The sequence below is a fragment of the Mixophyes fleayi genome, chromosome 6 (assembly GCF_038048845.1).
Source record: "Mixophyes fleayi isolate aMixFle1 chromosome 6, aMixFle1.hap1, whole genome shotgun sequence".
NCBI classification, from domain to species: Eukaryota; Metazoa; Chordata; class Amphibia; order Anura; family Limnodynastidae; genus Mixophyes; species Mixophyes fleayi.
This window is the reverse complement of record NC_134407.1, coordinates 132446957-132511480: the sequence shown is the minus strand read 5'-3', so window position 1 is coordinate 132511480 and position 64524 is coordinate 132446957. Positions and strand designations below refer to the sequence as shown.

Genomic DNA, 64524 nt, shown 5'->3' with positions numbered 1-64524 from the left:
TACTTTCAGTAGGCGACGTCCGGGAGATTCTCTGTGAATCGCGTCATTTTAACAAGGGAATTGCAGGATGCGGGAGAAATGCCAGCTCTCCCGGGAGTCCTGGAGATCGACCCGAATTTCGGGAGTCTCCTGGAGTTTCTGGGAGAGTTGGCAAGTATGGGATAGAGTTGGCAAGTATGGGATAGGCACATTTATCTGTCTCTTCTGGCTCAGACATGCAGGATAACGTTTTAATGAAATTGGAAAATACATTCATGGGGGCATTTCCTGTTTAGATGGAGGCTGCAAAGCCTTTCCCACCGCACACATGTACTTGATTATCGGTCTTCAGAGGCGACGAAGATCAAGCTCTGTCTATATTTTAAATAGGGCACCTTTTTCATATTCCACACATAATATAATCAGCTAGCTCTCCTTAAGTCTAGTTATGCTTGGCCCATTCTTCAATGTAGCCAGGTATAAACCATAACACAGTCACAAGCCCTGCAAGGTTTTTGGGTAATATGACATTTAGCACTTAATATCCTTTTATAAAAGTATGATTTTGTTTTAATGCTATTGGTTGAATCATGTGTCAACTGTGAATAGCATTCCTTATCTGCTAGCAACAATTCCACATCACATTGACAAGATACATAGTCTATTGGGACAATTGCATCTCCCTTGTCAGTAGGTTTCAAAACCAATGGAGTGCCTTTAAATCTGCGCAAATTTAAGAGGACACCTCTCATTCTAAGATGAATTTGTATATTGACGCTGTCTGAATCTATGTTGCAAGGTATCATGCCTATTTTCTAATTTATGCATCAACCTAGGGAAGGTCACTGAAGGAACAAAATCACTTTTTCAATTCAAATAGAACCAATGTCTTGTCATGCAGAACAATAGTTATGTCTTCAAATATATTCCATATTATAAAGAATATCATCCAAATGAAACAGCCTAATACAAGAAGCGGGGCAAAATAATGAACCTTTAGATAATAAAGATGACTCATCTGAAGTTAGGAAAGGACAGGTTGACTACAGGATGATCTTCCAACCTCTGCCTTTTGTCCCCTCATACTTTGTTTTTCTGTCTGTTGCTACATGGATATTTATTCTGCATCCTTGTGAAAAGGAGACTACTTCTTTGCTACATTTGTGGAAAAAGCTCAGTGTCCTCTCACGAATGAAGGGGTCTCTTACAATGGTGCCCAGTAAATGCACCAATTGCATCATTTACCATTTACTTATATAGCTCCACCATATTGTGCAGTGCTGTACGGAAAATACACAAACACACTATGGTTCAATTTTGTCAGCAGCCATTTAATTTACCAATATGCTTTTGGACTGTGAGAGGAAAACGGAGTACACTGAGGAAAGTCAAAGAAACACAGGGAGAACGTACAAATTGTGCCACCATGCTGCCCCACTCAAATATGATGTGCGCTAGTCCACTATTCTGCTTTGTGTGTGTTATATATATATATATATATATACACACATAAACACACACACATACATACACTGGTGTAAGTTGCAGTGCATAGGGTGCTATGCCGTACCGCCACTTCTTCTATTACCTTCATTAAATAATCAAAATTATTAAATTCCATTCACTTAAATTCCGTTACATTTTTCATACAGTCACTTTTAAATTTCTACTTTGACCACTGTACATATAGTTATTACATAGATGCTGACAGTTTCTCAATGGAAAGGTTGCCCCTGTTTTTTGATTTTAACTACCCAGGAAAAATGTATTTAATTCTGTATATTTAATTCATTTGGGGATTGTAGTGTATTAATGTCTGTCAAGTCAATACAGTGCAGATGTGTTTAGATGTGACAGAAGACATCCTGGACGTTATTTTAAAATGTTGAAAATATAGATAAATTACATATCCTCTGGACAATGATGTATGGCTGGTGTTAAAATATCCATGGACCGGTGGAACCACAATTTCACAGGGTGAGAAACTGGGCACTTGATCCAACTGTTAATCTAGCAAGCGTGTAAATACAATGCAATCATGAGCAGACTGCAGTGCTAGGACGTCTTGCAGAGCTGGAGAATGAGGGAATTGAACTCTGAATGGTGAGATGGGAGGCGGGAGCTCTCACCACTGAGCTACATGAAGACAGTCCACTCCCACCCCTTTACTCACTGACTACAAGCAGCACGCCTTATCAGATTGACACTGAACATGTGTGGCTACATATAAATCCAGTCTAACACATCCCTGCTTGAACGTCAAGTCATAATTACTGATGTCTAGTTTGTTTGTCAGCACCACAGCTTAGACTGAGGTTTACATTGTGTTAAAATCCTTACTAGTAAGTTGCATCATTATTTGCCTGCAAATCTAACTCTTTGTCACAGTAACAATAGGCTTCAGCTTTTCACACTGGTTTTCCAACTGCAACTACTTGACCAAAATGATGCAATCTAGTTACAGACATTTAATGAATTACATCCAGGTTAATTACTGTTGGAATATTAGTTGGAAAAGCAGAAGCAGAATTTAATCACAATGTGACAAGAAGTCAGTCCGATAGACATGTCATTGTTTCTCATGCTATCTTACATAGCAATGCATTGGTCCTTTTTCTACCAGTGTGCCAGCTAATATCTAGTCAAGTCCAGGTGTGCCAGTTGTACATAAATATACTATATATATTTCTTATTTTATCACGCTAAAATTAGAGATGAGCGGGCTCGGATATCTGAAATCCGAGCCCACCCGAACGTTGCCGATCCGAGCCAGATCCGAGACAGATCCGGGTATTCCCGCCAATTGCAAAACTGAAACCGAGGCTCTGAGTCATAATCCCGCTGTCGGATCTCGCGATACTCATATTCTATAAATTCCCCGCTAGCCGCCGCCATCTTCACTCGGGCATTGATCAGGGTAGAGGGAGGTTGTGTTAGGTGGTCCTCTGTCCTGCAATATCTCGTGCTGTGCTGTGCTGTGCTGTACTGTGCTGTGTTCTGCTCAGTCCAGTGGTTCTGTGTCCTGTGCTCTGTCCTTCTAAGGGCATTGTTATTTCCCCATTATTCCCAAGTTATAAAATTTTTTAAAAAAAAGTTATAAAAAAAGCAAAAAAAAAAATTATAAAAAAAAAAAATTAAAAAAAAATATCCAAAAACAATCCTGCAGTATAAGTCCATTGGTACTGCAATATTACAAAGTTCACTGATTCAGCAGTATAAGTCCATTGGTACTGCTATATTACAAAGTTCACTGATTCTGCAGTATAAGTCCAGTGGTACTGCTATATTACAAAGTTCACTGATTCAGCAGTATAAGTCCAGTGGTACTGCTATATTACAAAGTTCACTGATTCTGCAGTATAAGTCCAGTGGTACTGCAATATTACAAAGTTCTTACAAAGTTCACTGATTCTGCAGTATAAGACCATTGGTACTGCTATATTAAAAAGTTCACTGATTCTGCAGTATAAGTCCATTGGTACTGCTATATTACAAAGTTCACTGATTCAGCAGTATAAGTCCAGTGGTACTGCAATATTACAAAGATCACTGATTCTGCAGTATAAGTCCATTGGTACTGCTATGTTACAAAGTTCACTGATTCTGCAGTATAAGTCCATTGGTACTGCTATATTACAAAGTTCACTGATTCAGCAGTATAATTCCAGTGGTACTGCTATATTACAAAGTTCACTGATTCAGCAGTATAAGTCCAGTGGTACTGCTATATTACAAAGTTCACTGATTCAGCAGTATAAGTCCAGTGGTACTCTCCTGTGCCGCATATCATTTTTAAAGGCTTTGCCGAGTGTGTGTGGCTTAGGGGTACGCTCTCTTGTGCTACATATAATGGAAAACAAAAATTTGGAGGATAAAGTAGGGAAAGATCAAGACCCACTTCCTCCTAATGCTGAAGCTGCTGCCACTAGTCATGACATAGACGATGAAATGCCATCAACGTTGTCTGGCAAGCCCCGATGCCCAATCTCCTAGTACAGGGCATGTAAAATCCAAAAAGCCCAAGTTCTCAAAAAGTAGCAAAAAGTGAAACTTAAAATCATCTGAGGAGAAAAATAAAGTTGGCAATATGCCATTTACGACACGTAGTGGCAAGGAACGGCTTAGGCCCTGGCCCGTGTTCATTACTAGTGGTCCAGCTTCACCCAAGGATCTAAGCCCTCCTCCTCCCCCCCCCCTACAAAAAATTTAAGAGCGGGATCTCAATGATGAATGCTCTGTACCATGGTCGTCTAAAACAAGAGGTATTGACGTGCTTGAACTACTGTAGTGTTTATAACTTATAAACGCTACACTTGAAAGCTTGAGCCTTTAAATGAAAAAGTCACTCTTCATTGCACGAATATTTGCAACAGGGACAATTTTTTGGTTAACAAAGTCAACAAATAACACTTCGACGCTGTCTGTCTTTCACATACTTGATGGGATCTCAATGATGAATGCTCTGTACCATGGTCGTTTAAAACAAGAGTTATTGACGTGCTATATATCTACTGTAGTTTTTATAAATTATAAACACTACACTTGAAAGTTGGAGGAGGTATTGTGGCCCCGGTACCAAATTGGGTACCGGGGCCACTCCACTATGCAGTCCAGATAGAGGCGTATCAGATATTAAACAACGTTGACTGTTGCTGCCAAATTATAAATTAATGAAAATGACCTGTCATCGTCAAAAACAAGAGGTATTGACACGCTCGAACTACACCCTGTATATGCTGCAGAGGATGTAGGAGCAGGCAGCTGTGCAGTGGAATTCAGACCATTTGAAGGCGGAGGTATTGTGGCCCCGGTACCAAATTGTGTACCAGGACCACTGCACTATGCAGTCCAGAAAGCTACCTCGGTGAAACGTTTTGGACTAAAAACAATATTGTGAGGTGTGAGTTGTTCAGAATAGACTGGGAATTAGTGGAAATGATTGTTATTGAATGTTATTGAGGTTAATAATAGCGTAGGAGTGAAAATAAACCCAAAAACTTGATTTTAACACTTTTTATGTTTTTTTCAAAATAAATCCGAATCCAAAACCTTAAATCCGAACCAAAACCTTTCGTCAGGTGTTTTGCGAAACAAATCCGAACCCAAAACCTCAAGCAAATCCGAATCCAAAACACGAGACACCAAAAGTGGCCAGTGCACATCCCTAGCTAAAATCAGGATAATAATAACAGTAATGGGACCAACAAATAAACGTTCATATTATGCCACACAGTAGTGCCAAGTTAATTTTATGCCACAGTAGGGCACCACATTCATATTATACCACACAGTAGTGCCCTTAATTCATGTTATGCCACACACTAGTGCCCTCAAGTTCATATTATGCCATAGTAGTGCCCCAATTCATGTTATGTCACAGTAGTGCCCCACATTCATATTATGCCACACAGTTGTGCCCCCAATTCATATTATGCCACACATACCTTGCAACTACCCTGATTTTGGCAGGACATCCGATTAGTAAGCTACAAAAGGGGTGTGGCTTAATAGAAAGTGTGTGGAGTCGTCCAAATATGGTCATTTGTGGTCAGAATTTGGTCAGAACAGAGGCAGGGCTTATTTTGTCCCACTTTACGAATTTTAAATGTTGGGAGGTATGCTGCTTTCTTACGTGTTACCCACCTCTGGAGTCCGCACACGTCTTCCTTTCTGCAATGGAACTTGGGAGCTGCTTCACTAAAGCAGTCAAAAATGGACAAAACTGAGCCGCTGCTCACATTCCATTTAGGACAATCCCACAAATCTATATTACTCCAGATACTGGATTAACCACCATGTATAGTACCTGTTCACTCTCTGTAAAGCAGCCTGAACACAAGGTGCCTCATTTAGTGCTAGGAGCACATCCAGCTAAAGGATGCAAATTTGCACCCGGATAAACTATGTGATGGAAAGGCATCTCTTTTGCATGCAACACAGAAATAGTTTTATTTGAGGGTTGATCTGTGACATGCACCCATCCCAACTAGAAGTCTGTCTGCACATATTTATATTTTTTATTTAGCACAACATAGTTTTGCCAAGGTGCAAAACTGCACCTTCAAGCTGGATTTACTTCTAACTGTAAATGGGCCCAAGCTGTGGAGGTATTAGGGGGTTCATTTAGAACTGAACGCATGCCCAGGTTTTCTGGTAAAATATGCATTTCCATACCGCGCATGAACATAAAAAATGTATGCATATATCTGAATACAGATATGAATGCATCTTACACTTGTGACTCCTTATACTTAGAGAGGCGCAACATAGGAGGAAGGGGTGTGCTGGCAAAGTATATCAACAGCGTGTTCATGTAACTGCAGTACAGGGGGAAACACCTAAAGATATGCCTGTCAATAGCAGAGGAGTAGCATGAGCTATGGCATCTAAAGTAAGCGTAAGTTATGCACCACCCCAGATTTGGCCTTTCATTTTTTCTTTATTTTTATTTAAAAATAATAAAAAAAAATGGCTAAAATGTTTTTAAAAACATGAAGAAAATATTTAAAAACTTTTAAACATCCAATAAAACAATAAAAACGGCAATATATGTAAAAACAAAAAACAAACATGGTGTGCCCCTCCCCCAAACAGTTTAAGCAACCCTAGTGCTGCCAGCCTAAGCTGGTACTAGCAAAATCGAGGGAACGAAAACTAGCATTAGGCCGTAATTCCAAAGCAAACCCAGAATGCATTCCCTAGAGAAATCTGGGGGTAAATGTATCAAGCTGAGAGTTTTCCGGTGGGTTTGAAAACCAATCAGATTTTAGCTATCATTTATTTCATACATTCTACAAAATGATACCTGGAATCTGATTGGTTGCTATAGGCAACATCTCCACTTTTCAAACCTGCCGGAAAACTCTCAGCTTGATACACTTACCCCCTGGTCTGCAAAAAAAATGCTCCCCCACCGCTTAGCGGCAGTAGTCATATATATAACATGCAGATTTCCCAAGGCTTAAACTCAAGAGGGATCAAGTAGCCTGAGTCATTAAGGAAAGCAAGACAAAAAAAAAGGTGTAAATGTTCTCCAGGACAAACTATGTTACAATTAAAGGGGTGAAAATTAGGTTATTATTTTGCACATAAGTTAAATACTGGCTGCTTTTTCATCTAGCACACAAATACTCGATAGCTTTATTTTTACACTGAAATTTTAAGTTAATCTAGGACATGCCCTAACCAAACTATAAATCTGTCCTCACATTTTAAATTTACCTCTCCCTCCAATGCAACATGGTTTTGCCCAGGTTCAAGGTTACTCCTTTTTTTTTTTTTTGCTTTGCTCTCCTTAATGACTCAGGTCCTAAATGAGCAATAAAGAGTGAGGGTAGTGTAGGGGTGTTTGTCTCAAATTAAATTATTTATACACTTGTGTCTGTGTTTTATTTACATTTTGTCTTGGTGCACTGCAGGTCCAAACGGGCCCTGGGTATCATGGCATGCTGGCCCTTGTGGTTCTCCAAGTGCCAGCATCCCCTGGCAGCCATGGGTATGCTAATGCTTGTACTACTATATGCTAATGCTTGTACTACTACAAGTGCCAGCATGCCCAAACATATTTTCTTAACTCAATATCCTCTCTACGTTTATATGCACCTTTACAATTATAGGACTTGTTATAATTTGTATTTGTATTGTGGTTCATGTATTTATATTAGGAATATGATGATCCTAAATTTTCTATGGTTAACCTTAATTGCGTCATCGTTGTTTATTTATAGGTCGTTATGGATTCTGTAGCAGTAAACAATCATCCTACAGATGACATACATAAAAATAATAACTGATACATACATGATACATGAATACAATTACGAATGGCATGTAAATGAATAGTCACAAACTGGTAATACAGTTAGCACGGACACAGATACGAATTGCAGGCGTGTGACAGTGGCGGATCCAGGAAGGGGGGGGGGGCGCAATCAGAGCAGCCGGGCAGCACACTGTCCCTGCCTGACACGGCTGGACGGACCTGCACATACTGTGCAGCCGTCGGCAGCCTAAACTGTTAGAAAGGGGCGGGGCCTAAATCGCCCACCCTAAATCGCCCCGGGTACAGTAGTTTTCTAGATCCGCCCCTGGCGTGTGATTGAACAGTCAGCAGATGACATCCACTAAGACATGACATCAGGGTTACATGAGGTGGATAGATATGTTTGCAAAAGGAAAATCTTGTTTAACACTACCAACACTTAATATTTGGGGTGGTAAGATTGCAATGTAGACAATTTATAAAAATATTATAACACACAGGTCGTTAAATAATAGCATACATTTAATTATATGCAACTTGCATGACAACAATGAAGATTATAAAAAATGTAGGTTTATATAGTTTTAATCTTCATTGTTGTTAAACAAGCTGCAAATAATTAAATGGTAGGGAAAAGGAAAGGATATTGTGATCAGCAGGGGGGGGGGGGGGGTGAATTGGTGGTTGGAGAGGTCATTCTCTGGGAGAGCCCATGGGATAAGGTGAGCGTGAGGAGTTAAGAGACAGCAGTGCTAAAAGGGGTGTCATTCGGTATATTGAAATCCAAGAGTGGGGAGATCAGCAGAGAAAATTTGGGAAGCCAAGCAATAAAGTTATCTAGGAATAAGGAGGCAGTAGCAGATAGAGACATTGAAGTGAAGAGTAAGGAACAGCCAAGCAGAGGGAGAAAGATGGTTCAGGGGAGATGATCCTGTAGGTACAACCAGGATACATTAGGACGCCTACTCCACCACCATCATGGTCACCAGGACAAGGACTGTGAGTGAAGAAGAGGCGGGGGAAATCCAGGTTTCTGTAAAGGGTTTGATGGAGTAGACAGAGTAAGATGCATAAGGTACTGTGGAAAAAAAGCACAATATAATTTAGAGACAGATGGGGTGAGCAGGTAATGAATGAACTGTATGTAAGGAGTAGAAATTATCAACACTAGTTGGCGATATGTCAAACAACAGTAAGTATTTGAGATGAGTTAAGATAAAATAAAAGCATGCAACATTTTGTTAACTAGGAGTAACAGATGAAATAACTGGAAACTGGGAGCATGAATGAAAAATTGAGTGGCTATTGGTAAATCTTGGTGAAAAAAGAATATGAGCATGTGAGAGAGGTAAATAGAAAGTGTGGTTTGAAGGTCAGAACACAAACAGCAGCAAAAGCAACAAGTACAAAATCAAAGTCAAAAAGCAGTTGTAAGGAGCATGGGTTGCAAACAATTAAGGCAATGGAGGGTAACGTACTCACGGAAAAGTGTTGTATGTTGTACTGCTGTAGCTGTGTTTTCAAGTAAAATGTACCCCTTTTGTTTAACTCTTGTGTAACTACGCTATATACACACATGTGACTGCACACTATTAAATAACACACGCTAGCTAAGCAGCCCACACAGATTGAATATAAGGACTAGAGACAGGTGATCAATGCCCGAAATCAATAAAATAAAATTCTTTAAAAAAAAAGCAAATACTGCAAAAGCAGCATACCATAGAATTAATGGGTTGGGTATAAAATGTTGGCATGCAAAATCTTTACACACTGCCATTATATATATATATCTGCTCCGTCGGTGAGAGCTCATTTACGCCAGGTACTCTTAGGAGCTAGCATTGCATCACTTATTAAATTTTTTTATTTTGCCAAGCCAAGTATCCCTGGATTTTTTTCTTTTTTTTTTTAACAGATGAAGAGCCTGGATCTAAATAAGAAATAAAAAGGGTGAATGAGGGATGTTTTGAGGTGTTTTTATTTCAATTAAAATAATTTTGACATTTGTGTGTGTTTCCTTTACATTTTTTCTTAGTGCACTACAGGTCCCCAACAGGCCCTGGGTGCAGGGCATGCTGCACTTGTGGTTCCCTAGTTTACAGCTTCCCATGACAGTTATGGGTGTGCTGTTATTAGTAGTACTACAAGCGCCAGCATTCCCAAACACGTGACATCCGGGAACCTGGATGACACGGACAACATGGATTTCTACATTTAAACAATATTACCCCACATGCACCTCCAAGGGCTGAGGGAAAAGCCCTAGTGCTATGAGCCCAGGGCTGGTTAGCCTAGGAAAGGTGGGAGGCATCTTTTTTTGCAAACCCGACCTCCCTAGTGAACCCAGCCCAGTGGGGGTTTACCTACAATAGTGGCACCAGGCCAGGCTTGCAGGGCCTAGTGCTGGTAGTAGTAAATTCAGGGGGTCCCTAGGGTTAGTTAAGCTGTTTGTTAGAAGGGGTAGAACCCGTTGGTTTTTTTTTTAACATGTGTTGCTATATATTTATTTTTTTTACACTTATTTATGTCGATATTACAACCTTGTAGATATTATGACACTGTTGCCTGCCAATCCCATAATGTATGCAGTATATAGAGATTTATGGTCTGTGAACTCCTGTTTGAGGATAAGGAAATATTTCTTCAGACAGACACATGGATGGTCCATCCTTCAATTGAGGTCTGTACATTCACCACCCACATGGCAGAGCCTATAAGTACACTAAGCCCAATAAATGAAGACACTGTGATGGGTATCTGGAGCATAAAAAGGAAAATTAAAATTAATCAATATTTATTTTTTAACATATGAAGTATTTTCAACAAAACATCGTACACCGAAGAGTAATACCCAAAAATATATATAATTATCCCACCATGGACCTTTTCCTTCCCCTTAATCTGACATCTTCCAGTTTTTTTATTACAGGGCCTGATTTTTTAGATGCGGCAGCATAACTCTTGAGCAGAGCTTTGAACACGTCCTCTGTGTTGGGGTGTGTACTGAGAAAAGCCTTTTCTAGGACATAAAGGTCAACACCTTTGTCCTCTGGAAGACCAGAAATAAAACTCAAACCAAAATCAATAAGAACCATGTTCATCTCTAGATGTGGGGGCCGTAGTAGCATGTTTGAGGTGGTGAGGTCCCCGTGGATGACATCCTCGTCATGCATATGTGCCAAAATCTGACCTATGTTCTCTGCCAGGCTGTAGAGATTGCCTCCATCTTCCTGTGTGGACATAATATAGTCTCGGACTGTGACTGACTCTTCTATATCTTCCAGGTATATACAATTGGAAATGTAGTCAACAAAATAGACCACAGGTGCAGAAATACCTAAGAAAAAAATAAACCAGGAATATAATTACATTGAAAGTTCATGCATAAATGATAGTACGGAGTTTCAAGCTGTAACCACAAATATATTGACGTTTAACCAATGTTTATTTAAAGCATAAGATATCCTGGGAGGAAAGTTACAACTTGTTGTAGAGATTGGTGGATGGCACGTTATCGTCTTAATTGAATGTCAGAACAGCTCTGCTTACTTAGAAAGTAATTCAGGAGTAGCAATATTTCTGTTAAGGTCTGACCCACATACTAAACAGACTTCGATCAAGTGTGTGATGAAGTACATGTTTCACTATATTCCAAACCAATATTTTACACTTACAAGACAATCAGATCAAAGCACTTCCATGGTCATTGACTTTTCACTGCTCTCACCGTCTATTTGGAGGCACAACAAAATTTTCAAGGAGTCTCAATGCAATAAAATTGTAGCGGTTATCAAGCGTAATAAAGGAAGAGTGGAAAACAAAAAGTACTCACCTGCTTTTCTACACCTAAATATAGAGCGCACCTCTTGTGAGGTCCTCTTATGAGTCAGCTTCTCATCCAGAACTGGATGCCTATAAGTCTTGGGGAATCGCTCCTTCACCACAACTGCCTTCCCCAGGAGGCGACCCCGATACACCCGGGCCTCAGCCCCCTGTTTCACCAGTTGCAACCCCTCCAAATACTCCCGCGTTCGATTCCGGCTGCAGATCTCTGCCTCGCTTTCCATTGCATAAGTGATGCTAGCGGCTACGTAAAGAGCATAATAAATATGTTACATCACTTCACAGAGCGGATAAGACATGTTAATCAGATTTATATGGTTAAATAATTATACATATTCATATATATTATTTTGCAAATTTATTATTTGCACTCATATCTATATATTGTTTATATACTTCATATATGTATTATTATGCATACAATGGTTGGTTCATTAAACTATTTGGACCTAAATTATAAATACTTATCCAAATAAAGATGGCTCATTAGACTTTGGGAAAACATATTCCTATCCATACATTTGGTTTAAGGAACTAAGGTCACAATCTTGAAATGCCCATTAAGATATGTATGCATATATTTCAAATGTATACTCATATTTTACACTTCATGAACCTGCCCAACCATATGATCAAAATATACAATTGATTTATCTGGATATTTAAGTTCAAGGCATGGAAATCCATCTTTGTTCCATAACACAGTATTTACTAATAGCTAATACATAATATAAAATTCACAGTAGAGTAACCTTATATTACACTATTTTGCTACAATCCTAGTTCAATATATATATATATATATATATATATATATATATATATATATATTAAAACAAAAACTTTTAAATTTATAACAAGATGCTATCTACAAAATAATGACAAAACTTTGTGTACATGTATAATATATATCTATAATAAAAAATGGAGGTGGAAATGGCACTGTCCTCAAGCACGATCTAAAGGGATAGAGAACGCGAAAGAACGTCCACAAATACTCCCTGAACCATGCTCAGGTGGCTGCTATCCTTTGGATGCCAGTTGTTAGCTCAGATATTGTGGATCTTAAAAAGTAGAAATAGCACAGACATCTAATAGTACCGTATTTTTCTAAAGTGCTTTATTTAAGAGTGCTAAGTGAACTCGTAACAGAAGTAATAGTCAGGCTTATCTGTATTCATAGAATCCCGAGTTCTTCTGTATCTCTCCTTGTGGAATGATCACATGCATTCAGATCTCAGGGCAGTGTATGATAAAGGAACTACATAGTGTAATATGAATGGAACAACTTTAATAACAGAAGTAAATGAATCACAACATGAAGAACGTGAATATACCTGTTTAGCTTCTACGCACAATATCGCCAATTCGACGATTGTACTGCGCAAGAGCGACATCTTTCTGCACATCCGATTTTATGATACATTTTAGTATTGCATTAAGATTTGCGCATGCGTATTGGGCCCCCGAAGGCCGTTTTTGGGTAGATTTGTCTTCAGTGGCCATTTTAGTGGAGCTATTTGTAAAGCCTATATACAAACATACAGGCGGCCATATTTGTGTGGACGAATCCTAGATAAATACTATTGCGCAAACTCAGTTGGCTACGGCGGTCATTTTTTTTTTTTTATTATTTTTTTTTATAGATTAGCTAATGCAGGCATTTTAGTGCATCCTGTGGCAGATAATATTTAAATAGTAGGGGACTTCTTTTAGTGGACACAGTCTAATTCAATAAATATCAAAGTATAAAAGCTATTGTTAAAATAGTAAAAATCTGCTATACAACGCAGGAAATATTTATATACATATTATTTGTATAGAAGATATACAATTGAACTTCTAAAAGGTCACATTATTATACTATATATCAACTATGTACAAGAAAAGAAAATGGAAGTTTTCAAAATATATTGTAAACAGTAGAAACAAGGATTAGATAAATAAAAACGTTAAACAGACTTGCCAACTCTCCCGAAATATCCGGGAGACTCCCGCATTTTGCGAGAGTCTCCCGGGCTCCCGGGCGAGTGTGGCAATCCCCCGCATCTGGATAATTCTGCCCACTTCCTAGTGAAGTGGGCAGAATTAAGTCCCAAACGCCGCGATTCCCGGTGAATCGCGGCGTTTGGCCCCGCCCCCGCTGTCAAATGACGCATTTTGCGTCATCACGTCATGGGGGCAGGTCCAAAATGACGTCACTTGGAGCCCCCCCCCCCGTCACGCCCACCTCCTCTGCAGGCTCCCGGATTTCACCAACAGAAAGTTGGTAAGTATGACGTTAAAACAGAGTAAAAATTATATAATTCTCATATCACTCATTCGGGGTGGGGCGCGGATAAACCCAAACCATTTTACATTGAGATTCCATGACAATTAGAAACAATTGCATACTTCCCAACTCTCCCGATTTTGGATAGAATCTGAGTGGTTGCCAATGGCAGCACCTCCACTTTTCCTTTTTAGAAGGATTGCTAAATCTGCTCCTAAATGTCTGCAGGTATGCAATTGACAATCATGCTTTAGGGCAGCATCCTAATAGATTCTGCTACAGGTCAAAAAGCTGAAAAAAAGAACGCAATTTGAGTTACTGTGACATCACTGATCCCATCTCTGTGTATGAATCCACCAATACACTCGTGGGTATATTTACTATGTGGCGGTTCCATAAAACTGCACTTTTATTAAAGACAAAGCCCGTTGGATTTTTAATAAAATTACCGTTTGAAGAAAATGACTTCAAAGTGCTTGGAACATGCGGTTCTACGGAACCGCTGCATAGTATATATACCCCTTAGTGTATTTCTGTAAAGCAGGTCTGCCAAGTTGTTGCTCCCTTTGTGGCTCTTGGTTTAGAGAAGAAACTTCCTCCTTCCTCCTGGAAACTTGCTGCAGAGGAGTGACAGAGAGCACAGCGGTCATTTATGTAAGTGTAAACACTCCTGTGTTCATTATTCAGCTTAGTAATATATAATAATTATTGATATATATTTAAATAGTCGTTTCACTACATTATGTAATAGATTAAGTAAGATGATGTATAATGCCCTACAGGCAGAGGGTTAGCTCCTATAGCAACTGGCTTAGTATGATACAAGCAATTTTCATCAAACATCTGTTGCACTCTGCTATAAATGTCATCAGAAAACAGACAGTAAGTTGTAAGTGATCACCTAGTCTTTTAAGCCTTGCCTAATTAACATAAGAAATGCTGTTGCTATAGCTGCACTGCCCTTGAAATCCTTGTCAATAATCTGTTCAGATGTGACTGCTTTGTTACATGGTTAGCACTGTTTGTGTTTGTTAGTGCCCAGTGGTCCTTGGTTCTGAGGTGAATATTTTTCCTGTAAGCATCTCCCTACAGCTGTGACTGAGCAGTTGCAGTGATGCTTTAATGGCTGGCATGTGATTAAGCAGTTAATATTTTGGACTAATAAAAGGGGTCTGAAGATGTAAAATGTATTCTGTGTTGTGTATAAACTAGATCTTGGCGAATCGTCCATCTTTTGCCTGGAAAGTGGCGTCATCTATAAACTGCAGTTGCGGCTCATTACAATGAACCCAGAACGAAAACTCCTTCTATACACAGAAAAGACACAGAGCACCATGTAGCGGTATGTTTTCCATACATTGATTTGTTTTCCTACAAACTTTTTCTTTTTTCACTGTTTCTCCAAACATATTTGACGTGTGACATGCCAGGTTTTATATGTGAGATATATAATTGTGCATTATACAAAAAGTCAAATGTAAATGATAGTTATAGCGTAGTACAAAAATTGAGGAGAACATCTTTTTGGTATACTTGCTAAACTGCAGGTTTGAAAAAGTGGAGATGTTGCCTATAGCAACCAATCAGATTCAAGCTATCATTTATTTAGTAGATTCTACAAAATGATAGCTAGATTCTGATTGGTTGCTATAGACAACATCTCCACGTTTTAAAACCTGCAGTCTAGAAACTATACCCCCTGGTATCCAGAAAGGAAAAAGAACCAAATGATGATTTTACAGTTCATAAATTTTACAATTATTGAAAGGTTTTCCTCTGCCTCAAACTTACGTCACAACCTTTAAACTAGCCAAAGCAATGTACTTTATGTATTTATAGTGCTATTCATTAGGGGTGTGCACCGGACACTTTTAGTGTTTTGGGTTCTGATTAGCTTGAGGTTTTGGGTTCTGATTGGTTTTGCCAAAACACCCCACTAAAGGTTTTGGTTCTGATTTTGGGTTCTGATTTTTTTTAAAAAAAAAGCATAAAAAGTGCTAAAATCCATATTTATTTATTTTTTTCACTCCTACACTATTATTAACCTCAATAACATTCATTTCCACTAATTTCCAGTCTATTCTGAACACCTCACAATATTGTTTTTAGTCCAAAAGGTTGCATCAAGGTAGCTGGATGTCTAAGCTAAGCGACACAAGTGGGCGGCACAAACACGTGACCCATCTAGGAGTGGCACTGCAGTGGCAGACAGGATGGCAGTTTGCAAGAGTTTGCTAGAGGTGCATGATGGAATTGTCCTTGGGCCCTCCCACCCACCCTGATGTTGTTGAAATAGGACATTCGCACTTAAACCAATCAGGAACAGTGAACGTAGTTTAATCTCTGGTACTAATATTTCTGGACTGCAGGAACAGTGAACGTAGTTTAATCTCTGGTACAAATATTTCTGGACTGCAGGAACAGTGAACGTAGTTTAATCTCTAGTACTAATATTTCTGGACTGCAGGAACAGTGAACGTAGTTTAATCTCTGGTACTAATATTTCTGGACTGCAGGAACAGTGAACGTAGTTTAATCTCTGGTACTAATATTTCTGGACTGCAGGAATAGTGAACGTAGTTTAATCTCTGATACTAATATTTCTGGACTGCAGGAACAGTGAACGTAGTTTAATCTCTGGAACTAATATTTCTGGACTGCAGGAACAGTGAACGTAGTTTAATCTCTGGTACTAATATTTCTGGACTGCAGGAACAGTGAAGGTAGTTTAATCTCTGGTACTAATATTTCTGGACTGCAGGAACAGTGAACGTAGTTTAATCTCTGGTACTAATATTTCTGGACTGCAGTAACAGTGAAGGTAGTTTAATCTCTGGTACTAATATTTCTGGACTGCAGGAACAGTGAAGGTAGTTTAATCTCTGGTACTAATATTTCTGGACTGCAGGAACAGTGAAGGTGTCACGAGCCGCGGCGGTACTCACAGCCGCCGCGGCTCGCTTCTCATGCGCCCCAGCGTCCCGGCCGTCACCTTGACGACCGGGACGTCATTTCCTCTTCCTGTCCGGCCGTTACCAGGGCAACGGCCAGACGCTAGTACACTAGCGCTGCGTCCCGGCGGTGCTGGTAGCCGGGCGCATGCGCATAGCAGGCAGCCTGTGGGCTGATTAGGCTTATTAACAGGCATTAGCCTGCAACTGTGTAGGTCAGGGGCAAGCCCTGATTGGCCCTGCTGGATACTAGTAAATTAGCCTGCAGGAGTGTGTTCAACTGCTGATTGGTCTGTGTCTGTACTTAAGGCAATGAGGTCTGCTGCCTCATTGCCGGTTATAGCTTCTGTGCTCCAGTCTGCTGACCTGCTTGTTCCAGTTCCTGTATCCTGTATCTACGTTTGACTTCCCGTGTATGACCCTTGGTTTCGTATTGGACTTCGCTTGTGTTTCCTGTGACCCTGATCCTTGGCTTGTTTACCCGTTCTGCTACTTTGCCTGTGACCTCTGACCTCAGCTTGTTCATCATTACTGTTACCTGCTGCCGGCCTTTGACCTCTGCGTGGACCTGACTCTTCTTGCCTGGGTTCTCCCCAGCCGGTACACACTTCACGACCCTCTGTCAGTCTGCAGCCCAGTCTGTCCCCACCATCAGGGGCTCCAGTGAACACCTGACTGGCAGAGTAGACTCCGGGTTGTGTTGTGCCGGCTGGAGGGGTTCCTAACATTATAACCGGCCCACTCACGGAGACAAGATTAGGATGGATGCAAGTGGATCCACACCGTCTCCGGCACAAACCATAGCAGGCCATGTTGAGTCTTTGTATCAGATGATGCAGGGATTGGCTGAGCGTATGTCTGTTCAAGAAGAAGCCACAAAAGCTTCACAACCTCCTCCAGGTCCCATCTGTGAGCCCAAAATGAATTTACCGGATCGGTTCTCCGGAGATAGAACCTTGTTTCGGAACTTCAGGGAGAGCTGCAAGCTCTATTTTCGTATGAGACCCCGCTCCTCCGGTTCAGAGCAGCAACGAGTTGGGATTATTATTTCCCTTCTACAGGGTGACCCCCAGTCCTGGGCGTTTTCTTTGCCACAGACCAGTCCGGCCATGCAGTCCGTAGACTCCTTCTTTGAGGTATTGGGTTTACTGTATGATGACCCGGATCGAGTGGCCTCCGCAGAAGCTCATCTACGGTCCTTGAAACAAGGCCGACGGTCAGCAGAAGAATACTGCGCGGAATTCCGTAGATGGTCACCTGACAGTGGATGGAACGACCCTGCCTTACGTAGTCAGTTCCGTGTCGGCCTATCTGAACAGATTAAAGATTCGCTGGTGCAATACCCGTCTCCTAGCTCTCTGGAGGATCTGATGCACCTCTCCATTAAAATTGACAGGAGATATAAAGAGCGGAAAACTGAAAAGGAAACGTCATCTCCTCCATCCGCCTTCGTTCCTATCTCCCAGGATGGTGAGGAACCAATGCAATTGGGAGCATACCGTCTTTCCTCTGAGGAAAGAGACAGGAGACGGTCACAAGGCTTATGTTTATATTGTGGCGCAAGAGGCCACTTCTCCCGTTCTTGCCCAAACAAGTCGGGAAACGAGCATGCCTAGGGAACGAGGGGAGAGTTCACTTAGGTCTACAAATTGTCTCCCAAAAAAATGCGGTATTGGTTCCTGCACAGCTCACGTTCAGTGCTTGTTCTGTGGGTCTGGCGGCCTTCATTGATAGTGGAGCTGCAGGTAACTTCCTGGACTTCGAGTTTGCCCGCTCTGCTGGAATTCCGCGGGTTAAACTCAAATCCGCCATCACGGTATGTGGCTTAGATGGTGCTCCATTGCCAGGCGGTAAGGTTACCTGGGAGACCCCGCTACTACAATTGAGGATTGGGGCTCTCCACTCCGAATCTATAGTCTTTCGTCTCATTGAATGCCCGTCAGTGCCTTTGATTCTAGGTCATCCTTGGCTATCCTGTCATAACCCTGTCATAGATTGGGCAAAAGGAGAGATTGTCCAGTGGAGCTCTCATTGTTCACAGTCCTGTTTGACAGTACCTCTACGTGTGGTTCGGTCCATTCCGGAGCAGCTTCCCTCCCAGTATCATGACTTCTGGGATGTCTTCTCTAAAAAGGCTGCTGATATTCTACCACCGCACCGGGAGTTCGACTGTGCCATCGAGTTAATTCCAGGTACTAAACTACCCAAGGGACGTTTGTATTCTCTCTCCGGTCCAGAGACCAAATCCATGCAGGAGTACATTGATGAAAATCTGGAGAAAGGCTTCATCAGGCCATCTAAGTCTCCAGTAGGGGCTGGGTGCTTCTTTGTGTCCAAGAAGGACGGTGGACTCAGACCATGTATCGATTATCGGGGACTGAATATGATTACGGTTAAAAACACCTATCCGCTTCCTCTCATCTCTGTACTCTTTGATCAATTAAGAGGAGCAACGGTCTTCACAAAAATCGACCTTCGTGGTGCTTATAACCTCATACGCATTAGAGCAGGTGATGAGTGGAAGACGGCGTTCAACACGCTCTCGGGCCACTACGAATACTTGGTCATGCCGTTTGGCCTTAGTAACGCTCCTGCTGTGTTCCAGGATTTGATTAATGAGGTGTTACGTGAGTTCCTGGGACACTTTGTTGTTGTCTACTTAGATGACATTCTCATATATTCCAATTCATTGCCGGCACATCGGAGTCATGTCAGACAAGTCCTACAGAAACTACGGGAACATCATCTCTACGCGAAACTCGAAAAATGTGAGTTTGAGGTTAAGAAGGTATCCTTTCTTGGCTATATAATCTCTTCAGAGGGTTTCTCCATGGACCCCACCAAGGTCCAGGCAATCCTGGATTGGGTACAACCCAATAACCTCAAGGCGGTCCAGAGATTCCTAGGATTCGCCAATTATTACAGGAGATTTATTGGCGGTTTTGCTGACATCGTGGCTCCTATCGTTTCCTTGACCCGCAAAGGGGGTGATCCGGCTGTTTGGTCACGGCAAGCAATAAATGCATTTAAAACCTTAAAGGAAGCTTTTGTGTCCGCTCAGGTCCTTAGACACCCGGACCCAAAGGTACCATTTATTCTCGAGGTAGATGCTTCTGACGTCGGTGCTGGAGTTATCTTGTCACAAAAGGATCCTCAGACTCACCGCTTGCATCCATGTGCCTTTTTTTCCCGCCAATTCTCCTCAGCAGAGACCAATTATGACGTGGGAAATCGAGAATTACTAGCAATTAAATGGGCCTTTGAGGAATGGCGACACTGGTTGGAAGGCGCTGCACACCAGATCTCCGTTATAACGGATCATAAGAATCTGCAGTATATTCAGTCAGCTAAACGCCTAAACCCCCGTCAGGCTCGGTGGTCACTGTTCTTCACCCGATTTAACTTTATTATCACTTATCGTCCTGGTTCTAAAAATATTCAAGCAGACGCTCTGTCTAGAAGTTTTCTGGCACATCATGCCCCAGTCACTAACCCAGAGCCTATTGTTCCTGTATCCATGGTCCATGCCGGATTAACTCAAGATCTGAGCTGTACCTTACAAAGGTTTCAGAAGTTGGCTCCTGACAACACTCCGGTAGGACGGTTGTTTGTCCCAGTTCATTTAAGGAAGACAGTTCTTGCTGAAACACACAACAGTCGGACTGCTGGACATCCTGGCATCTACAAAACACTAGAGATACTTTCCCGTACTGTATGGTGGCCGTCTCTGTCTGCTGACGTCAAGAGTCACGTCCGGTCCTGTGAAGTTTGTGCCAGGAACAAAGTTCCCAGGACTCGCCCGGTAGGTCAGTTAGTTCCGTTGGCCGCCCCTGGTAAACCTTGGACACATCCGTCCATGGACTTTATAGTCGATCTGCCACCCTCTGCGGGACACAATACCATTTGGGTCGTGGTAGACCGGTTCAGCAAGATGGCGCATTTCATTCCACTCACTAGGCTTCCTACTGCTCGAGATTTGGCAATCTTGTTCATTCAACACATTTTCCGCCTCCATGGACTCCCTACAGACATCGTCTCCGACCGGGGTTCCCAGTTCATAGCGCAGTTCTGGAGATCATTCTGTACCCTCCTGGGAATCAAGGTCAGTTTATCATCTGCATACCACCCTCAGTCAAATGGGCAGACTGAAAGGGTTAACCAGTCCTTGGAGAAGTTCTTGCGATGCTACATATCTGAGTTCCATGACAACTGGTCCTCCTTGTTGCCCTGGGCAGAATTTGCCTGTAACAACTCCTGTCACTCATCCACGAAAACCTCTCCGTTCTTTTGCAATTATGGTTTCCACCCCAGATCTAACTCTTTGTATTCACTCCAGTCCGTTGGTATTCAGGAGATCCGTTCCACTGCCAGGGATCTCAGAGTTGTCTGGAAGAAAGTACATTCATCTTTAAAACAAGCCTCACTTGTTGCAAAAATTTTTTCGGACCGACACCGTACCCCCTGCTCTCTTAAGGTTGGCCAGAAAGTCTGGCTGTCTACAAAAAATATCAGGCTGAAGCAACCTTGCAAGAAGTTGGGCCCTAAATTCATCGGGCCGTTTCCCATCATCAAGCAGGTGAACTCTGTTGCATTTAGGTTAAAAATTCCGGGCTCGTTAAGAATTCCAAACACATTTCATTGTTCTCTGTTAAAACCAGTTCTTTATCCAGCTCAAGCCCAGTCTTCAGGCAAGCCACAGAGGTACAGTGTTCAGAAAATCTTGGATTCCAAAAAAGTGCAAGGACAGGTGCACTTTTTGGTACAGTGGAGGAACCGCGGGTTAGAAGAACGATCTTGGGTTCCGCGGAGACAACTCCATGCTCCCAAACAATTGAAGGAATTCTTCAGGAAATTTCCAAGAAAACCTGGGTGTCGGGGTCCCTTGACCCCTCCTCAAGGGGGGGGTACTGTCACGAGCCGCGGCGGTACTCACAGCCGCCGCGGCTCGCTTCTCATGCGCCCCAGCGTCCCGGCCGTCACCTTGACGACCGGGACGTCATTTCCTCTTCCTGTCCGGCCGTTACCAGGGCAACGGCCAGACGCTAGTACACTAGCGCTGCGTCCCGGCGGTGCTGGTAGCCGGGCGCATGCGCATAGCAGGCAGCCTGTGGGCTGATTAGGCTTATTAACAGGCATTAGCCTGCAACTGTGTAGGTCAGGGGCAAGCCCTGATTGGCCCTGCTGGATACTAGTAAATTAGCCTGCAGGAGTGTGTTCAACTGCTGATTGGTCTGTGTCTGTACTTAAGGCAATGAGGTCTGCTGCCTCATTGCCGGTTATAGCTTCTGTGCTCCAGTCTGCTGACCTGCTTGTTCCAGTTCCTGTATCCTGTATCTACGTTTGACTTCCCGTGTATGACCCTTGGCTTCGTATTGGACTTCGCTTGTGTTTCCTGTGACCCTGATCCTTGGCTTGTTTACCCGTTCTGCTACTTTGCCTGTGACCTCTGACCTCAGCTTGTTCATCATTACTGTTACCTGCTGCCGGCCTTTGACCTCTGCGTGGACCTGACTCTTCTTGCCTGGGTTCTCCCCAGCCGGTACACACTTCACGACCCTCTGTCAGTCTGCAGCCCAGTCTGTCCCCACCATCAGGGGCTCCAGTGAACACCTGACTGGCAGAGTAGACTCCGGGTTGTGTTGTGCCGGCTGGAGGGGTTCCTAACAGAAGGTAGTTTAATCTCTGGTACTAATATTTCTGGACTGCAGGAACAGTGAACGTAGTTTAATCTCTGGTACTAATATTTCTGGACTGCAGGAACAGTGAACGTAGTTTAATCTCTGGTACTAATATTTCTGGACTGCAGGAACAGTGAACGTAGTTTAATATCTGGTACTAATATTTCTGGACTGCAGGAACAGTGAACGTAGTTTAAACTCTGGTACTAATATTTCTGGACTGCAGGAACAGTGAACATATTTATATATTGCAGTACTAATATTTCTGGACTGCAGGAACAGTGAACGTATTTATATATTGCAAGACTAATATTTCTGGACTGCAGGAACAGTGAACGTATTTATATATTGCAGTACTAACATTTCTGGACTGCAGGAACAGTGAACGTATTTATATATTGCAGTACTAATATTTCTGGACTGCAGGAACAGTGAACGTATTTATATATTGCAGTACTAATATTTCTGGACTGCAGGAACAGTGAACGTATTTATATATTGCAGTAGAATTTTTTTTAGACTTTTTTTAATATTTTTTTTAATATTTTTTTAAAATTATTTTTGTATAAATTTTTTTATTTATTTTTTTATGATTTTTTAATAATTTTAAAATAACTATGGACTTAGCAGAACAAAGCACAGGACACAGCACCACTGGACTCAGCAGGACAGAGCACTGGACAAAGCACCATTGGACTCAGCAGGACAGAGCACAGGACAAAAGCACCACTGGACTTATCAGCAGGACAGAGCACAGGACAAAGTAAAAACTGGATTAAGCAGGACAGAGTGAAAGGACACAGCAGCACCACTACAATACAACCTCCCTCTTCCCTGATCTGAGCCCGACTGAAGATGGCAGCCGCAAGCGGGGAATTTATACAAACCAAGTCTCACGAGATCCGACGCAGGTATTTGGCGTCATAGCCTCGGTTTCATTTTTTATCACCGCCGGAAATACCCGAACAGTGCTCGGATCGCCGTCGGATCCGCACTGTTCGGGTGGGCTTGGATTGCGCTAATCCGAGCCCGCTCATCTCTACTATTTATGTCCCTTAGGACACTTTTACATGCAAATTCATGTAAAATACAAGTTACTGTATACAGTTAAATGCACAAATATGCAATTTTGTAAGTATTTTTTTTAGAACACTAAAGGCTAGCATGTTATGCTGGCACTTAATATTTCCCAGTAGCTGGAAATCCACATGTTGCTGATGCTTGCTCCATATGTTTTATGACAGTACTGCACAGCCTTTTTTAGTTGGTAACCCAAGTGTCAGTCTGGCATTGTTCTGTGACCACAGGTGTTAGTGTGACATTGTTCTAAGGATTGTGTGGAATTGTTCTGTGATCATGAGTGTTAAGCTAGGTACACACTACAGAATTTTCTACCAACTTTTTATGCCGATCAATTTTACATGCGATCGATGTTCCGATTGCTCGGTCCATGGACTGCATACACACTAGACTTGTTTAGGACGATAAAGGGAAGAGCGGACGTCCCTTTAGCGACTTTTTACAGCCATGTTGTCGTGAGCAATAACTGTAATTTCGTACTCACTGTTGTTGATCAGTCGGAAGTTTATACACACTACACAACGGAAACGAGATTGGAACGAAAATATTAAACGGTACGACCAACCAAATGAGGCAACAATCGTCCATTTGGGCAGACTTTTGACCATTGTGTCACTGCACACACTGACCCGACTTTTGAACGAGCGGTCGTATGTCGGCTGATTTAGCCGATTATTGGATGAAAACTGTGTAGTGTGTACCTAGCTTAAGTCAGTGTATCATTGTTCTGTGACCACATGTGTCAGTGTACCATTGTTCTGGAACCCTGAGTTTCAGTGTGGTGCTGGTATGGGAACTTTGAGGTCAGTGTGCCATTGTTTTGGGACCCTTAGTGTCAGCATGACCATATTCTGTGACCAATGGGCTTGATTCATTAAGAAAAATAAAGCAAAAAATTAGTAACTTCTCACCCGGGCAAAACCATGTTGCATTGGAGGGGGTGGTAAATTTAAAATGTGGAGATAGATTTATAGTTAGGATGGGGCATGTCCTAGATTAACTTTAAATTTCAGTGTACAAATAAAGCTATCAAGTATTTGTGCACTACATGAAAAAACAGCCAGTATTTAACTTATGTCTAAAATAAACTAATTTGTACCCCTTGCATTGTAACATGGTTTTGTCCAGGAGAAAATATTTTGTCTTACTTTCTTTAATGAATCAAGCCCCATATGTGTAAGAGTGGAAATGTTCAGTACAACACCTGACAGAGTGCCATTGTTCTGGGACCCCTGTGTGTCAGTATGGCAATCTTCGGTAACCTTAAATGTTAGTGTGCCATTGTTCTGGGACCGTGACTGTCAGTGTGGCATTGTGATGTATAAAATTGACCTGTTAGGGCGCTCTACTAAGGTATGCAGCCGAATAAATATATGTAGAGCAGGGTTTCCCAAACCCAGTCCTCAGGGCGCCCCAACAGTGCAGGTTTTCCATATCTCCTTGCTGGAGCACAGGTGTATTCATTACTGACTGACACATTGTAACAGATCCACAGGTGGTCCTAATTATGTCACATGTGATCCAGAAAACCTGCACTGTTAGGCAGCCCTGAGGACTGGGTTTGGGAAACCCTGATAGAGAAAAACCACAACCTTCTCTATGTTAAACTTCATATATAGAAAAAAAAACTTATACATACATCAGGCATTTCCTTCATACATTAGGGTAAAGTACAGTATCTACAACAGTCTCCACAAATGTCCAATATTGTAAGATACTAATCGGGTAGAATCTGCAGAAAATACATTCATATAAGAAAGTACATCTCTTCCACCTTGTGCATTACAAGTAAATTCCCACGTGACACCCGTGATCTTCACACTCGTGGCCCCTAAGGGTATATGCTTACAGGACGAATAAGATGTTCAAGCCTTTATCTATGCTGTTCCTTATGCAGATCGATCCTCAGATAATAATTCAATCCAGACCGTATACCCAAAAATACCAAAAATAGACAGATCTAGTGTATTACATTTTAATAAAACGATAAAAAAAAGCAAAGGACTTCTCATAAGCCCCAAAATAACATAAAAACAGACTTCACAGAAATCTGCCACTATGTTGATAAAGCAATAACTATTTACAGACCAAAAATTGATACATATAAGTGAGCACTAGATCTGTCTATTTTTGGGTATACGGTCTGGATTGAATTATTATCTGAGGATCGATCTGCATAAGGAACAGCATAGATAAAGGCTTGAACATCTTATTCGTCCTGTAAGCCCTTAGGGGCCACGAGTGTGAAGATCACGGGTGTCATGTGGTTATTTACTTGTAATGCACAAGGTGGAAGAGATGTAAAAGATATGTACTTTCTTATATAAAACAACAGTAGTACACTATGCCATGAATGTATTTTCTGCAGATTCTACCCGATCAGTATCTTACAATATTGGACATTTGTGGAGACTGTTGAAGATACTGTACTTTACCCTAATGTATGAAGGGAGCGCCTGATGTATGTATAAGGTTTATTTTTTATATATATGTCAGTGTGGCATTGTTTTGGAAACCTTAATGTCCATGTGCCATTGTTCTGGGAACCTCAGTGTCAGTATGACAATGTTCTATAAACATAGGTATAATTGATCCATTCTTCTTGTATCCTTCATGTTAGTCTGACATTGTTTTGGGTTCCCAAGTGTCAGTCTAGCTTTGTTATGGGACCCGGAGTGTCAGTGTGGCATTGTTCTCAGAACCCTGAGTGCTAGTATGACATTGTTCTGAGACCTTAAGTGTCATTGTGAATTGTTCCAGGAACCTCAACGAGATGGTTTCTAATGTAAAATATTGCATATATAGCCATCATGCGATCCCCAAATCAAATTCTACAACCCCACTTGAAGTTCCGGCCCACAGACTGCTCTAATGCACGAGTTGGCCAATCAGAGCATGTGTTAGAGTACAGTCAAACCTCACAATGGAGTGAAATGCTGCCAATCTGAGGAATAAAAACAGCAACATCTCACAAACTAAAGCTTATTAACAAGAAACAAAGTATAGCATCCAAACAGCAATTAGCTTTGATTTCTGTAGAGCAATAATGCTTTCCAAGACTTCACCTGCGGTCCCTAGCTCCTTCCTGCTTTATTATTAGATTTGTGTATTATAACTTTTAGTACTTGTTTAAAATTTTATTATTACATATAGGTGTCTCTTTCTTTGATTAAATATATTGTCTTTTTTTAAATTAAATAAATTAAATGCATTGTTTACCTTATTACTAAGCCAAGGTTAGAGGGCTGCCCATGCGGCCCTGAAGTGTATAAGGTTGCTATTATTGTTCTTTAGCAAGTTGGACAATAAAAATATACGTCTGGTTATTTGTTTTGGATTTATGCACATTTTTTTTCTTTAGCAAATAGTTTCCAGTTTTGTCAATTCTAGTGTAAAAAAAAATGGGTAACTATTCTGGCACATTAGCAGGCTGCTAGAGGTATGCAGGAGGCTGGATCACAGCTGCAAGGATACAACAGAAAGTTAAAAAGTTTTTTTTTCCTCTGCCACGTCCTCCTCCCAACTTCCTGAAGAGTGATCCCTCCTCCAGCCTGCAGCTGTGTGTTCTGGGTTGATAATCCTGAGAAAGTGCCAGCTAGTAAGTACAGATCACCTGTGTTTACTTTAGGAGATTCTTCCATGTATCTGTCACAAATTTATAATCTGTGAGTTTGTATTTCATGATGTGATCATTCCTGCTTCAGGTAGTGAAATTGCTTAATGTAGCAATTATTTGTATCACTGTGTAATTAGTACATATTTTATATACTATGGTGAGAGGGTCACTTAGACAGGGATTATGAATGTTATAATACTTTTCATAAATGTATACTTACATTTTCCATACCACCACTTTTAAATTTTTACTGATATAATGTCAAACTAACAATGACCAATACAAATTAACTAACCAAATTGCTTAAAATAGAGAATTAAGTGGCAATTTAAGCAATTTACAGAACGCTACGACCGTGTGTTTGCGTAGTTTTTACTCTTCTTAAAAATTGCATGATGCAGTTAATCTTGTGAGATCACAAGACTAAAACTGTTCATGTAGTTAAGCCCTAATATCACAATTATTACACAGTCAGGGGTTTAAGAATGAAAGATGAATTCCTGTAACTGACTGTGGGCAGATAGTGAAGGGGTTAATGTAGCTTTGCTGACATATCAGGTGACCATTTGCCATAGCCAGGTCCTCTACTGTTGACTATGTCCTGTACTAAAAGGGATTTACATCGTAGAGAGAACTGGAGTACAGTCTGTCGGCATAAAGATGTTTTTTTTTTTGTTTTTTTTTAAATCTCCCGCAAAACTGTCAGAAATTGTGTTATTTCAGGAGGCCAATCTGTGTTGGGGAGTAGGTCCATGATTATCTGTGCTCCTGCAACAGATGGGGAATTGCGTAACTTTTCTTCTATTTCTGTATTTGTCTTTTATAATTTTTGTAAGAAACTCAATTGCATAATTTTATATTACCGTGTGTCACAGATTGATCACTAAAGAGACAAACATACAATTATTTTTCACATTTAGTTTGCCACAATAATATTTTTTTTTCCATTAGTAAATTTCCAGACTGATTCTACTTGGTCCTGATGTATTAAATTATCAACCAGTTTGTCAAGAAACTACTCCTCTAACTTTAACCTGTCACAAACCGCACTCCGTGCACTTGCAACTTGGAAGCAACTATAAGGGGCTGCATGTAATTCCAGCACTTAATCTTACACTCATCTTTTCCCTAGTCTACAGATTTAATTTACAGATCTATTTTACTAGCACACACTCCTATATCTGTTTATAAGCCTGTAACTTAATTAGTCAATTGTGCAGACTCCGAGTTCTGATAGCTAAAAGAGTTAACACTTCCACATTTGCATTTAAAGGCTTAACACAGCCAACCAATCTTTCTCTTGTAAACAGGCTATGGATTTGTTTAGAGCAGGGGTGTCCAACCTTTTAGCTTTCCTGGGCCACATTGGAAGACAACGAGTTGGTTTGGGCCGCACATAATATACACTAACAATAACGATAGCTGATCATCCAAAAAACCATAGAAAACATAGTTAACATATATATATGAGAAAAAAAGTAAGATATATATATATATATATATATATATATATATATATATATATATAATCACTTTATTTTCAAATCCCCCTATACTTACCTTTCAATCGCCCTGTTCAAAAAATCCTCTCTAGTTATTATACTATAATCACTTTTTGTATTGTTTCGATGCAATATCAATAAAGTGCATTTAAGCCAGGCATTGTATATCAGGGTGCCCTGACCAGGCCTGCGGTACCTGACATATACATCACTGTGACCCCAAATTGTGACCTGTTTTGCTAATTACACCACTATGTTAGTTAAGGGATAACAACTTATAATGGGCCAAAGAGAATAATATATAATGCCCCATTAGTATTACAAGTAGAAGTATGTAGCAGGGAGATAAGGTCCATGATGCTCCAGAACCAGGTGACTTTTATTCACTGGTCAGCGTCCCTTGAAATAATAAAAAAAATCCCCCTTAACTTACCTTTTAATCGGCTTGTTCTCCTGTCCTCTTCTCTTCTTTTCTCCAATTCTGTGCTGCTGATTGTTCTTCTCACGCGGGTGACTCCTCTGTGCTGCGCTCCGCAATGGATGTTGGGCGTGATGACATCACGCCCGACATTCACTGCGAGCACCGCACGGAGGAGGAGACAAGGGGAGGGAGCCGGAGTACCAGCTGACGTGACCGTGTGACTGCAAGGTAAGTATTTTCTTTTCTTTTTTTTGCAGGATTTTTTTTTTTCCATTAACAGTGCTGCCCCCTTGCCACAACCAAAACTCCTTCTGGGCCACATTTACAGGCGTGCTGGGCCGCATGTGGCCCGCGGGCCGCTGGTTGGACAACCCTGGTTTAGAGCAATACACAACTCATTACATTGAAATTTAATATACGAAAAAAAGGGGTACAGTACTTAAAGTATATAAAAGCAATTATTAAAGATGACATACCATAGAGCAAAAACAATTATAAAATAAAACTACAATTAGTATATTTGGTGTCTGGGATTGACAGGAAAGAGGGACAGCTTACAATTTGATTATGTTCCCAAAAGACTGACCATAATTATTGGTGACCTGGTCTTTTAAAGACTGCTTCTGTTCTCACCCCTGCCGGTGTTATTGTTTGCAGGGCTGCAAGGAGAGCGCAAAAGCCGCCCTTCAATTTGCCCATGTAGCTCCCGGTATTTATGAATGCGGTACTGACACAGGACAGCATAGCATTTCACCTGCTGGTAAAGAAGATGAAAGGGTGCCCGAGTCCCTGTAGCGTTGTGATGCTGTCAGTGGAGATGAGTTGAGAGAAGCCGGTTAGGCACAGAATAAAGCAGCAGCGGGAATGATGAGAGGGTGGTGGTGCCAGTGTTCTCTCGTGCCCAGAGCACTAAAATATCTAGGTGATGGTCTGTGATTGGTCAGCTAGACTGATGACAGAACTTTACAACCTCACCTTTTCAAGTCGCTTGTTAACCCCCAATGTTTTTAAGTAGCAGATTTTTTTCTGGCGCATGTCATACCAACCCAATTTTATCATAAATCAATCCAGTATAAAAGTCACCAATGTATAGATATCAAATACGGCTATATAAAGTTGTTCAGTTGAACTGCAAATCATTTCATGCATGACAGACAGCTTTATTTAACGTATGGGTTGCCATTCATCTTCCTAATTAGGAATATTGATTACTATTAATATCAATTATAGGAGGAAAATTTAGGAGAAATTAGTTTTTTCTTATATAAGTTATAAGGACAGCCATGTTCTGCCATACCACATGTCCCCTTTGTGTGTCCATGGCTGTGCCCTGATGACTTATTAGGTGCAAAAAATTACTCCAGTGACAGGACATACCCACGCCAAAGGCTATTTGAAGCTTTATTCTTCCCCCGCCCCCCCTAGTGGTGACAAATATTTCTCATAGTTCCAGTGCAAATAAATACCCTTGTGGGTAGTGGCACATAGTGTCACAGAATAACACAGGCAAATTTATTCCTTATATCACATTTATACATTCATATATTGTTGACTAACTCGGGATTTGGATTATAATCCTGACAATAAATAATTCAACACAATGTCACAATGATTAGCACTTGTGTCACAATCAGCACTCACCAGAGCCTGCGTAACGTGTATGTGTGACAAGGTGTTAATAACCGTAAAAGAATCTGGTATGTCTAGCAATGATTAAAATTACCTTTTTATAGCACATACTTACAATTAATTTAAAAATTCTGCTACCACCAGGTTTGTTTCAAGAGCTGATCTCTTACAAGAAGCCTTGGTTACTCCCAGACTTATCTCAAACTACAATCAAAACTTAACATCAACCAGAACTTTCATTAAGTAAACAATACCCTGTATTTCAGTTGTGTAGCACTATATATGGCCAAGCTTAATCAGCACATTTGTTAAGAACACAAAAGCAGAGTGATATTAAATTGAATATGCAGCAAAATAGCTACTTTCTTAGTTGACCTTATAGTTTTGACTATGTGCTTTGAATTCCATATGGATAGTCATAAGTTTGTATTTGATAAATGATATGATAACTGTGCTATGGAGGTGCTCAGTCCACTAGCTTTAACCCCACTGATATTACACAGGACTTAAGGAACAGTAGGCTATGGCAAATTGTAAATGATATCTCAACAAAGCTAAAGTATCCCCTTCGTTACCTATTCACAATAAGTTCAGAAATGACACAAAATGCATATTTTAGGTATTTTTAACCCCTGACTATAACTATGATGACAAGTTTTTATTTTCTTCTTCTGCATATTACAGGTGGCATTATGGCATAATATAAAGGAACTCACTGCAGCACTTGCTGATTAACTTATTCAGAAGTCAATAAGCAAGAAAAATTGGTGATAGGATTGAATAACAGCATTTTCTGATAGGAGATTAGAAATGCCTATCATGATATACAGTCATGTTATCGGTTAATAAATACTCACAATTTTGAAGAGGATATATTGCTTAGGCTAGGTCCACAATGAAGCTTTTTTATCCAATAATCGTGTCAATCAGCTGACATAAGACTGTTCAGTCGAATGTCGCGTTAGTGTGTAGACTCACATGATGGTTAAAAGACGTCTCAAAATGCCAATTGTCGATTCTTTTGGTTGGTCGTACTGTTTAATAAACTCGTTCCAATTACTTTCCGATCACGTAGTGTGTATGATGAATTCATGACCAATTGCCGATAGTTCCTCAAACTGCAACTCCTTTCGGGGGCATTTGTATGTAAATTTCTGATGTCTGTAGGTATACCATGTGGTACGTTGTCCACACTTCAGTCAATTGTCAATTAGATGCTTAGAAGCAATAGAAGCTGTTTATTTAATTTATGTGTATATCATGTCTGCTTGCCTAATTATACACCTTTGTCTATACAGTCTACAAGAAAAGCACATACCTATGTTTTCTATAGATGTGTATTAGATCTGCCTGCTTGCTTAATTGTACACCTGTGTACATCAAGTGATGAACAAAAGCTGATGGCAATAATAATTACTTCTGGAACTTTAACATTTTTAGTACCGTACCTAAGCAGCACATTTCGTTGTGATTCTTCCCTCTGTAAATATAAATTTAACATTTATCGAATTAAAAATGGTAATTTGTAAAATAAATTGCTGACAGGCCCTTCTAACAGTTCTATAAGATTTTAATTTTGCATTGCACATGTAATACTCACTTTTTTTAAAAATGTTTTTACAGATTCTTAAAGTCTTAATTGTTGTTTATTCTTTAAATTTGACCACCGCTTTTGCATTTGGAATTTGGTCCTTTTTTTCCGCAGTTTCTTTGATTTAGCAGGTTTTTCATAATCGCTTCCTCTCTGTGATTGACTTTTCAGTATTTCTTCTTTTGGCAGTCATAGTAGTACTGGTCCAGCACTTTTACCATTATCTCTATCTCTCTAGGGCTCATTGGTTTTGCTCTTTTATTGTCCCTTGATTGTATTTTGTCTTCTTCTCCATCCCCCACCACTCCATCATCATTTTTTTTTTCTAATATTTCGGGAACCTCAGCCGACAACGGCTCCTCCTCCGCCATCTTCTCACTTCCCTCTGCACCAGACATGCTCCTCCCTACTTCATTGAGACCTATTGGGCTCATCCCTGCTTGTGGAAAAATATAAAGAATATTCCAACAGCCGATTGCAGAATGTGGCTATGCCTCCCACATTACCCTGGAGCAAATGTTGAGTGGGCCAAGGGAAAGATACAGAATATTAGGACTGTAATCAAAAAAATAAATAATTAAGATTGAGGCCTCCAAAAAATCTGGGGCTGCAGCAGATGATGTATAGGTTCCGATCCTGTGGTACTTTGACCTCCTGCACTTCATCCGTGAAAATGAAGTAACACGACAATCCACCTGCAGCTTGGATACGGACAGAAGGTCCCCATGTGAAGTGGTGCAGAGTGGTGATATACCACCAAGTGGAACAGTAAGTGAAAAATTTAATGTTGTTGATGCATAAAAGGTTTATTGTATTACATATTTTATAACATAAACATCACAATCAAGTGTACACACATAACTACTCCACATCTGCTGCGCCACTTTGCAAACCCTACACTGGCTCCCTGTGTCCTCCAGAATCAAATTCAAATTGCTCACCCCTACCTACAAAGCCCTCAACAACACTACCCCAGCATACATCTCAAATCTCATATCAAAATACTCTGCCACCCGCCCTCTTAGATTTACCTCTGATCTTCACATTGCCTCTTCTCTGGTAACCACCTCTGACTCCTGCCTACAAGACTTCTCCTGTGCTGCTACCCACTTATGGAATTACTTACCAGGGTCAATCAGACTTTCCCACAGTATCAGACGGATCCATCCGTCAGAATGATCCTCCGGACACATATTTAGGTGGACATAGATTAATAGAATGCAGGCCTGGCACTCCCATTAGGCAAAGTTAGGCAGTTCCCTAAGGCACCGGGCTCTGCCACAGAGGTAAAATGCAGTTAGTATTGTACTGTAATACTGTGCGGCGACCGCTGAACACACCTTCCACGGCTGCCAGACAGCTTCAGATAGATCCACAGGGAGGGGCTATGGATCGCCACCACCGACGCCCTCCCCTCCAACAGCCAATGGGGTGCACCGTCCCTCCGTCTCCTCCCTTCCACTCCCCATCCCCTCACTGACTGTCGGGCGTGACATCATCATCATGGCCCGACAGTGTCAGTGAAAGATGGGACCCTGGCATTGAGGTACATCTTTATGGAGTCAAGTTTAAGGTAAGGAAAGAGTGCGGAGGGGGACACTGATATGTAACGGGGAGAGGGGACGACATTGAGATCCAGGGACGGGCGACTGAGATCCAGGATGGGGACATTGAGACCAGGGGAAGGGGGCATTGAGACCCGGGGCAGGGACATTGAGACCCGGGGGGGGCAGTGTGCTGAGGGAAGAAGGGGCTTTGAGATCGGGGGTGGTGGTATTTTTAAATTTTGCCTAGGGCACCGAAAACCCTAGCACCGGATGGATGTCTGTTGGCTCTCAGATGGATAATAGATATTGGCACAGCTGGCTTTAATAGTGTAATCGGTGAGCATCTTGTGGACGGCACAGCATCGGGATTCAGCCGAGCAGTTTAGTTGGGCAGCCATGTGGGGCTCCGTACATACCTTTTACAAGTTTAAGGATGTTAGGTTTGGGTATAGGGTGCTCCACCCTACAACTTTGTAAGCGTACCCACCCAATGGGAGTATCTTTGGTACGTCCCCATGGTCCAGTGTCCCCCCAGTGGATGATTGAGAAAATGAGAGTTTATACGTTAAATCCTTTTCTCTTAGTCCATGGGGGACACTGAGCGTTCACCCAATTGCGCTCTAGTTATGCTGGGAAGAAGTTTACCAAAGTTAAATGTTTCTTATTCAGGGATGAAGTTGTTTCTCTCTCTTATTGTTTGTTTCTTGTTCTGTTCTGTGGGGCTCGGTTAGTAAAATAAATGACTTCCCTGCAGGATGGAGAGGTAAAATAGGGAGGAGCATTTAATTGTTAGAATTATTTAAAGTGCCCATGTCCTGAAGACGGCTCTATAACTCATGGTCCAGTGTCCCCCATGGACTAAGAGAAAAGGATTTAACGCTAGTATAAAATTTAATTTTTGTGGCACATTGGGTTCTCAATATTATTGCAAAGCTCAGACCCCAACAGATGCTGGAAGGTAATCTCTTCACACTTTCTCTGGATATTATCTTCTAGATGTCACATTCGTTCAATAAGAATGTATTTATGAACTATCAGTGTTGTTGCTAATATGCCCACCCTGTTTGATTTGTATTGCTTCGGTAGGTCCCATTGTAAGTAGGCTGCCATGGAGCAACCAAAGGAATTAAGATAAATATACGCGCTGTAATTTCTTTTCCTTGGAGTACTCCCATGGCATACCAATATTTGGTTTCTATCCAAAACTGTTCCTGGTACAAAAATCATCAGGAAGTTTCAGAACCGTCCAGGACTTTTGTATACAAATTGACTGAGTATCTGTAAGACATATCTGTACGTCATGCTCATAGATGGGAAAGAGAGATTTTGTAAACGCAATAGTCTTGCCGGACACTTATGTACACATTGCTATTGCAATACATTATCATTGATTCCTCAGATTCTTCATCCAGGGTTATCACTTGCTTTCCCTTTTTTTTTTTTTTTTTTTTTACTTGAAGTAATCTATGGCATACCAATATTCCCAGCCACATGTTATGCTTGTTTTTGTAGAAAAGCTTGGGAAGTTTCTCAAAGACACCAGAGTGAAGGAGGAGTCATTTTATATACACTTCAGTTTAGGAGAGAAAACACACCTGATTAGGGAGTTAACCCATTGAAAGGGCTGCCATGGAAAATAAATTAATAATAAATATAATTCTATTGTTTAATATGACAAAAAGTAACAATTTGTATTGAATGAGAATAGTAATAAGAAACTGGCATACATAAATATAAACAATTGGACATAAACGTTAGAACTAGGCTTTCATATGTTTCTTACATAAAGTGCCGTCTGGGTGATCCCCAAAAACTGTCAATTTTCAAGATTTTGTTTGCTTTAAACTTTTCCTTCCTTCCCCAAAACCTCTCTCCTTTGTGACATCACTGAAAGAAGTGTGCTGTTATGCTAATTTGTTTTCCAACCAATGTATTTCCCTCTTGTCAAACAGTTCTATTAATTAATGGCTTCCAAATATATACCACAACTCCCTTCTGGAACATATGAGAGTTATGGCATTACTTCATCTAAATATGGTATACTTTTCTCAAGTGATAAGAGAAGGACATTTTTGGAAATGTTAACATTATATTTTCATAATTATCCTAATTGGGTTGTAATCATGACCTTTACTGAAAACAATACTACAATAACTTATTAATTGTGTGTTTGTTTTTCAGCTACATCTAAGATGAAAGGATACTGGTGACCTCCTCTTCAGTATGGGTATGTCTCTCTTCACATACAGTCAGCTAATCTACTCTTCTTCCAATACATTACCTGTATAGCCACAGCGGAGCAATATATGAAAGTCCAGGGATCTTAAGATAAGATTTCACCTATAGACTAAGTGAAAATTCTCATGAGCTATTTATGTTGACCTGCTAAACTTTAGCTGATATTCAGCACAAAAGGGAGGAGAGCTTCCGAATTTGGGGTGTGCGGGAGGCATCATTAGTAGTTTCTCTTAAGTGGTGTGACTGAGTACCTATTCTACTCTACAAACATAATTATTTGTGTTTAAATTCAACACCAATGATGAGAAAGTAGGACCCTGTAAGAAATACAATTTGCTTCATGGTTACTTTAACTTATGGAGAGTTGAGTGGTGAGATCCTACATTGTTCTTACCTTCCCAGCACACCTATCCCCTAAATGTATATTCTGTTAAGTTGTGAGAAAGTTTGCAAACTGTTGCTAAACTTTTATTTTTTTCCCATTAAGGTCCAGCAGCCACCCTCCTTTTATCAGCCACGGTTTCATTATTGGGTGGGCTGATATTTGGCTATGAACTCGGAATAATCTCTGGTGCATTACTTCAGCTGAAATATGAGTTTTTACTCACCTGTTTCCAGCAAGAGGCGATGGTGAGCTCAATTCTGATTGGAGCACTTTTCGCCTCTCTTATAGGAGGGTTCCTGATTGATCGTTTTGGGCGCTGGGTAGCCATAATCGCAAGCAATGTGTTGGTGTTGTTAGGAAGCTTAATTTTAATATTTTCAGGATCTTTCTGGTCTTTGATTATTGGACGTGTCGTTACTGGTTTGGCAATATCCATCTCATCCATGGCATGCTGCATCTACATTTCAGAAATTGTCCAACCACACCAGCGGGGTACGCTTGTGTCTCTTTATGAAACTGGTATTACCATCGGCATTTTACTTTCCTATGGGATGAACTACTTTTTGTCCAGCTCAGGTTCTGGTTGGAAATACATGTTTCTAGTGGCTATTTTCCCAGCAATTGTACAACTTATTAGTACTATTTTTCTCCCATCTACACCTTCTAAGTCAAACACCTTAGACCAGGAATCCAAGAATGGCCTTATTCAGTTAGAGGACTTTGAGGAAATAGAAGATGTTAGAACAGTTTCATCAAGGAGAGTCTACTCATTCCTGGACCTCTTCCGCTCTAAAGAGAATATGAGAATGAGGACTTTAGTTGGTTTAGGATTGGTGCTTTTTCAGCAATTAACCGGACAACCAAATGTACTTTACTATGCATCAACCATATTTCGTGCAGTAGGATTCAAGAGCAATTCTTCAGCAGTGTTAGCATCCGTAGGTCTTGGGATAGTGAAGGTTCTCTCAACACTTGTCGCAATGAGATATGCTGATAAAGCTGGAAGGAGAATTTTACTGCTTGTTGGATGCATAATAATGACAATTTCTGTAACTGGAATAGGTTTTGCAAGTTTTATGATCAAATTGGACACTTACAAGAGCTGTGAATCTGTTCTACAACATAATACATCATATGAAATATCAAATTCTTCCATAACGTTGGAATCCATTAGTGACATCACTCTTGAAGCTCAACACAGTTCTCCCATGAATAGAACACAGGCCTTTACATCAGGGCTCATGAGCAGGAGCACTTCCAGTCCCACAGAAACCTCTCTGTTCAGCAATGAGCGGGTAAAGCACCCAGAATCCTCTTTCAGAGCCGGAATGCTCACCAATCATACTATTTTAAATTGGATTACTCTTTTGAGTTTGATGGCATTTGTAAGCGCTTTTTCTGTTGGATTTGGACCAAGTAAGTGTAGTACAAATAAGTACGTAGGATTTAAGATGCTCTGTATTATGGTATGGTATGGCACAAAAAAAACACTAAACTAAGAGCATGTTTGCAGATTTAGAAAACCCCAATGAAGAGAGTTACACAGTATGCATCACATTTGTACATGAGTGAAATGTGGGTGTGAAATGGTTTCTCAACACAGCACCACCTGGTCCATCTAAAATACCACAAAAAACATATCACACTCACTAATAAACACAAAATACTGCCACCACTATACATAGAAAATATTATTATTATTATTATTATTATATATTATTATAAATATATAATATTACATATTGATTTCTAGAAGAGATGCATCATCCCTGTGGGATAGGTATATATCATCATCATCATCAATACTCTGCAGTGCCAGAAAGTCGGCATTACAAATCATACAAAATATAATTGCACAGACAGGTTGATGAAGGAGGTGCAGACGTGAGACAAAGAGTAAATGGGGCCTTGCTTGTAAGAGTTTACAGTCTGGAGGGAGAGGACAATGCTGAGACAATAGGAGCTAGTGGGCCACTGAGTAAGCATGGGTCTGCAACTGGTATAACATGCAGAGTAAATAGTATCAGGTGGGAGTATAATAGACTATAGTGAAGAGATGGGTTTGAGAGAGCCCTTGAAACATTAAAGGTTGGTGGATAGTCTGGTCAGGTGGGGAGCAGCACGAAATCTTGGAGTCAGGAGTAAGAGGTTATCAGATAGGAGGAGAGGTGTAGTTTGGAGGCATATCGCAGAAGCCAAGTGGGAGTCTATCTTGTAACAAGGTCAGAAATGTATGAAGTGGGGGAGCTCATGAGAGCCTTGAACTCGATGAGGGAGGATTAAATGCTGGAGGGAATGGAAACCCAGGGCAGGGATTTACAGAGGGCATTTTGGGCGTGGAGTGGTGAAAGAGGAAGATCAATCTTGTTGCAACATTTAGGATAGATTGTAGAGGGAAAAGTTGGGTTAGGATATAAATCGTAGGAGGTTGAAGTAGTCAAAGGTGAGGTGAAAGGAAATAGAAACCGAAGAGGAGGTGCGAGAGGAGAGAGAAACTAGGGAGGTGGGTTCGAGAAGAGAGACTAACCAGAAAAGTAAGGCAAAACAAAGAGAGAAACCGGAGAAGTGAGCCTAGGGAAAACACAGGATAGAAAAAGCCATAGTGTGTGTGTGTGTGTGTGTGTGTGTGTGTGTGTGTGTGTGTGTGTGTGTGTGTGTGTGTGTGTGTGTGGTGGATAGGAGTACTTATAGCCAAGTCCCCTCCAATGAATAGGGGAGACCCTGCAGTGGATTTTGCACAAGGACATGCATTTGCAACGACCCTGGGTAGTGGTAAATCTAAACTTGGATTTCTCCTCTCTTTCCTCCAGTGACCTGGCTGGTTCTCAGTGAAATATACCCTGCTGAAATTCGAGGTCGGGCATTTGCTTTCTGTAACAGCTTAAACTGGGGAACAAACCTGCTGATCACACTTTCATTCTTAGATGTCATTGGTAAGCTGCTCAGTTTTACATTCATCTTGCATGGGAAGAGAGACCTTTAATATACATGCCACATACAAACATGCGTAGAGCATATTATTCACAGAATTGTATTCATTTTATCTACTTTTTAGTTTTCAGTTACTAATTTAGGGTGTGTTTATTGATGATGTGCAGGGCAGTTTAATTTCTAAATACAAAGCTGCATAGATATGATTCTCAGCTTCAGTTTTGTTTTGTGGGTACTTTTCCTGTTCTGTTAGAGGGAAATTATACAGAAACAATACTTATCGTATAATGTAACCAAACAGAATGGGGCATTAATTACATGGTTCTCCTTTTGGAATACCTTAAACTTCAACTGATTTGTGAAGATCTGAATTTACAGCACCAAATGTTTCCAGGGCTCCACAAAAGCAAATGTCACTGTCAAGAGCTAATCATTAATTACTGTCTAATTATAATATGTTTGATAATCATCCCAGCATTTGTAACATAAGCCCCATGTTACTGTACATTCACATAGTATATCTGATCTCTCCCACTAAGAGCCTGGCCATTAATTCAAATACATAACAAAGGCTCTATGACAGGAAGGGAGGACAAAGAGGAAGGAGAAAGCGGAGACAGATCAAGATACAGTCAGATTATAAGGATAATACCTTTGGGTCTGACAAAAATACACAACTCAGAGAACACGCATCAAGGTTTAAGGGCGCACCAGTGGGTGTATATCGTGGTGTCCTCGGGTTTGTTAGTCTCTAATTAAGAAACCAAGGCTTCACGCATTACTCGATTTCCCTCCGTATTGGCCAGCATGTGCTCTGCTAGTCTCTAGGGTCTAAGAAGACAGTCTCCAGCAATGGACCCCAGTTGCCACACCAAAGGGGCATGATCTGACCATGTATTGGGTAAGATCTTTTTTTTTTTTTTTTAATGTGTTGGAGGGACCATTTATCAGATAAGATCATATCAATTCTTGAATACGAATTATGCACATGAGAGAAGTACGTCCTTTTCACCTGAGTAATAGGCTCGCCACACATCATACAAGTCATATTCCGCTAACAATTGAGAAAAAGCTAGGGAGACCGTATTAAACAAAGACATAGACTGTTTGGAGGGACTAGAGGAACATTGTTGTCACTCATACACAATAACATTCCGCATTTAACTTTTATGGACGGCTTGGCAAAGCTTCCTAAAGATCGGGAGCTGCTGGGAGTTCGGGGCATATAAGGAGACCAAGGTAAAATACTGGCATCCAATTTTCAGAATAGCTACTCCGTTTCTCTTAAATGCACCTGAAGAAACATAGCAAGTTGGGTAGCTAGAGTTATGAAACTGTGGCGGGGAGTGGGTTGAAAAGTGGGTTTCCTGAATGGCTACAATATATGCGCCTTGAGTTGCAAAAGTTTTAAGGGCAATACGCCTTTAATTAGGGGAATTCAGATCCTTTGCATTGATAGAGAAAAATCTAAGCATTATCTAACAATATTAGATTGAGTAGAATAGCTTACCCAGGATTCCAATCACGGCGGCTCTCGTCTCCAAACAGTCTCCGACAGGACAAGAGACAAGGGAGGACACAATAGGAGGGGGGAATACAGAAAGACATAAAAAACTGAAGTAATACCCATAAGGAAACTATTATTTTTGCCACGAAGTAGAAGAAAGGAAGTGGCAGAGAATAAGTAAATATGTGGGAACTTGGGCCCTCTAACCCTATTCGGAATATTTTAAAGGGAAAAAAATGCAGGTGACACAGCCCACCATGGGACCGGCCTGGGGGGAAGATCCCTCCTGTCCCCCAGCCCAGCCTGCCTCCGACAATTGTGAGGCTCATGCCAGCATTTTAATGGCAGCATCAGATATTGTTCCACATTACAATACAGAAATAAAATGTAACATATCGTACACGGGAGGCTGAATCTATTGTACCTGGCAAATAGATGTCCTCTTATTTACCTGTACCCTGATTCCATTCTTCACTGTGCTGCCTGCTTCCCTGCCCCTCAAGCATTTTCTCTATCCAGTTTCTCTTTTTGCATTCTGCTGAGACACCTGACAGGGTCATGTATTGACAACTGAAATGTTCTTACCAAACTGCAGTCCTTCAGATCTGTTGAAGTACCACAATCGGGGTACAAGTAGGTTCTGAATAAAATGGAAATAGAGGCTGCATTTGACCAGATAATGAGAGACATAACTGATCAGTTATTACACCTGTACAATGTACATTGTAAGTTACTAATAACTTGTATTAATTCATGCACACTGTGTAATCTTATCTACAGAATCTATAGGTCTGTCCTGGACCTTCTTCCTGTATGGTCTGATGGGAGTTGCTGCAACAGTATTTATTTACTTCTTTATTCCGGAAACAAAAGGGCGGACACTTGAAGAAATTGATGAACAGTTCTCAGATAAAAGGTATATACCATACATAGATTTATGACACTGGGTGAAATGAACAGATCACTGTGCTGTAAACTTCATCCCCTGGTTATCAGATAACAAACACATTGGGTTTATTCATATCTCCCTTTGCCAGAACAAAGAAACAGAGATGAAGAGAGGATATATAGAGAGAAGAAATAGTTTGGGAAAAGAGAAATTTATGTTTCTGCATTTAGAATGTTGCGCAGTCACTCATACATTTTTTTGTGTGGCTGTTTTTTTGTGATATCTCCCAATCTGCACAATCTTCTCTCATATCGTTTCTGATAACAGCCAGTCTGCAGAAGCCCCTTACACTTATTACATGGCTAATAAATATAGTTAAATAACTCATAAAATAAATATTTCCTGAAAGAAAATAGTCTGTATTTACACAGCAAGTTCCTAAATACACACACTTCTCTTTTTTACTCTCTGGATGACCAGAGTATTCCTAAAGCATTTTGCTAGAGTGTTGGTCACATATCTGTCTACTGCAGCTCTTTGACCCATGCTGGAAGGAAGTACTCCTGTTTAATGGTGGTAAAAAGGCAGAGAGACTGTGTAATCTGTATCTGATTATCCATATTCTCCAGCTAGCTGAACATTTCAATTTGTCAGATCTACAAAGTTGTTTATTTTCCATTTATTTGGTCCTTTGTTTCTTTTCAACCTCATCTTTGGAACATGTAAAGAACCACATTTAACTAAACCACGTGGGGCCCATCTGATTACTGCATGAATACATGCAAAGGGCTGTCTGGTTTGTGGTGACTTCATTTCCTTTTCAAGTTCTTAAATCCCTTTCCCACCATCATGGTTTTTCCATTGTTTCTGGGTCTCTAGGTTTGGGTAGAGATGGTAGCTATGGGCCCAACCACAAATGTCTATAGCTGATTGGCTGAGGATCAGTCATGGAAAATATGTGCAGAGCTCAAGAGCTTACAGGGTTTGGCAAAGTGATGTAGCCATCTGCGAGACCTGGCCTTTATAGTCTGTACAGTAACAAGCACTTTTGTTCTAGTCCTGTCCTCCTCATATATCACTTGATCCTCTGGATAATGTATAATTTTTATATTGTTGTAGGCATTACATTTGTGTTTTTGTTTTTATCAGTAGAGATGAATAATTTTGGATTCTGAGAAATCCGTCAGGTCCGAATTTTGGGGTTGTGAGTCTAACCGAGTCATGACTCAGTTTCTCACGCAAAATCGGATCTGAAAATGAGGCAAAATGTAATTTCCAGTAAAATGTTGGATCTTGTGAGTTTTGGATCGATATCTTCTCTATATAGCCCTCTTCCTGTTCACATATGACATTTTAGAAGTGATAGCACAGAAGTGCAGCAAACCTACTATCCACATGCTAAGAAAATCGCTTGTAGAGGGCTGGACCGAGTGAAGGGGGCAATTTATATTGCAATAGCTGTGATTTTACAGCAGTTTATTTAGTGGTCAGTCTGCTAGAAATGTGTGCTGATCAGTTGGATGTCAGAGTGAAGAGTAGACAAGCAGTGTCTACTGGTTGTTGTTATAGTATATTATAGTATATAGTATAGACATCTGAACTATTTAGTGGAGAAAAAGCACGGTGCTGTGTGACTCAAATAGATTTCTTGCTTTTAAGTGTTTCATTGTAAAAGCAATTGTTTCTGATACTGCCCATCACACATCTTTAGTAAGTGTCCAAAAAACACCTTCATCATCCACTTTCTCCTTATTAGCGATGTTCACTGACCCCCGTGTTCTTGTTTTGGATCTTGATTAACTTTATGTTTTGGTTTTGGCAAAACCGCCCTTGTGTGTCTTGGTTTTGGTTTTGGATCCCAATTTTTTTTTCTAAAATTCCTATTTTTTCTTTTTTGTGCTAAAAGCACATATTTTTGCTTTTTTTCTCCCCTACATTATTATTAACATCAATAACAATAATTTCAAGTCATTTGCAGTCAATTTTGACCAGCTCACAGGTCACAATATTATTTCAATACACTTTCAAACAAAGACTGCAGCGACCTGGCTGGATGCTAAGCGACAGAGCACTGACTCCAACACACGGCAGTTCATAGCACATCTAGGAAACATTGCCACACAGCAGTGTCAGTAAAGCAAAGTGGTGCAAGATGGAATTGTCCTTGTATCATGAAATCAGTAATGGTTCATTTGATCGTTCCACCCGTTCTTTGGGTAACTGTGGCAATTCTACAGCTAATACATGGTGACGAGCGCTGACCCCCAAAACCCCCCCGGGATGTGTGCTTTTATCAGACCCAGACCAATCCAGGGTGCCAGACAATGCACTAAAAAAAGCCATTGTGTTTTACCTATATAGCACAGTAAAATGTGACTGCAGATTTAGAAGACCAAGCCTGACAGACCTATTATTTCTATTTCAGCAATGACAATTAGCAATGGAGCAATGGAGGTCTCCTCTTTGTATGTTACCCATATAACACCGTACAATATAACTGAAGATTTAGAAAACCAAGCCTGCCAGACCTATTATTTGTATTTCAGCAATGACAATTGGCAGTGGCGCAATGGAGCTCTCCTGAATATCACTGGAGACTTTGAAGACCACTGCTACCCTCCTCTTTCTTTTCTACCTATGACACTGCCCAACTACATTAGAGACTGCCAAGAACTGTGCTACCCCTTCTGTGTCCCTCTGTGAAATAGCGCTGGATTGCCGTGGAGGGCAGTACTTATAGAATCCAAAGCTCCCAAGATCCGACGACGTAATGATGACGCTGTCTCGTTTTCAATTCCGAGTGTGCGCGAAAACTCAGTACACGGTTCTTCTAAGTTCGGATGTGTTTGGTTCTCGGGGAACCAAGTCTGAGCGTCTCTGCTCCTTATTAGTACGTAGTCCAACATCCAATTTTCCAATTCAAACTGACTCTCCTAATGCAATCCTTGACTCCAAAGACACATCCTTGTGTGCTGCTGCTGCTGATACCTCTATCCAGAAGGCGACTAAGAAGAATAAGCATAGTTTTAAACAACAATTGTCTGTGAAGCAAGTGTATGCAAAGCATGACAGTCAGCATCATGTTACACGGAGGATCACTAAAACCATGAGGGCTGTGTTACCACTGGATGTGCATTAAATTTCCTGCCATCACTGCATCAGATTTTAGCAGATTAGTTCTAGCAACTATCCACTTTACTACAAATAAGCGGTACTGATCAAACAAAAGACTACATGACCGCGAGAGCACACTAGGTAGGTCTATCGCCATCAGCAGTAGCAGTGCCAGTAGCTTCACCATCCTCCTCATCCTCATTCTTTCAGCATAGTGGTACTAGCACACTGTGCCATTTCATTCACAGGCAAGTTACTCTTTGTATCGCTGGTTTCACAAAGAAACATACCAGTGTCAATCTGTTGGAAAAACCCAGGAATGTCATAGCAAAATTGCTCACACCGCTAAGACTCTCCTCGGGAGAGAGCGAACATTGTTTGTGCATTACGACTGGGTGAATTTCAACACGTACCATGCTTTGCACACACAATAAACTTAGTGGTGCTGATTTTCTTTGAAAATTTGAGAAAATAGAGTGGTGGGAGAACTGACCTTCCTAATAGAAAAATATTTAGCCAGGGGCATATAGACTGAGGAGAAAGGACCCAATCTCCTAATGTAATGGAAAAATTAGAATTCCCTTGCGCAATGAAAGAACAGAGTTATTGTAATTATTGATCAGACTTTATAGTAGCAAAAATGCAAATGGTAAATATAGCAATGCACAGACAATATTAAAAGAGTGATCACTCTAAAATCATACCATAATTTCGAAATAAGGCAAAAACATAATAAATAAAAGTATAACAAAGCGTACCATATCCGTTGCTAAACCATAATCAGGATATATACCAGCAAATTGAATAGGAGATGATGATCTATAGAAAAAGCAATGTTATGCCCAACAGAAGAGTCTTAATAAGTTAGTATTCCAAAAACCACCCTATAAGTATCCAGGGCAAAGAGTCTTAGCCTAAACAGTGGCAAAATACCAATTGATGTGTCAACTGTGTTATTAGGTTGACAATTGAAGTGTAGACAGTATTATATGGTTAAGGATATTATTGTCAACCTAAAAAAAACCTGTCTACTTTCAAATGGTCAAACTAATAATACTGTCTACATTTCAATTGTTGACCTAATAATACTGGTGATGTTGTTATTGTCGACTTTACAACCCTGTCTGTATTATGGTGTCAACCATATAAATATTGATCATGTAACTGGTGAACATATGCATTACACCCAGCAAGAGGTAGTAACAAGGTGGAATTCCACCATCTCAGTTGTGAAGAGATCATTAGAGCATAGACTGTAAATTATTGTTAATACTATACATAGTAATGTAGGAACAAAAACCAACTCAACATCACAATTTCTCCTATTTTTCACATTTTTTTTATTAAATCCAAAACCAAAACACGTTAAGATTTTTGGCCAAAACACAAAGATGGTTTTAGAACCAGAACCAAAACCAAAACCTGGGGTCTGCGCACATCTCTAATTTTCAACTGTTATGTCACCTATGTGAATTTCCATATTACTATAATAGATATATTTTTAAGTTGTGTGAAATGAAATCTACTAGAAAGTTGCCATTTATTTAATTTCAAAAACTTGCTTAGCTTTAAAAATAATTTCTCAGTGCTCCTCCATTTATGCAGAGGGACAGAAGGAGATCGTGAGTGAGAGGACCAATCAGAAACTCTGTGATTGTGGCTTGTGATTGTTCCTCCCGCTCACTCCCCCATGTCTGCAGCATCACACATCATCAGTTTTCAGCTGTGGCTGTAAGACACACCAGTGAGCCCGTGAATAACGACTACATTCCAGGGTCTCTGAGAGAGAGTAAGTAAATAAAATTGTCAATTAGGTGATAATGCAGCTTTAAATACATTGCTGAGTTATATTAAATTTATTATTATATATATATTTATTTATTTTTTAGCATTTTATTTATATAATGCCAGCATGCTGCCCAGCACACTTTAAAATCGGTCATTTGTAGAAATTAAAAATGCATCAAATTCCTAAGCAACACTTTTAGTAAATGTAAAACCATTTTCCCTTCTTGCAAATACAACTTCAAAAGGTGTCACCCACTTAAGCTGATTAACATATGGTGCAATCCTGTCCCTTGCCCCTCAATAAATAGCTGGACTTGTAAGACATTTGCCCACAAACAACAGTGATCAAATTGCACATATCTAGCTGTTATAAGCACAATACCATACCACCAGATCACCCACAAGTCTGGAGCCCTGTATTATCCATTTCTGTCCAATGATCTCACATACACACATCTGATCTGCTTTACCAACCTGATAGTTCAATTCCTTTCCTATTGTTAGGTACTTCTCATTAGTTAGTGTGGTACCACACACAGTGCAGACGTCTGCCACCTTTTGAGGATGTCTGAAAACTTATGTTTAAAAGGTATTTAACCTCTTATAGTTTATTAGCTTATTACAGAATTATCCAAACACATTCAATTGCCATTTCAGGTTATTTTATCGACTTAATGGCAATTTCTGGCGCATACAACATAAGATTTCAATATGATACTAACTGTAGTCACCTCGTATAGCTATGGTCGGCATGTGATGTCACCCTAAATGCAATCCATTTTCTGAACATAGATTACAGTACACTTTATTTGAACACTGGCCTGGAAGTATTTTGATACTTTTTCTAAATATTGTCTTCTATATCCAGCAAATGTGCTATAGTTTATCTTACAGGTACTACTACCACCAACATTATGCTCCTTTTTGTTACAAGCCTATAGATATATACTTAATAATTGTGATCATATAATTATGCCATGTTCCTTGTTATGCTCTCAAAAGGAATTTCTCAAACAGTTGGTTATCTGTTAGTTTCAGATTCACCAGAAGCCGATTATGGGGCAAGTTTGGGATAAACCAATTATCTGATCCTCAGTACCAAAGAATGGGTCGACCAACCACCTCAGATTCCAGTTTGTCGAGTGGTTTATGAAAACTATATTGTCTGGAGAAATATCCCATGGAGAAAACCCTTGTAACATGCAGTGCTGTCCTGTTTTGAAAATAGCTCTGTTCAATCAGAACACGCTTGGACCTTACATTTTACCTCAACACTATTGCTATTTGGAATTTATTTATTTATTTTAATTGCAAAAATCTTATGCTACTTGTGTAACAGGCTACAATCCCTACCTAAAGCCAGAGATCTAAAAAGCATTGTAATTCAGAAGCTGAAAAGATAATTTGTAACTTGAACCCTTAGGGCTAGATTTACTAAGCTGCGGGTTTTGAAAAGTGGGGATGTTGCCTATAGCAACCAATCACATTCTAGCTATAATTTTGTAGACGGTACTAAATAAATGAAAGCTACAATCTGATTGATTGCTATAGGCAACATCCCCACCTTTTCAAACCCGCAGCTTAGTAAATCTAGCCCTTAGACTTCTTCCCACGGCCACATGATTTGCTGACCTACTGAGTGCAATGGTCGTACACAAGAACCAGACACAGTAGCAGTCTCTACCAGCAACTATCTGCTCCTTGCTCTGAGAAATCTCTAATATCTGTCTTGCCATTAGAGGACTGGAGGCATGAGGAATGTGACTCAGATCAGATTGGTGAGTTGTTGTGAATGACTAGACCAAAAAGGCAGGTTCCAAATATAATTTGAAATACTTTGAAACTGGTTTTATTTCTAATACATCTGTGATGAACATCTGTCTGATTAAAGTTGTTTTTATATTTTTTACTTGAAAGAAAAATTGCTCTCATGGTTTCATGGTGGCTCCTTGCCAGTAAGTTGAAGCCAGAGTCTGTTTTTAGTTTTGTCACAAATAAAATGTGTTTTCTTATTTGAACTTGGTAGACATAAATTGCATTTTAATTGGTTATGTTTTAAAAACAGAGAGAAAGTATGAATAAAAAAAATAAACATCAATTCAAGCTGTAAATCGGTGATGGCCAACAGGCAGCCTCCACCAGAGACCTCAAGCTACTTCCTGCTTCATTGACAGATTTGTGGCTTATACAGTTAATTCCATAATTTTAGGCACCCCTCAAGAAAATGGGCAAAAACAATGATATAAAATAATACATATAATGATTTAAAACTTCCTCAAAAATAGAGAAATGACTTGCCATTTATATACCAGACATCATTCCTACAAGAGTGTTTCTTTTATTTTAAGAATAGTGTATTCTTTCAAAAACGTATGGACCAAAATTATTTTTTTAAATCAGGTAAAATTTTATTGCATTTTACTTTTTTTTTTATAACATTCTAAACAACAAAAAAGCCCATAACATTGGACTTAATCCCCAATTATAACCCACACAGTGTTACAGGTATTATCAAGTAACCATATACAATAGTATCACAAAAGTAAAAAACATTGACATTCAGATATACAAGCCAAGGTATGCACACCTCCCACCATTTCAAGATGCAATGAAATAATATTACAGTTTTGATAATACAGAATATAATCGTTGACCTTAATGACTCAACAATAGGCTGCTGGATGTCTGCCCCGAGCATTCATTAGGAGAGCTCCACCTCCCTCAACCCTTCCGTAACATATGGGGATATCCTCCACCTATACCATATTCTTTCATACTTATCCACTAGGTTCCTGCTGGTGTACATGAACCTTTCATGGCCGACTGTATCGTTAACAAGGTCGATCCAGCTACTCAAAGTCGGGCCTTCAGGTGCCATCCATTTTCTAGCTATCACCACCTTTGCCAACATAAGTAACGTGTTGATAAGCAGTCTAATAAGTCTACGGGATTTTTGTTTAAGCCCAAACCGAATATAGAGAGTTTTGGAGTCAAGGCCACCACTCCCAAAATTATTTTTACCCCTAAATAATATTTTATAATAATTTGAAACTTTGTGGAAAAAAAAACAAAACACTGTTGTTGGCTATGACAATTTCCTGTTTTCCTGGGGTATAAATATGAGGTTACACACATGTAAAATCCCTTTGTTATTCATTAACATGGCTAAACCCAAAGATCTGGTCACTCAAATGAGACAGAAGGATGTGGATCCACACAGATTAGGAAATGGTTGCAAAAAAATTGTAGTCAGTTGAAATTACCATTAAGCACAATTGGGGCGATAATAAAAAAGGAATAAAAGCATGGGACAGTTGAATATTTGCCAGACAGAAGATACATGGGCACTTACAGTGAGGAGGGTTGTAACAGACGCACAGACAAACCAAACGATCACAGTTTTAAAACTGCACAGTTTATTTGAATCTTGGGGGTTTCAAATGTCAAAATCTACTGTCAGACACTACATTCATGACAAGAAGCTTTTGGAAGAGTATCCTGAAAGTAGCCTTTCCTAACAGCAAGGCACAAACTGCAGCACCTGAACTTTGCACAATGTCATTGGGAAATAGAATCATGTGATGTGGTCATACACACCATCACGTTTGGGGAAAAAAAAGGGACTGCATACAACGAAGCATCTGATACCTACTGTCAATTATGGAGTGGTGGATCATTAATGCTTTGGGGTTGTTTTTCTGCTAGTAGCCCAGGGGCTCTTAAATCAATGGTGTTCCACTCTATATCTGGAGATTTTAGGCCAAAATCTGTCTGCCTCTACCAAAAGGTTGAAACTTGGCCATTGGTGGACCTTTCAGCAAGATAATGACCCTAAACCCACATCAAAATCCATACAGAATTAGGTGCAGGGACCCAAAATCAAAGTTTTGCAACTGCCTTCTTAGTCTCCAGAATTTAACCCCATTGAAAACCTGTGGTGGCTATTGAGTATGACCACAAGCAACAAGCCAAGAATATGAAGGAACTGGAATATTCTTCATACAGGAGTTGTAACGATTGTCTTAAGAGGAGAGCCCTGGGATGATGGATACACGTGTTAGCCTGGTCAAACAAAGGTGCGGAGTATACTGGGATGGACTTTTGCAGCACTCTGATCAGCCACTTGGCGTAACACAGCGGAGAGAAAGGAAAATCCAAAAGGGACTGGTACACTGGCGGTAGCAAGGTACAAAATCAATATCCAAGAGAGAGTGGTCAAAACAAGCATGGACTAGTACACGAGGAGTTAACGGGCAGATAGACAAGCCAAGGGAAAAGTACAGGTAATCTCAGCTTCTGCAGCAAACGCAGTCAGACCAGCAGGAAACCCTATTGCTCTGACACTGCTTCAGTATCAGATTGAGCTTTATATACTCGGCAGATTTGAAAATGCTACCTCCCATCCACGATCATGTGACCGACCGAACCGGAAAGTGCTGACCTCTACACAGAGACAGGAAACAGCAGCACAGGAGTGTGGAGCAGGGAAGTATTGTGACAAGAGTGGTCCAAGATTCCTCAACAATTGTTCTCCAACCCTTGTTAAGCATTACAGAAAGAGTTCATTGCTGTTATTCGCACCAGGGGAGGCTTCATCAAATATTAATATCTTTATACTGTCGTATTTGAAAATGGAAATAAAGTTTAAAAAAAAAAGCAGTCCACAAGGAAAGATCCATATGCACGCTAATCAGCTGTAATGAGGAGCGCCAAGTGGATGGTGCTGTTCCTAATATTAGAGACGAGCAACATTTTCTTCAACTGTTCTGCAAAATATTTTGCCTCATTCTTTTTTTTTCTTGGTTTCAAATCTTTAATAAATTGGAAGTCCTACCCCAACCATACCGCACAGCAGAATGAACTGGCCATTCTTGTCCCAGCTCTAGCCATTCTGCAGAATGCAAATTTACAAATACAATGTGCAATGGCAAGGGGAAGTGTAAAAGGAAGACTGTAATGCCATAACTTACCATCTCTGTGAAACAGGCGTCTTTGCAGCAAAACTTCACAAAAAACTTGCGATCTTGCTCATTTCTATTTGTGAGCAAAGAAAATTGTATAACAATGTCAATGCTGTCCTTTGTTTTTGTCAGTTATTGTAAACATGCAAGTAAAGGAGTAAGATTGATGCAGTATAAGTAAAAATAGTGAGCACTTCTTTATGTGGTCCTTGAAAAAGTAAGTAACTATTCACTTCACAATTTTGGCCTGTGTCAGCAACCATTCACTTCCGCCTTGCGTTCCAGGTGCATTCCAGCGCCTAGGAACGCCAACATCAGCAATCACGGACTCTGGAGAGGAGGAAAGAACAGTGCTACTAAGGCGGCAATAGAAGAAACCATGACAGGGAAAGTGGTAGTGTAAGATTAACCTGTGTTATATACTTTGATACATCATTTTAAACCTATCTATATACAATCCACATTACATGTTGCAGTCAATGCAACTCGGAGGGGTTGCAAACATTTGTGCTTCGTGTAACAATATGTAGCAATGTAAGTAATGAATATGGAGTATTTGCCTTACTCTAGATTAGCGCTGGCCAGCCGGTGGTGCGGAGTCTAACGAACCCCCTGGTGTTCACCAAGAACCGCCGCAAGGCGGGATGGGCTTTGCTGCGGAGGATCGCAGGTCGCGGTCCACTGGTCTGCCTCTAGAGGTAAGGATTAGGACGTAGCCCACGATAACACTGGAACTGGAAGGTAGGATCAGGATAGCCGAGGTCTGGTACACTTGGAATGGAGAGGAATACGTTGTCAGCAAGCCTTGGTCTGGTACACTTGGTGTGGAGATAATTCGTAGGCAGCAGGCCGAGGTCTGGTACACTTGGAGTGGAGATAATACGTAGTCAGCAAGCCGGGGTCTGGTACATTTGGAGTGGAGATAATACGTAGTCAGCAAGCCTGGGTCTGGTACACGTGGAGTTAATGTCTGAAAAGCCTGTAATGAGCTGGTACACGGGAGACACACGAGAAGGACCTAGTCAGGGTACATAGGAAGTTGCTCTGACGCTGTCCAGGCGTCAGAGCAGGACTTTAGTAGTTTACAGATTTGAATTCCCCGCCCCGACTGTCATGTGACAGCGCCGCCACGATCCGGAAGGAAGAGAGGATCGCGGCGCTGGAGCTAGGACAGGTGAGTTGTAACACTTCGTTATTGGTTTTGAAGATTGATGCAGTATGCATTATTAATACTATATGGGCAGCTTATCCCATGTATGAGGGATCTTAAAAGAAAAATGCAAGCACTTTGCGGCAAACAGAGAGCAACTTCTGATTGAAGTGACTTCCACTTTAACAACTCTGAATGCTCCTGCCTTAACCAATATTACGCTTATCACTGCAGTCCCCATAGACCTCTATGGGGACTGCAATCTGACCACATTTAACAAACAGTGGAAAACTTTACTTTTCACCTCCAGCCTTAAAAACGAATGCCATCTCTGCGGTATGCAGCAATACAAAATAATACTGTCGGCCACTAGAAACCAATTTTAAATAGACCACATAATATTTTACTAATAAATTGTTTATAGTGAATTATTTTTTATAAAATGGCCACTAGATGGCACCAAAGTCTTTTGGTGACAGCAGAGATGTCTAGATAATCAAGACTAGTGACCGGTACTGTAATAACAGTAGTTCCCAAACTTTTTAAATTATCGGCACCCTTCATCATCATCATCATCATCATTTATTTATATAGCGCCACTGATTCCGCAGCGCTGTACAGAGAACTCATTCACATCAGTCCCTGCCCCATTGGAGCTTACAGTCTAAATTCCCTAACACACACACAGACTAGGGTCAATTTTTGATAGCAGCCAATTAACCTACTAGTATGTTTTTAGGGTGTGGGAGGAAACCGGAGCACCCGGAGGAAACCCACGCAAACACGGGGAGAACATACAAACTCCACACAGATAAGGCCATGGTCGGGATTTGAACTCATGACCTCAGTGCCCTTAGAGTCTCCATCATTTTTTCAAGGCACCCCTCCAAAATAATTACCGAGCAGTCCTGTTTTATAAGTAGTCAAAAAGCTAATAAGTATTTAGGTCAGGACAGAAATATTTATTTAGTTGTATGCAAAACTAATACACATAAATCCAAGGGAAAATAATATTTTTATATTTTTTTTTCAATTCTATTTCTGTCAAAGAATAATTTACAGCTAACTCACACTGTGCCCCCTTCATCCACACACTGTGCCCTCTCATCTCCACACACTCTGTGCCCTCCTTCATATCCACACACTCTGTGCCCCTGCATCCACACACTCTGTGCCCCTTCATCCACACACTCTGTGCCCCTGCATCCACAAACTCTGACCCTCTGCATTCACACAGTCTGTGCCCCTGCACCCACACACTCTGTGCCCCTGCATCCACACACTCTGACCCTCTGCATCCACACACTCTGTGCTCCTTCATCCACACACTCTGACCCTCTGCATCCACACACTCCGTGCCCCATTCATCCACACACTCTGTGCCCCTTCATCCACACACTCTGTGCCCCCTGCATCCACACACTCTGTGCCCCCTTTATCCACTCACTCTGTGCCCCCTTCATCCACTCACTCTGCCCCCTCTGCATCCACTCACTCTGCCCCCTCTGTATCCACTCACTCTGCCCCCTCTGCATCTTGACTCTGCCCCCTCCTTCATTCTTTTGCCCCTCCATTGCTGTTTTCTATCACCATACCATGCTTGATCTTCTTTTTTCTATTTCTTCTGTCTTTTCTTCTGTTTTCTTACCAATTCGGCGGTGTCCGGGACCCAGCATTCTCTCTCCTGCCATTTGTCACAGAATGTCGGGCGTGATGACGTCATGCCCGACATTCAATGAGAAGCGAGGAGGGACGAGGATGCTGGGTCCTGAGCACTGCCGAATTGGTAAGTTGTTTATTTTTAGTTGTTTGGTTTTTTCTCTTCCTGGCCACGGCACCCCTGTGACAGCACCGTGGCGCACACTTTGGGAACCGTGGCTGTACAATGTTCATACACTGTAATAACCTGTCTTTTTTAACATATTTTTTATAAAGCTTTTTACTCAGTTACATTCCTTTTTTAACCAAATTTGCCATGATGCCAAAGTAATCAGTTCACATTTTGAGACTGCGAAGCAGATTTGGGGATTGATTGGTAGTTCCAAAGCTGAAATGTAAGAAGGCCAGAAGACTGCCTTCCATCCATCAGCATGTTTTTTTTGCTGTTGAGAGTTTCGGCTTGATTCAGAGCGTGACCTACGCTACTATGCGTAGCGTATCTTTCGCACTGAGCAAAGTCCGAAAGTAAATGTACAGACCCTCTGCTATTCAGGCCTGTGACATTTTGGCACCTATGACTCCTTATCCCTGAAGAAGTGTGATGGGGTAGGGAAGAGGGGTTCTAAAGAAGACAATGAACAGTAATGATGTGTTCAAGCAATACAGATTGAGACCCACCCCCCCTTTCTTTGCTTTTATTCCTCCTCTACTCCCCTCCATCCTCTCCTCCCCTTCTGCTTTCCCTTCGTGTCTTCCTATAGTTTAGGGTGTTTCTGTGTGCTTTTTGTCCCCCTCTTTGCCCTGTTCCCATGCTCGCTTCCCCTGCTTTGCCATGTCCTGTCCCAGCAGTGTGCGCAGCGCCCCTGCACGACTCGCTGAAGCGGCAGCTTCTGGTGGCACCCACATCCCCTCCAGATCATCTTCTGTGACCCTGGGGGTCCCTCCTCCAGCGCGAGTAAGCGTACCTCCAGGGCAGTCAGCGGAGGGTCCCCAACCAGGTGCCCGCACACAAGTCCTCTTGCGGGCGCCTGTGCGCATGAATGACGTCAGGTCCTGCTAGGGATTCTTTCAGCGGGGGCTTGGGCTTCCTCCCTACCCTCTCTCCCATCCTTACTGCCTATGTCTGCCAGCAGCAGCTCTTGGTTCAGGAGCTGGGAGACCCAGACAACCCACCATGGCCCTGGTTCTGCTGAGATGCAATTAAGGGATACAAACTCCTCCGCCTACAGAGGTTTAGGCCCTATCATATGGGATGCCCCCCCTGAACGTTATTGTTTACAGTGTAGTAGCCCCCCCGGCTAGAGGGATCAGTGCTTGCAAGGGGTTAGCCCCTCCGGATTATCACCCCTTCCTGCCCATGCCGTTGGGGGTTCCGGGCTCCTCTGAAATTGAGTCCATTTAGGTTAGTGGTGGTATGCCAAGGGTGCCTTCGCCTCTCGCTATTCCATCTAGTCAGGTTGCAGCCCCCTCTATGATTGATTCCCTGCTACTTTTTTCAAAGGATTCGGTTAGCCAGGCGCATATCCCCTTCGCTACTCCATGGGGCAATATAAGACATACGGTAAGGGCGAGTAATATTGGTTCTTTTCCGTCGGGCCTGTCCGCACCCTCAGCGCCTGTTGGATGCTCATCGCATTATGGTTATCCTCCCCCCGGTACATCAGGTGGGTCCTTTACAGCCGATTTCCTGACAAGCAAGCCTCTTCCGTGTTACCTACCTTATACTCCAATACCACAGAGACCCAGTCCGCAGAATGTGCCGGCAGATGGCCCTCCTTACCCGACCCCCTCAATGCGCTACACACATCTTCAGTACCTGGTGCCATCCCGTGTCGAGCAGGGTACCACGGGTGAGGGGCAAATTAATTTTGATTCCGCCAGGAAAATAGGTTTTTCCTCCATGGGTAGACCACCTCCCTCGGGGTTTTTACCTCAATTCCAGACACAGGTGGTAGAGCAGACGGCTAGATCTAGTATCCCTCCCTCCCTACCAGTGAGTGAATCCGTTGCCGTGGATGGTAACATTTCTCTGTCTTCAGCAGCACAGGTAGTCATGGAGGTACCAGAAATATCAATAGGCCTAGGTTGGTGCACGGCAGATCCTCAGGCAACTTTGGACGTTTTGGGATCGTAACCATTTTACGGCGGCAAGACTTCTGCAGGGACGCGGATGGGGGGATCCCTCCAGCAACAATCGGTTGGGCATTCGTATGGGGGAGATGCAGTACCTTCAACTTCCGGGTTGGCTTCAGGACGGCAGGCAGCAGCAGCAGTTGGTGGTGAGTCTGGTGATGTTTTTATTTCACATGAGCACACACCTACTCCCCCAGTCTCTACCACCAATGGGGAGACTTCCTCTTCATCTGGCAATGGTCCCCGTAAGCTTATTAAAATTTTGAATACACATTTCAGCTATAATAAGTCGCATGTAGATAAGCGTCCCATTTCAGGTAAGGCGTCAACATCCGCAGGCCCTATGGTCCAGTGCGAAAACACAGCCCTATTGTCCGGCTTATGGCCGAGCATCAGGGATAAGATAAGGTTTTTCCGTTAATATGTTTGAGTTAACGGTAGCTGCAAAAAAGGAGTTAGATGTAGCGTGTGCAAAAGGGGGCATAGGGGAAGAATCCTATAAAACGTTCCCCAATTGAATCTCTGGGTACTGCGCCTTCGCTGCATGTTATCTAGAAACTAGACCTGAGGCCAGCGTAGAAGTTTGGAAGTATTTGCACCTCATAAATGAAATGTACATTTGGGATCGGCCAGGTACTTGGCACAAATATGACGAACAGTTCCATGAAAAAGTAAGTGGCCAGGTGGACATGCCCTTGGGTTTTAGAGACATGGAGATCTGTATGAAGCTGAACAGGGCACGCCTCAGTCTAGGACCAGGGGGGCTAGTGAACCGGTTTCAGGAAGGGGGGAGACGTAGTGCTCCCCAATTCTTGAAGAACAGATGCTTTGTGTTCAACAACGCATCTTGTGGGAGGGGTGAGTCATGTAAATATAGGCGCATATGCAGCAATTTCCGCGGCCCACACCCAGCCAAAGTGTGTCTGAGGAGTGTCCCCGGCCTCAGCGGGGCCGCGGCACTGACAGCAGCAATGCTTAAAGCCCCTTCGCCCATACACATCTTGTTTTTAGAGAAATGATTAAGCCTTTATCTGCATGCGGATCAGGCCTCCTTTCTTTGCGAAGGTTTTTGTCATGGTTTCTGGCGTCCCATCAGCTCCGCTGTTACCACCAGAGCCTCTAAGAATCTTAAGCCAGCTTATTTATACCCTGAAGTTCTAGACGGAAAAATTTGCGAGAGGTCAGCTTGGGTCGCATGGTAGGACCTTTTTAATCAACCCCCATTCCAGATTTAGTCATTTTCCCAGTGGGTGTAGTCCCAAAGAAAGTCCCAGGTAATTTCCGCTTGATCCAGCACTTGTCCCACCCATTAGGAAGTTCAGTAAATGATGCCATAGATCAGGACATAAGTTTGGTGGTTAATCAGTCATTTGCAGAGGCCCTGGCATTAATTAGACATTTTGGCATGGGGGCCCTGATGGCCAAACTGGATTTTGAATCAGCCTTCCACTTACTCCGTCTTAACACGGAGTCATTTAAGTTCCTGGGCTTTAAGATCAAAGACAAATACTACATAGATCAATGTTTCTCCATGGGATACTCCCTATATTGCGCCTTTTTTCGAGTCTTTTAGCTCCTTCCTACATTGGGCTATTCCGACAGGGACAGGCCACCATGGAATAGCGCTGTCACGGTCGTCTGAATTTCTTGATCCGATTCGGGACCCTTGGGACTAGCTGGAGCAGGAGTGAAACAGAACTTAGCAGCCTGGATGAACTTCTTGCTCATGTTCTTGCTGATTGTAGAATATAGCAGGGGAATTAGCAGTCTGGAAATGTAGACAGGAACAGTGCACTAGTAATGGAGACAGGAACACTGCACTTTTAATGCAGTCAGGATTACTGCACTTGTAATGCAGTCAGGATTACTGCACTTGTAATGCAGTCAGGATTACTGCACTTGTAATGCAGTCCGGAACACTGCACTTAGGAATGCAGACAGGAACACTGGAGCCAAGAACTATCCTCTGGAGAGAAGTGTGTTGTTCTGGCAATGAACAGATCACAGAAGCAGGTTTAAATAGGGTGTCCCAAACAACTATTGGCTGATCAGTTCATGTGATCACAGCTGCAGAATCTGGTTGGTCTGGAATGATCACCTGACTGCATCCAAGATGGCCGCGCCCATGCAGCAGAACAAACAGTATGTGTTTGTTTACAAATGGAGGTGTGGATGATGGGAATGTTGCAGACGGCCAGAAGGGACCCAGGTAGCCGTGATATGACAGCGGCGGATGTGGTAAGTGCGGCTAAGATCCCGATTTGTGACAGTACCCCCTCCCTTACGAGTGGCCACTGGACACTTAGATTGGGGTTTAGTTGGAAACTTGCGGTGAAATTTTCTAATGAGAGATGGAGCATGGACATCAGAAGCTTTGATCCAGGCTCTCTCTTCTGGACCATAGCCCTTCCAGTCGACTAGATATTGTAAGGTCTTATGTCGAAACCGAGAGTCCAAGATCTCTTTAATTTCATATTCATCACCATGTTCAGTCTGCACTTCAGGAGAAACCAGTTTGGGTGTATAAAACCTATTTAGCACCAATGGTTTTAAGAGAGAAATATGGAAGGAGTTGGGTACCTTGAGGTAAGATGGTAAATGTAATTTGTAGGACACTGGATTGATGACCTGGGAGATGTTAAACGGTCCAATAAAGCGGGGAGCGAATTTCATAGATGGAACTCTGAGGCGTAGATTGCGAGTTGACAGCCATACTCTGTCTCCCGGTTTCAAACTTGGAATGGCTCGTCGCTTTTTGTCGGCCTGAATTTTGTAGCGTTGGGACGCTTTAAGTAGAGATTCCCGTACTTGGCGCCAGTGGCCTGCAAAATTCTTTAGAAAAACTTCAGAGGCAGGTACTGAGGCTGTAGGAAGTGGAGTAAACAAGGGTACTCTGGGGTGTAGGCCATAGACCGTATGAAATGGAGTGGAAACAGAAGATTCGTGATAATGATTATTATGAGCAAATTCTGCCCAAGGAAGCAGATCTACCCAGTCGTCTTGTGAAGAAGATATGTACAAACGGAGAAATGTTTCTAGGTCCTGATTGACTCTTTCCGTTTGCCCGTTGGACTGTGGATGATAGGCCGAAGAGAAGTTTAGTTTGATCTGTAGTGCTTGGCATAAGGATCTCCAGAATTTCGCCACAAACTGAACTCCTCTATCTGAGACGATTTCTTCAGGACACCCATGCAAACGGAAGATCTCCTTTATAAATTGCTGAGCCAGTATAGGTGCTGATGGGAGGCCACGGAGAGGAACAAAATGCGCCATTTTAGAGAATCGGTCAACAATGACCCAGATGGTATTGAAATTATTAGAATTTGGCAAATCAGAAACAAAGTCCATAGAAATATGGGTCCAGGGTTTGGTGGGAATAGGCAGAGGCAAAAGTTGACCAGCTGAAGATTGTCTTGAACTTTTATGTTGGGCACAGCTGCCACATGCGGAAACAAATTGCTGAACATCCTGATGAAGAGTAGGCCACCAGTAGCTTCTCGATATGAAAGATTGAGTTTTGCGGATGCCCGCATGACCGGCAAATCTAGAACAATGTGCCCATTGGAGCAATTTTTTACGCAGATTCTCAGAAACAAAAGTTTTTCCCTGGGGAGGTGTATTGTCGGGTCTACTGACTGCGATGCTGAGTGGGTTGATAATAGGCCGTGGATCCACAGTGATGGAATCTTCCTCTTTCACCATAGAACGTGACAGAGCATCGGCCTTGCGATTTTTGGAACCGGGACGGAAGGTGACATGGATATCAAATCGAGAAAAGAATAGTGCCCATCGGGCCTGTCGTGGATTCATGCACTGTGCAGTTTTAAGGTAGAGCAGATTCTTGTGATCCGTGTATATTGTGACAGGATAACGAGCTCCCTCAAGTAAATGCCTCCACTCTTCAAGCGCCAATTTGATGGCAAGCAGTTCTTTGTCCCCTATGGCATAATTTCGTTCAGCTGGTAAAAATTTCCTGGAGAAGAACCCGCAGGGATGCCATTGCTCATCAGCTGGTTTTTGGGAAAGAACTGCCCCTACTCCGACAGATGAGGCATCAACTTCCAAGTAGAATGGACAGGTTAAATCTGGTTGCCTGAGTATGGGAGCAGAAATAAATGCTTGTTTCAGAAGTTGAAAAGCTGTTTGGGCTTCTTCAGACCACTTGGCAGGATTAGCTCCTTTTCTGGTGAGAGCGGTGAGTGGTGCTACTACAGTAGAGTAGCCACGAATAAATTTTCGATAATAGTTCGCGAATCCCAGAAATCGCTGTACTGCCTTTATTGTAGATGGTTGAGGCCAGTTAAGAATAGCTTGCACCTTCTCTGGGTCCATACGGAGACCAGTACCTGAGATGATATACCCCAAGAATGGGATGGATTCAACTTCGAAGGTGCATTTTTCAAGCTTGCAATACAGTTTATTCCTTCTGAGACGGCTGAGAACCTCTTTAACATGTCTGCGATGGGACTGGATATCAGAGGAGAAAACGAGGATATCGTCCAAATATACCACAATAATATGGTACAGTAAGTCCCGAAAGATTTCATTTACGAAATTCTGAAAAACTGCTGGGGCATTGCTCAGACCGAATGGCATGACTAGATATTCGTAGTGCCCATCCCTGGTGTTAAAGGCGGTTTTCCATTCGTCGCCACGCCTAATGCGAATCAAATTGTAGGCCCCGCGGAGATCCAACTTTGTGAATATTTGGGCACCTTTGACTCTGTCAAATAACTCTGTGATTAGGGGCAGAGGATACCGGTTCTTGATGGTAATGTCATTGAGACCTCTGTAATCGATGCAGGGACGTAATCCACCATCCTTTTTCTTTACAAAAAAGAACCCGGCTCCTGCTGGTGAAGAGGATGGACGAATGAAACCCCTTTTCAAGTTCTCTTTTATATATTCAGACATAGAGTTTGTCTCAGGGATAGAAAGAGGGTAGACTCTGCCACGTGGTGCGGTTTTACCTGGAACTAGATCAATGGGACAGTCCCAATCCCGATGAGGTGGTAGAGTTTCAGCAGCCTGCTTACTGAAAACATCTGTGAACTCTTGGTAGGCAGAAGGAACTGTCAAAACTTCTTTATCAGAGGTGGCGCAATGTGGAAGAACACGTTGTAAACAGGACTCGAAACAAGTTGGAGCCCACGCCAAGATTTGTGGAGTCGACCAGTCGATATGGGGGTTATGCAATTGAAGCCATGGAAACCCGAGAACCACAGGACTAGTGGCTTCTGGGATGACCAAAAAGGTAAGGGATTCAGAATGCAGAACTCCTATTTGGAGAGTCACTGGAGAAGTCTGATGCGTAATGGTACCCCCTGGAATACGGCTACCATCAACCGCAGAGAGAAAGATGGTCACTGGAATTTTCACTAGTGGAATGGCTAGTTCAGCAGCTAATTTGGCAGACATGAAATTCCCAGCTGCTCCTGAATCCAGCAGGGCTGAAATGTATTGGGAGTCTTGAGCGTGTTTCAGGGTGACTGGGATAATACAGTCCTTGCCTTGTGGGGAGCGAAGGGCCACTCCTAGGCTCACCTCCTCATAGTCAGCTAGGAGGGTATGTTTACCCGGTTTGCGAGGACAATAATGTAGCAGATGTCCGGAACTGGCACAGTATAAGCAAAGTTTCTCTCTAACTCGCCGTTGTCGCTCGGTGGGTGAAAGACGTGCTTTGCCTAGTTGCATGGGTCCTTCAGGGAAAGGAGACAATGCGCAGACCCGTTGAATAGGGAGGAACTTGGGGTGTTTCAGCCTCCTCTTTTCTAGAGCTCTCTCTCTGAACCGAATATCAACCCGATTGCAGATGGTAATCAATTGGTCTAGCGTTGTAGGTAAATCCTGAGATGCTAATACATCTTTAATGTGGTCAGACAGGCCCTGCCAGAAGACCGCAACAAGAGCATCGTTATTCCAAGACAGCTCAGAGGAAAGTGTTTGAAATTGAACGGCATACTGGCCCACGGTCTGCTGTCCTTGCCGAAGCCGCAGAATATCTAAAGCGGCTGACGCTGTTCTTCCAGGCTCGTCGAATATTCTGCGGAAGGTAGACAGGAAGCTATCAATATCAGATAAAATTGGGTCAGATTTTTCCCAGAGCGGTGATGCCCATGCCAGAGCTTGCCCTGATAGTAGCGAAACAATATAAGCAGTTTTGGTACGTGCAGTAGGGAAATTCCCGGGTTTTAATTCAAAGTGTATACTACACTGGTTGAGAAACCCGCGGCAATTCTTCGGATCGCCATTGTATTTAGCTGGCGTGGGAAGATGGAGTCCGGATGAAGTGGGTAGTGAGGCAGGTATTACTGGCTCAGGCGGAGTATGGGATGGTTGACTGCGGAATAACTGCAAGGTATCCATACGTGTAGAAACATCCTGCAGCAATCTCAAAATTTGCCCCTGGTTAGTTTCTTGTCTCTCAATGCGTCCAGCTAATATTTGGACAGAGTCCTCCCTCGGGGTATGTTCCCCTGGCGGATCCATTGGGCCAGAACAAACTGTCACGGTCGTCTGAATTTCTTGATCCGATTCGGGACCCTTGGGACTAGCTGGAGCAGGAGTGAAACAGAACTTAGCAGCCTGGATGAACTTCTTGCTCATGTTCTTGCTGATTGTAGAATATAGCAGGGGAATTAGCAGTCTGGAAATGTAGACAGGAACAGTGCACTAGTAATGGAGACAGGAACACTGCACTTTTAATGCAGTCAGGATTACTGCACTTGTAATGCAGTCAGGATTACTGCACTTGTAATGCAGTCAGGATTACTGCACTTGTAATGCAGTCCGGAACACTGCACTTAGGAATGCAGACAGGAACACTGGAGCCAAGAACTATCCTCTGGAGAGAAGTGTGTTGTTCTGGCAATGAACAGATCACAGAAGCAGGTTTAAATAGGGTGTCCCAAACAACTATTGGCTGATCAGTTCATGTGATCACAGCTGCAGAATCTGGTTGGTCTGGAATGATCACCTGACTGCATCCAAGATGGCCGCGCCCATGCAGCAGAACAAACAGTATGTGTTTGTTTACAAATGGAGGTGTGGATGATGGGAATGTTGCAGACGGCCAGAAGGGACCCAGGTAGCCGTGATATGACAGCGGCGGATGTGGTAAGTGCGGCTAAGATCCCGATTTGTGACAAGCGCATTATCTGGATGATTTCCTATTTGTGGGGCCGTGCTATTCCTCCCTCTCTTTGGATACGTTGTACTCAGTGCAGGCACTTTTTTCCGTAATGGGGGTTCCCATAGCTCGGGACAAGACGGAGGGCCCTTCAATGTGCTTATCGTTTCTAGGGAAAGAAATAGATACAGTGGAAGGTTGCTGTCGCTTGCCAATGGCCCTTACGTGAGATCCAAACTTTGTTGGGGTCTTTTAATTTTGCGTGCCGAGTTATCCCTCTGGGTAGAATTTTTCGTGGGAAGCTTCAGTTAGCCACAGCAGGTAAAAGTAGACCACCTTCCCTTATCACATTAAATAACAAGATTAAGGCAGATTTGAATATTTGGGTGACTTTTCTAAGGAATTGTAATGGTTCAAGAATCTGGCCCTCCCCGCCTACATCCACTAGGGATTTACATTTATACACAGACGTAGCAGTGTCCAAAGGGTTTGGGGCTTATTTTCAGGGTGAATGGTGTTCATCCCCTTGGCCAGAAGCATGGATAGATAATGGCCTGTTCCGAAACCTTCTAGTGTTAGAATTATTCCCCATCGTGGTGTCTTTCGAGTTATGGGCCCCCCAACTTAGCGCACGCAATGTGTCCTTTTGGTGCGACAATTTGGCCGTGGTTCAGGAAATCAATCGCCAGAGTGCATCTTCCAGGCCAGCGCTTAACTTATTGCGCTTCCTGGTTCTTCATTGCTTGGACTTCGACATAAATTTTCG

The 64524-nt window shown here is 41.8% G+C and overlaps 2 protein-coding genes across 4 annotated transcripts; one reads left to right on the top strand and one right to left on the bottom strand.

The window, feature by feature from the left end:
* Nucleotides 1–10521: 10521 nt before the first annotated feature.
* On the bottom strand, nt 10522–13010 carry TP53RK (TP53 regulating kinase). Its single transcript, XM_075215298.1, has 3 exons — nt 12925–13010; nt 11577–11831; nt 10522–11081 (listed from the first exon to the last, which is right to left on the bottom strand). The coding sequence occupies exons 2-3, from the start codon at nt 11809–11811 to the stop codon at nt 10612–10614; spliced, it is 705 nt and encodes a 234-aa protein (XP_075071399.1). The 5' UTR covers nt 11812–11831; nt 12925–13010; the 3' UTR covers nt 10522–10611.
* An 861-nt stretch (nt 13011–13871) lies between these two features.
* Nucleotides 13872–48744, top strand: SLC2A10 (solute carrier family 2 member 10). Of its 3 annotated transcripts, XM_075176448.1 has the most exons (7): nt 13872–14513; nt 15072–15201; nt 36056–36101; nt 36600–37913; nt 39308–39430; nt 41716–41851; nt 47759–48744. In XM_075176448.1, exons 3-7 carry the CDS (start codon nt 36098–36100, stop codon nt 47877–47879), a joined length of 1698 nt encoding a protein of 565 aa, XP_075032549.1. In that variant the 5' UTR covers nt 13872–14513; nt 15072–15201; nt 36056–36097; the 3' UTR covers nt 47880–48744. The 3 variants fall into 3 exon arrangements, with proteins under 3 accessions (XP_075032549.1, XP_075032550.1, XP_075032552.1); XM_075176449.1 differs by lacking the exons at nt 13872–14513; nt 15072–15201 and adding an exon at nt 27108–27166; XM_075176451.1 differs by lacking the exons at nt 13872–14513; nt 15072–15201 and adding an exon at nt 32485–33095.
* The last annotated feature ends 15780 nt before the right edge of the window (nt 48745–64524 follow it).

Bases quoted from the DNA above. Each gene is read 5' to 3' on its own strand.
- TP53RK (XM_075215298.1), bottom strand. From the start codon at position 11,811: ATGGAAAGCGAGGCAGAGATCTGCAGCCGGAATCGAACGCGGGAGTAT. The intron at 11,082-11,576 runs GTGAGTACTTTT...TTTTTTTCTTAG, and splicing joins ATTTAGGTGTAGAAAAGCAG to GTATTTCTGCACCTGTGGTC.
- SLC2A10 (XM_075176448.1), top strand. The intron at 37,914-39,307 runs GTAAGTGTAGTA...TCTTTCCTCCAG, and splicing joins TTCTGTTGGATTTGGACCAA to TGACCTGGCTGGTTCTCAGT. The intron at 41,852-47,758 runs GTATATACCATA...GTTATCTGTTAG, and splicing joins GAACAGTTCTCAGATAAAAG to TTTCAGATTCACCAGAAGCC.